This window comes from Hemitrygon akajei, chromosome 28, assembly GCF_048418815.1.
Source record: "Hemitrygon akajei chromosome 28, sHemAka1.3, whole genome shotgun sequence".
NCBI classification, from domain to species: domain Eukaryota; kingdom Metazoa; phylum Chordata; class Chondrichthyes; order Myliobatiformes; family Dasyatidae; genus Hemitrygon; species Hemitrygon akajei.
In genome coordinates this window covers 34,152,066-34,224,154 of record NC_133151.1, presented here as the reverse complement: position 1 = coordinate 34,224,154, position 72,089 = coordinate 34,152,066, and the positions used below count along the sequence as shown (strand labels likewise).

The following is a 72,089-nucleotide window of genomic DNA, read 5'->3' as shown; positions in this document are numbered from 1 at the left end:
CCTATCAAGTGTAAGAGTGGGAATGTGTGCATGCAACTGGAGGAAAAAGCATCAGTACTTAATGATTACTTTATTTCAGTATTCACTATGGAAAAGGATATTGGTGATTGTAGTGAGGACTTTCAGCAGACGGAAAAGCTTGAGCATGTCGATTTTAAGAAAGAGAATGTGCTGGAAATTTTTGAAAGCATCAACTTGGATAGCTCGCCGGGAGCAGTTGAGATGTACCCGAGGCTACCGTAGGAAGCGAGGGAGCAGATGGCTGAGCCTCTGGCGATGATCTATGCATCAACGAACATTTGGAGAGGTATAATATGATTAGGAGTAGTCAGCATGGCTTTGCAGGGGCAGGTCGTACCTTACGAGCCTAACAGAACTTTTTGAGGATATGTCTAAACACATTGATGAAGAATTAGTGCACATGGATTTCAGCAAAGCATTTAATAAGGTGCCCCATGCAAAGCTTATTGAGAGAGGAGAGAGATATGGGATCCAAGGGGACATTGCTTTGTGTATCCAGAACTGGCTTGCCCACAGAAGCCAAAGAGTCTCTGTAGACGGGTCATATTCTGCATGGAGGTCGGTCACCATTGGAGTGCCTCCGGGATCAGTTCAGAAACCCTTATGTTTGTGATTTTTATAAGTGACCTGGATGTGGAAGTGGAGAGATGGGTTAGTAAGTTTACTGATGACACAAATATTGCAGGTGTTGTCGATAGTGTGGAGGAATGTCGAAGGTTACAGCGGAGATTGATGGGATGCCATACCTGGCTGAGAAGTGGCAGATTGAGTTCAACGCAAATAAATGTGAAGTGGTTCATTTTGGTAGGTCAAATATGATGGCAAATTAAAGTATTAATATTAAGACTCTTGGTAGTATGGAGGATCAGAGGGATCTTGGGCTCCGAGTCTGTAGGACGCTGAAAGCAGCAGCGCAGGTTGTCTCAGTGGTTAAGAAGGTGTACGGTGTGTTGGCCATCAACAATCGTGGAACTGAATTTAGGAGTCGAGAGGGAATGTTGCAGCTATATGGGACCCTGGTCAGACACCACTTGGATTACTGTGCCAAGCTTTGGTCGCCACACTGCAGGAAGGATGTGGAAGCTATAGAAAAGGTGCAGAGTAGATTTACAAGTATGTTGCCTGGATTGGGAAGCATGCCTTATGAGGTTGAGTGAACTCGGCCCTTTCTCCTCAGAGCGACGGAGGATGAGAGGTGACCTGATAGATGGGTATAAGATGATGAGAGACATTGATCGTGTGGATAGTCAGAGGCTTTTCCCAGGGCTGAAATGGTTGCCAGAAGAGGACGCAGGTTTAAGTTGTTGGGGAGTAGGTACAGAGTGGTGAGTGCGTGGAGTGCTCTGCCGGCAACGGTGTGAAGGTGGATGCGTTAGGATCTTAAAAAAAAAAACTACTACTTTTAGATAGGTACATGGAGCTTAGTAAAATAGAGTGCTATAGGTAAGCCTAGTAATTTCTCAGGTAGGGACATGTTTGGCACAACTTTGCGGGCCGTAAGTTTTCAGTGTTTGTATGTTTCTAAGTGTAGTTACTTCATATAGTCTGAAATTAAAAGCAGTCTCTTCACTACTTGTGCCATTCTTGTCTTGCTGTTTGGTACAACTCTTGATAACCTTGCTTTACGGATTGGTATCAGGCCCATTGCTCATTAATTAACGGAAGCACCTGACAGCGTTGTACTGTCAGCCTCCGATTTTCTGTCATGTAGCTGATTTCAGCACCTGAAACTAGCGAGATCTAAATCGTGCATCATTGTGTTGAATCAGGCTGAGAGGGCCATCTGAGAAGGCTTCCCCTGTCGTCTCCAAATATCTTTTGATTTCCAGTGAAATGGATTCAAGACCTTTGTGCCTATGTATTGTCAAAAACATACATTTTAAATGGAAGCCGATTAAATAAACGTTTGTTAAGAAGGGTAATTCCGTAATATCGTCTGAAAATGTCTCCACTACCAGTGTCCGGAAATATCCACCCATTGGTTCACGACTTAACAAATTCGCCTGGAGGCTCCCTGCCGTCAGCCTCTAGCTTTTCAGCTGATGGTTAGCTTCTGGATGAGAAACTGTTGAGATATAAATTGTGCGTTATAACGTAGGTTCTGCTTGAAGGGGCCGTCGCATCCCATCTCGGTCAGCGCAAATGGACTGTACCCTGACTCCAGACAATGGCGCAATCATACTACTACTCACACTACGCAAATGAAGTCACATTAATCATTCTGCCCGTACCTATAGTAATTGTTTATTCTATATACATTGTTACAGTTAATTTAATGGCGATTGTGATCCTGTGCCGTGGGAAATGTGGCCTGTCGAAATGTATCACTCTCTACCTTGTGGCCATGGCGGGAGCAGATCTGACGGTGGTCATCGTTGTTGTTATATTAGAGAGGATGAATTACATCTATTTGTTTGCAAAGTTCTTGCTCGTAACTCCAGCGTGCGCTGTGCTACTTGTCCTAAGTGTCGCAACCAGGGACTGTTCCGTTTGGTTGACAGTTGCGTTTACATTCGATCGATGTGTCGCCTTCTGCTGCCAAAAGCTGGGGAACCGATATTGCACCGAGAGAACAGCGACTGTGGTGGTGACAACAGTGATTGCAGCGTGTTGTGCCAAGGCCATTCCATTTTTCTTTGCAATGGATCGATGGCGTTGTGTCGCCGTAGCTGAATACTTCACATCACCCTTGTGGAAAGCCTACGAGGTATTTGACAGCATCACAATGCCGTTATTACCAATCAGTTTAATTGCGGTCTTTAATGCTTCAACTGTGAAACGGGTTATAGCGACAAATAGGGTTCGGCAGGTACTGAGGAAAAGCAGCAAAATTCGCAATGATCCAGAGGTGGCAAACCGGAGAAAGTCAATGGTCCTGTTGTTCGCTCTTTCAGCCAACTTTATATTGCTTTGGATGCCCTATGTCGTACATTCTATGACGTGGCAAGTCGAAAACTACTCATACACAGACAGATATTTCAGCAAACCAACCTATGTCCTATATCAATGTGGTTTTATGTTGTCATATCTCAGTACCTGCACCAACACGTGTATCTATGGACTGACACAGAGAAAATTCAGGGAGGAGCTGAAGAATGGAGTGATGTCCGTATTTGGAGCAACGAGAAAGATTTGCCAATAAAATATACGCACAATTCTTCCATCTTGGAAGTTCAAAACAAATAAGTGGAACAGTATTTGATTTGTGCTACATGAGAACGATCAGCACGGATTAAGTAAACAGGCATTAAATTGTTATTTTCACGGAAGGATTATTAACTCCGATATCAGGAAATTTTGTTCTGCCTTGGTGGATTACAAGATAGCTGAGCATATGGAGAAGAATTTATCTAATCCTTTTCAATAAACAGTGCTGACAAAATCGCTACATATTAAGATAAGCATTCATTATATATATATATTATCCTTGTATGATCCGAATATTGTCATTTTGTGCCTCACTTTTACGGCGCATTTGTTTAATATTATTGTCTCCAGAAGTTAGCATCTAAAGGTGATATCGAAATAATAAATTTGCTATACCCCTCACAGTTACATGTCCATGCCAGAATTGTTGGGAATAAAGTGATAGCAAGAGATCGGTTGAAACTTGTTTGGTTTTTGCACTGACGTAATGCCGAAGCAGCTTCTCGTGCTTGTCGTGTGCTGTTATGCTTTGGTGAGCCAGAATTATGCTCATCTAACTTATCGATAAGACTCTAAGACCATCTGATATAGGTTCAAATCGAGCGTATTTGGCTCATCGATTTCTCTCATGTGGGATCCATGCATCCCCTCAGCTCCAATCTCCTGCCTTCTCACCGCACCATTCGTGCTCTGACCATTCAAAGGTCTATCAACCTCTGCCGTACATATACATAGAGTCTTTATCTCCACAGTTGCTGGGTGGCAATGTGTTCCAAATTTGCGCCATTCACTGGCTCAGAAGAAAAAAACGCCTCATATCAGCCTTAGAACTATCAAACGCTATTCATAAAACAATCATTCAATCCTCAAATCATTTCCGTGAACATTCTTTGAACCCTCTCCGGTTTAGTATTTCCTTTCCTGGATATGAGGCTCAGGCCTGCTGACAATACTCCACGTGAGGTTTCACCGTTTGTTTATAAAGTTTCAACATGACGTCCCTGTTGCTTTATTCTAATTTTCTTCAAGTGAATGCAAACATGGCATTTACCTTCCTCACCACAGACTAAACCTGCAAATTAACCTCTGGGAATCCTGCACAAGGACGTCTAATTCTTTCAATCCTCAGTTCCGTTTTTTTTTACATTTTTCTCTCCATTTAGGAAGAAACCAAGCTTTTAATGTTTCTATAAAATGCATAACTATACACCTCCCAACAAGGTATTCCATCTTCCATTTCTTTGTCATTTTCTTAATCTCAGTACTTCGACAGCTTTTCTACCTGCCCCTCCATATATAGCTTCATATCCTATGCAAACTTTATCAATTACCATCAATTGCCTCATCTAAATGATCGGCATGTAAACTAAAAGGTATAGTTCCCAAGACAGACAGACCCCTGTGGAACACCAGTAGTCATCGGCAACCAACCAGAAAAAAAGGCGCCCTTTGTGCCTACTGTTCTCCTCAAGCTAATCAGTCACTGTTTTATCCACGGGCTTGTAGAATCCTTCCGGTAAAGCCATGGGCTTGTAGGGTGTTAAGCAGCCACATGTGTGGCACCCTGTCAGGCAAGATTTTCCCTTGATGAAACCAAGATGACGAATTCCTATTGTATCATGTTCCTCCACCTACCTCAAGTTTTTAGCATAAATAATAGACAGCAATATCGTCGCACAACCTACTTCGCCTGTAGCCATTCTCCCTTCTTGAAAGGTGGTAGGACATTTGGAATTTTCCAGTTTTCCAAAGCCTTTACAGCGTCATGCGATTTTTGAAAGATCATTGCTAATGCATCCACGATCTCCTCAGAGTCCTTCGGGATACGTAACTCTCTTTTGTTAGTTGCTCCAAGGTAGATAACACAAGAATCATTAAGCATCCCCCGTGACAACAATGCGAGCGTGACCAAGATGGTGGAGCGACACAGTTTGCAGCGGCCATTCCGGAGCTGATATCTGTTATTTGTTAAGTGGGGTGCCGTGCACAATACTAATCTGATGGAAAATAGACGTGGGTGCACGGAGGAATATCTGGAAATATCCAGGAAAGCCTTCTTCGTAGCTGCTGCTGTTGTGAGATCCGGGCCTCTGCTGAGAACAACAGGCCCCCAGTCCTCGGGGTCGCTTCGCCGGTGGCCGTTGGCGGGGTCGTCGTAGTGCGCTCGGCAGGAGATGGTGCTCAGAGAGGCTGTGCCAGAGGGGATGGACGAAGACTCGGAGGTTCGACGGACTCGGAGTCCGCTGCGGTCGGGGCGTTTTCACTGGGTGTTGCGTCTGCGAGGCTGAGTCCGGCGCTGTGGAAGTCCATAGTGGGTGTACGCCTTTCGGCCGCCTGCGTGGGATGACGAGTCTATCGGGGTCCTGAGGACTTGTGGAATCTGTGTGGTGGTTTCTTTCGAAATTATAGTCTTTTTAACATTGTTGGAATTTTTTTACTGTCCCCATGATTTGTATTGTTATCAATTATGTTATTGTCTGCACTGTTGTAACTATATGTTATCTATAAGTATATGTAACTATGTGGTTTTGTGTAGGTCTTGTAGCGTTCGTTTTTGGTTTGTTGGGTGGTAGAGTTTGTCTCTTGACTTGGTGTGTCTGGGTAGTCTTGTTTTGTCTGATGGTTTGAAGCCCCTTTCCGGGGAACGTGCTAAGATGGTAGCGCGATATTAATATGCAGCAACCTCTCCGGACTCTGGATTTAGGGATTACCAAACGTTATGTGGATTTTCCGGTGTAGTCTGTTTTTTCGTGTGCATTTGTGATATCATTCTGGAGAATGTTGTCTCATTTTACCTGCTTTGCATTTGTGGTTTCTAAATGACAATAAACTGAAATTAAACTGAACTGAACTGAAAACTAGCCACATTACTAACCAGGAACTAATGCGAAAGAGTGGTCTGTTAATCGGATATCCGGGTACAGTCGGGCTCACAGGATCACTCCGGTGTTAGTTCGTTAACTGAAAGCAGTGCTTAATAGACCTACACACCTTTCTACGTGAATGGAAATGTTCTCCGATTTATTTTCTATTCGTCCGCTCTTGCGTCAAACACTGGGAAGAGGAAATGTCCCAATTCTGATAAGGTTAGATAAGGTGAACGAGGGAAAAGAGGATGGGGAAAGGTGAAGGTGGTGGGGGGGGGAATTACTGGAAGTTCGAGAAATCGATGTTCATGCCAACAGATTTGAGGTTGTCCGAACGGAATTTCAGGTGTTGATACTCCAACTTAAATGTGACCTCATCACGACAGTAGAGGTGACCATGGTTAGACAATAGGGATGGGAAGTGGAATTAAAATAGGTGGACCTTGGGAGATCCTGCTTTTCTGGCGGATGGAGCGTAAGTTCTCGGCGAAGCAGTCTCCCAAATTACGTCGGGTCTCACCGATATATATAAGGCCACACAGGGAACAAATGGGAACGTATGTCAGCGTCATTCACTGTATGCGGGGTTTCCACTGCGGCCTCCTCTACATTGGTGAGACCCTACGACGATGAGGGACGATGTTTCCCATGGAAGGGGTGTCTAGGAAGAGAGGGCACAGTATCTGACTGGAGGGACGTCAATTTCAATAGAGATGAGGAGGAATTTATTTAGCCAGAGGATGATTAAACTAAGGAATTTGTTGTCAAAGACAGCTGTAGTCATACAAAGTCATACTTTGTACACATACAAAGTCAGTGTGTATAGGTAAGGTAGAAGTTGATACATTCTTCATTTGTCAGGGCATGTTGGGTACGGGGAGGTCAGGATATTGGGGCTGAGAAGGAATTGGATCAGCCTTGATGAAGTGAAAGAGAAGACTCAATGGGCCAAAGGGCCGAACTCTGCTCCTATATTTTATGATCTTACAACAGAATGGCTCCATCCTGGACAACATCCTTGTAAACCTGTCCTACACTGTCAGGGAGGTTCATTCCTGCTCCCTGGGATTGGCAGCGGATGGGTCCCAGGTCACATAATACAGTGATCATGTTCTTTCTACAGTATGTCGACCAGACCTGCAGACAGTTCTCCAGCACTGTGGGAATCCACGTGTTATCAAGCTGGCGCCTAGAACCTATTTGTTCATCCATTATACATTTATTTTCAGCCATTAACACCCACACCATTTCGGAAACTCACTGTGCTTTACAGATGTAGTTACAATTCTCATCAATAGGTCTTCATATTAAATAACTCAGCGATAGTTTCAAATCTCTCTAGCTTTATATCTCACACAATGCTGGAGGAATCGACAGCCCAGGCAGCATCTATGCGGAAAAGGAGAACAGTCGACGTTTCGGACCGAGACCCTTCAGCAGTCCTGCATTTTTTTCCCCCAGACATGCTGTCTGGCCTGCTGTTCCTCTAGCATTGTGTGTGCGTGTTACTTGGATTTCTGGCATCTGCAGATTCTGCCTTGTTTGTAGCTTTATGTCTTGCTTCTTTTCCTTTTTTATATATCTTTATATTTTCCCTTTACAATACGTTCGTTTTCCCTTCCCCAGTTATAGATTTAACATTGAAATGTCTCGGTGTGCAGTCACTGTCCGCTGTTTCTCCTGTGATTGACAACTACACTGCTCCTTCTCCTTGTGTTTTTTTATGGCGGTTGGCAAACCAACTTTAAGGTGCATTACCGCCACCTACTTGACAGGAGTGTGGATCGTTTGATAAAATGGAGGAATGAAAATAATTGTATTCCCTAAATTCTGTATAATAAACCAAAGACTTTCAAATACTTCATGATATAGGTCCGTATTTCTCTTGAAGTCCCACTTAAAATGTCTTCTATACCCACAGCAATTTTTTGTTTATCTTAAGCGCTCCTATCATCTTCACTCTTTCTCTTTGACATCTAACAACTATGAAATCTCTTTCTTAGATTTTATCAGTACATGTTCAATTGTTTCTGGTTGATTACAGTATTCACATAACCCAGTTGGATGTTTCCCTATTTTATATAAAGTGTAATTAAGACATGTGTCCAATTCTTCGACGACTGATGATCACTTCTCTGTTTCTATGCCCACCTGATATTCTTTGGTATCTGACTTGCCTTTATATTTTGTACAGTTGTCTCTCTGTTTCACTCTCATCCCAGGGCTTCTGCCATGTCTCCTCAATACGTGTTTTTATAATGCTTTTGACTTCCGCTTTGCTCAGAGGGATCAAGTCCTCTATTATAGATTATTTGAGTGATTGTTTAGCTATAACGCCCACTTCTTCATTGCCCTCCACACCACAATGAGCAGGAACCCAAAGGAAGCTTATTTCTACCCCATTTTCTGTCAGTGTATATAACTTACATTGAATCTCCAATAAAATATCCTGTCTACTTTCCGATTTTCGCGATTTGATAGAGGTTAATGCAGATAAACTGTCTGATCAAATTGGAGGAATCTTTTGTGCAGCCCAAGATCCCCCTGTACATCAGTGCCATCAGGGTCCTGCCATTTTTTCATCCTTTGATATGAGTTAATGAGAATTAGAGTTAATACAATATGGAAAACAGTTAATTTGGCTGAACCTCTCCCTGCTGACTGCTGACCAGTGAGCCAATCCCTTCTCGCCCTGCCGAACCCATAGCCCTCCAAATCTTTGCTGCCCGTGTGCTTACCAAGATGATGTTAAAATTGTTCTAATACGTCTACCTTAACCACTGGCAACTCATTCCAAATGCACATCACCCTCTGCCATTATGACCCCGTTAAATCTCCATCCTCTGATTTGAAACCCCTGCCCTTTTGTTTTTACCAGTCCTTTCCGGGGAAAAAGACGTGCTTTTACCCTGTCTAAGCTCCACGTGATCTACACACCTCTACTAGGATCACCTCTGAATCTGTTCTGCTCCAGGGAATAAAATACTAGTCTATAGGACCTCTCCTTTTAACTCAGTCTCCCCAGGTTCAAGCAACAATTTTTCCGTTCCGTTCCAGGACTTCTCAAATGTCTTCTTTCTTTCAGGATCGTGGTTTCCCTTCTGACGTCATCAAAGATGCCCTCACCCGCATCTCCTACACTTCCCGCACTTCAGCTCTTAATCCATCCTCCCGTAACCACAACAGGGACAGGGTTCCCCTTGTCCTCACTTACCACCTCACCAGCCTCCGGATCCAACACATTATCCTCCACAACTTCCACCTTCAACAGGACTCCACCACCCAGTACGTCTTTCTAACCCTCTCAGCTTTTCGCAGGGATTGTTCCCTGCGCGACTACCTGGTCCAGACGTCCCTCCCAACAGAACTCCCACCCGGCACTTATCCCTGTAAGCGCAAATGCTACACCTGTCCCCACAGCTCCCCCCTTACTACCATTCCGGGCCCCAGACAGTCCCTCCAGGTGAGGGAACATTTCACCTGCGAGACTGCTTGAATTGTCTATTGCATCTAGTGCTCCCGGTGTGGCCTCCTCTACATCGGCGAGACCCGACGCAGATTGGGGGACCGCTTCGTCGAGCACTTACGCTCCGTCCGTCACAATAGACAGGACTTCCCAGTAGCCACCCACTTCAACTCTGCCTCTCATTCGCATCTAGATATGTCCATACATGGCCTCCTCTACTGCGATGAGGAGGCCAAACTCAGGTTGGAGGAGCAACACCTCATCTACACCTCATTGAATCCTCCAATTTCCGGTAATTCCCTCCACCTCCTCCTATCCCAGGCCCCTCTCTGCCTCTCTTCCCTTTCAACTTTCTGCTCCTTTATCTCTACATTTCTTTCATTCTTATCCCCTCTCCCCTTTATCTTTCCTCTGATTGGTTTTCCACCTGTCGCCTCTAGCCCTTCCCCCTTACCTATCTCTATTTCTGGGCTTCGGCCCTCTCTCCACCCCCCAATTCCTGAAACGTTGGCTACTCTTTTCTCACGGATGCTACCTCACATGCTGAGTACTTCTAGTGTTGTGTAGGTATTCTTTGATCCACAGCATCTGCAGTTGTATTTTTGTATAACAATTTTTCCCTGAACGCTTTTCAGATTAGGAACATGGTTTTGCTATAATATGGTAATCAAAGCTATACACAATATTCTGAGTCAGTCCTTACCAAAGACTGCCATTTATGCAACACTTCTTCTCAACTCTTATACTCTGTGCCATGACTAATTAAGGACATCAGGTCAAACTTCATCTCCACCACCGTATCTCCCTGAGATGTCACTTCCGGTGAACCATGTATGCACATGGACATTGTTGACACACATTACAAACAACAAAGGTCCCGGTGTGCGGTGGCATACCACTAGACAGAGACATCCAGTCTGAGGTATAACCCTCAACCACCATCCTATGCCTCCTGAGCCAGAGGCAATTATAAAATCAATAACGTTCTCTGGATTCCATCTCCCAGATTTAACCTTCCAGACCAGAGTCAAAGGTCTGGCTAATGTCCAGATAGACAACACCCTCAGCCCTAACGTCAACTATGCTTTTGTGGATCTCCTCGTGGAACTGCAATAATTTGTCGGACTTGATTTCCCTTGCACAAAACGGTGCTGACTGTCCTGAATCAGACCTTAGAAACACGTGAGCAATTACCCACCACTGATATCAGACTAAAAATTTTCACTGCCGTTTTTAAACAATTGTAAACACATTAAACTCTAAGACCTAAGTCTTAGGAGTAGGATTAGGCCATTTGGGCCATCCAGTCTGTTCCGCCATTCCATCATACCAGATTTATTATCACTCTCAAACCCATTCTCCTGCCTTGTCGCCATACACTTTGATGGTCTTCATCATACTTAAAAACCTACAAACGTCTGCATTAAATATACCATCTGAATGCATTTACGGCCATCTGTGACAATGAATTCCATTAGTTCATCTCCCTCTGACTAAAGGAATTACTGATATCTGTTCTAGAATGACATCCTTACATTGAGGGTGTGATCTGGTTCTAGATGTCTTCATTATTGGTAACATTCTCTCACATCAATGCCTTTTAATGTGTTTCTTTAAGATTTTCCCTCATTCTTCTAGACTCTAGAGAGTAGAGGCCCAGATCATCAAATGATCATTATAATCTTTCAATCCTGGGATCATTCTCGTGAATCTCCCCTGCAGCCTCTGCAATGTGAGCACATCCTTTCTTAGATAAGAGACCAAAACTTGCTCATGATACTCCAATTAAGGTCTGACCAAAGCCTCAGCATTAGACCCTTGTTTGTATATTGTAGTCCTCTTGAAATAAATGCAAATATTGCACTTGCCTTCCTTACTACCATCTCAACGTGCACAGGAGCCTTTAGTAAATGCTGTACCAGGATCCCAAAGCCTCTATGCTCATCTGACTTCTGTTCTCTCCCTGATTATAATGAGTCTATGCCTTTATTCCTCCTACCAGAATACATGACCACATGTTTCCTTACACTGTATTACATCTGGCACTTCTCTAAATCTGTCCGAGTGCTGCGGCAGAATCCCTGCTTCTATAACACAACCTGCCTCTCCATCTATCTTTGTATCATCCACAGACGTGGCCTCAAAACTGTCAATTCCACATTAGTCTCTGTCCAATCGTGTGTAACCTCAAATGGTGCCTGCGATGGAACAACAATCTCTCCCCTGGCCTCCACAGTGTATTCTTCAGCTTCTCACCAAATACAAGAATGTACCTGATAAGGCCCTGGAGGTTTAACAACCTTAAAGCATCTTAACGCCTCTGATCTAGATCACTGCCAATTTGAAGGTGGTCTAAGATATCACAACTCATTCCTGCCATTTCCTTAACCCCAGCACTCTCCATAATTTTCTCAATGGTAAAATAACTGTCAGAGATATTCATGGAAAGCCTCTCCGATTTCCTTTGCTTCCTCACACAAATTACCATGCTCATCTCTAAGGGGAACAATTCTCCGTCTAACTTTCCTTTCAGTATGAGTATACCTTGAGAATTTAGGGAATTTCTCAATTTTTCTTCCAAATCCTGATATCCTGGTTTTACCCTCCTAACATTTATGAGAGAGCCTATCTCTAATAATATTCTCGAACAATATCCTGACAATTAATCCAAGTCTTATGAGTCTATAATTCCCTGGTTTGACTCTATTGCCTGAGGAACAACATACCTTGGACCATCAGCATTCCCTTCTCTCATTCCACTGTCCTCCATGTCCACATTGATGAATGCTGATGTGAAGTATTGGTTTAGTCCCCCGCCCACTTCCTCTGGATCCAGACATAAACTCTCTCCTTTGTCTTTGTGTTGTCATACACTCTCCATAGTGCCCTTTCTCAGCAGAGTAATTTCTTGTCCCTGTTTGGAACTTCATATTGCCAGAGGCCGTCTCCAATTTCTACTTCTGAAGTGTTGGTTATCCTTCATTTTCTTTCAGTCTGACTTTATAACATCTCTCACCATGCTTGTCCGCCAGACATTACCATCTTGTTATTCTTCCTCATGAAAACATTCTCCTCTGAATTCTGACCTGATTGCTTTTAAACATCGCTCACATGTTAAATGTGGACTGGCCAATCACAGCTGCTCCCACTCCCCTCTCCCCAGTTCCTGCCCAACACAGTTGCCACTGGCTGTACCCCAATTGACCACATTGCTACCAGGTCGAGTTTTGTCCTTATTTACTGTTCTAACAATGGCTAGGCTCATTCCCAACACAGTGTCTTCTCTGACCTCTTTCCAGTTTATAATATCTACTAAAATGCTAAGAAACATCCCAGGATACACCCAACAAGGTAACTAAGCCCTTGGCTCGAAAGAAGTCCCTGTCAACTCTGGGGAAATTAGTTACCCACAACAACTACCCTGTTGCTTTTACATTTTTCATTACCTGCTACTGTCATCTGGGGAGAGTTGGAAATTGACCCAAATGCAGGACACAGACACTAACGTACTAGGAACGGGATGAGCCAAAACTAAAGGACGGGACAGGTCGCAGACTAGGCTAAGGAAGCAGGACCAGGACGAGGGACTGGGAACAATGAGACTGGGCGTGGACTCCGAGCCTAAGACTGGACAATGACTCAGAATATGGATCTTGAGTCGGTTTCAGACGCCATACCAGGTGAATACGTGACGAGGCCTGGGTTCTTGGAGCTGGAGGCTGGGGTCTTGACGCTTGAGGCTTCAGGCTTATGGGTGGGGTCTTGAGGCTTGAGGCTAGAGGCTGGAGCTGGGAGGCAGACTAGGAAGTGTACATCAACATAGAGCCGGTGCTTCTATTTCGATAAGCCGGAACTCATCTTTAACAAGACACTAACATGAGACTGGACAGTACATAGATATAGAGCAGGTACTTATCCTTCGACAAGCCGGGTCTCACCTTTCACTCTGCACCAAGGTGGGGCAGATCCATCCGCCGGCTAACGGCAGAACGGCCTGACTTACCCGACGGAGGCAAAGAAGAGAAGACAAGACAGAATTTGCCCGCAGGGCAACGGCAGAACGGCCAGACTTACCCCACGGGACACTGACAAGAAGAGACAAACACCGAAGAACGACAGACAATACCAAATCTGCATCGTGGTTGCTCTGAGTCGCTGTTACGGCCAGCAACCTTGGCTGGCTACGGAAACGACCGGATCCCTACCTAGCTCGGAGTGGCTCACGGCCACCCAACTGGCCCGGGAAACGGCCAAATCCATACCGCAATGACAGCTCCGACTACTGACAGCAAGGCTGCAAGAAACAATGGTTCTCCAACGCGGCCTGATGATGGCAAGTGGCCATTCTAACCTTCCACCGACCGTTTGTTCCCAGGGAATCTTGCCAGGACAACCCCCAACCACACTCAATCCCAGGGCCACTTATATTTCCAGCACAAGATGAGCATCAGGTGCTTATGAATACGTCCAACCGAAACAAGGGACAGCTGGAGGACCCGTAGTCCGGAGTCCACGGACCGGACTGTGAACCTGAATGCGGACTTCGGACCGAACCACGAGAACTACATTTCTGTTCCCTTATCTCATCCTGGCGTATGGGAGGCTAGTAGTATAAGCCCATCAGTGAATGCACCTCTCTTATCCCGAGCTCTGTCCACAGTGTCTCATTGGATGAACCCGCCAGTGTGTTCTCTTAGACCCTGACCTACAATTCCATATAAAGACCGATCTGTCAAAAGCCTCCTCTTGTTTCTCAATCCACTCCCTGATTTTACTATCATTAGTCTTCATTCTCTGTATTTTTTTTCAGTTACCCAGCATTCCCATTCCTCTCAGATAGGGAATTCTACTGTTTGTCATACAGTGCTATGATTTTTTTTTATCATCTGTGGCCTCGTAGTACAGTGCAGGTGTGTATTTTGGTTTCTTGCAGGTCACAGTTTTGTGCACCACAGTCTCAAATAGTCATCAGATTATGTAAAGGGGGGTTAAATGAAGGGCATATTGGCATTTGGCACATTCAACGTGTCACAGTTCCCAATAATACATTTGATTCTGCATAATTAGGCACTAGATAAGTTCCAATAAAAATCAGTTAAACAGAGCGGCCATTGTGTGAGTGGACCAGAATGAGCAATGGGTCTGCCAGACCAGATAATGCCTAATATCACCATCACATTGGTGTAATGAGACAGAGGGTGTTCGTGGCAGTCTTGTATTCAGGTTGGAGGCCTCTGAACATTGACGTTCACAGGGACTGGTGCTGGTACTGTCGTTTTTCATCAATGTTAGCAACTTCTCTGATGTTGTTTGTAAGCTGATTAGTGAGTTTGCAGATGACAGCAACATTGTTGGTAGAGTGGATAGTGAAGATTATGTGAGAGTACAATGGGATCGAGATGAACTGGGGAAGTCGGCCAAAGAATGGCAGATGGATATTGACATGAACACGTGTGAGGTGTTGTTTTTCGAGAAGCTTCACCAGGGAAGGAGCTGCACAGTAAATTCTTGTCCCTTGGAGACTATTGTAGAACAGAGGCTATGGAATACAGGAACATCATTCACTGAAAGTGACAACTCTGGTAGCCAGATAGGTAAAGACAATGTTTAGCCTATTTGCCTCCATTGGTCAGGGAATCGAGTACAGCATTTGGGATGTCATATAGAAACTGCAGATGTCAAAGTGAAACCACACTGTATTGTGCAGAGGTCCGATCACCCAGTTGCAGGAAGGATGTCTTGAAGCTGGAACGTGTGGAGAGAAGTCTGATGAGGATGTTACAGACACTGGAGAATTTCATTTATCAGCTGAAGCTTCTCCCGAGAGAGTAGGGAGCTGTCTGGTGACCTTATAGAGGTTTACAAAATTAATTGGTGATCAGTCTTAGTGTCAGGGTGGGGCAGCCTAAAATTACAGGATCATTGTTTGATAAAGGCTACCTGGGGGGAATTGGTTTCCACACAGACGCTAGTGTATATATAAAACATAGAAGGTGGCAACAAGGATTCAATAATCATGTCTCAAATACATTCAACGTTCCTTAGACGGGTGTGGTGTTGCATCTTTGACTCGGACGACAAACACTGCAGTAATAACGAAGGATGTTGATGAGGTGATGTGAGTAGAGCTTCTAAATAAAATGATGAATGGTGATTTTGGTTGGATTATACTGGTGGCCACCCAACAGGCTGAGATATTGTGGAGCAGACGTGTTGCTAAATCAAACAAAGGTCTAATGGGAACGGGCTTACAGCAGTCGGGCATTTTGACTGCCCCAGCATTAAGCAGATTACCTTTGTGTGAAAACCTTCAGTTTCCAGGAGTAATTTGGCTGATGCAGGATCAGTTCACCCCAACGCAGAAGCAGTATTCGAAAGGGAGGATGAGGCAAACATCGCTAATGACAGAAGACAAAGGCAACATGAAAGAACATGTGAGGGCAGAGAAGGTCGGAAAACAAGGTTGCCTGCAAGTATCAGTGCTGAGAAATCTGTTCTTCGTGAAATGATTTAGATGAAAATGAAGGAGGGCTGATTTCCAGGTCTGCAGAGACACCGACATGGTGGAATTGTAGATACTGTACTGATGTCCAGCTGACTGACTTGCCAGTTCCCAGGCTTGTCCACTTTAAACAATAGAACCACATTAGTTACTCTTCAGTCTTTGGGCAACCCTCAGTGGTCAATGACGAAATGAAGGACCACCAGAATGTTTCCTTTCCTTCCACAGAGCAGTTGGTTAGACCCTGAGGATTCATCCAACTTACTGCACTGTAAGGCTGCAAATAACTGCTCACTGTTAATGTGAATTTGCCACTCGGTCTGAGCCGACGTAGTAGTGGTGATATCAATGTCCTCCCAAGCAACTCCACTAGTTTGCATTAACCATTGAGCATCTATGATATCGTACACAGTAAACACAAAGTAGAAATATTCACTAATTGATTCATGATCCCAGCAATTCCCTGCTGCTCAAGACACGGAGACCCTGCTGATTTCTACAGACTCTCTCTCTCCCAAGCCACACTGTTACCCTTAATATAGCTATTGAATCTTCTGAACAGCCTGATCAATCACATAACATTGTACTGCCCTCGTTTCTTTCTTAAGAGTATTCTTAATCATTTTTATTCTTATCAAGTGATTTGCTCGATTCTGACCTCCTAAACCCAATGTAAACTTCCTTTATTTCTTGTTCGGAGCCTTTATATCTCTCGTTGGCCAAGGTTCCCTAAACTTGCCAGTTCATCCTTCACCCTAAAAGGAACATGCTTCTTCTGGACAGCTGCAATCACGCTCATTGAAAAAAAAACTCCCACTTGCCATTTGGTCATGTTCTGTCATACAGATTCTCTCACTCCACCTCTGCTAGATCCAGTCAAATCCACTAAAATTCATCCTTTCTCCAGAAAAGATCCCTATACTGTGAACTTGGCCGTACGTTCCCATCACTATCTTCAAACTAATGGAAAGAATGAAGAAGGTATTAATAATTACATGGGTAAAACGTGGGAACAAGAAACATTCCTCATAGAGGGGTCAGAAGAGAAGAGAGTATGCAATTTCAAGTTCCTGGGAGTCAAGATCTCAGAGGATCTATCCTTATCCCAAAATAACAATGTAGCTATAAAGAAGACAAGACAACGGCTATATTTCATTAGAATTTAAAGATATATGGTTTCTCAACTAAAACACTCAAAAAACCTATCTCAATGTACAGTGAAGAGTATTCTGAAAGGCTGCATCACTCTTTGGTAGGGATGGGGGAAGTTACTGAACAGAACCAAAAGAAGCTTCCAGAAGTTGTAAAATTAGTCACCTCCATCTTGGGTACGAGCCTCCGTAGTATCCAAGACATCGACAAGTAGCCATGCGTCAGAAAGGCGACATCAATAATGAAGGACTTCCATCACCCAGGACATGCCATCTTCTCATTGTTAGGGGAAAGAAGGAAGTACAGAAGCCTGAAGGCGCACACTCAGTGATTCAGGAACAGCTGCTTCCCCTCTGCCATCCGTTTGCTAAATGGACATTGAACCCATGAACGATACCTCAATTTTATAATCTATTATTTCGGTAGTGCACTATATTTCATGGTTTAAATATGCATACATACTTACTGTTGTTGTTTTATATCTGTGTTTTTTTTTCCCTATCTATGTTATCATCTGTTGGATTGAACTGCTGCTGGTAAGTTAGCAAATCAGAATCTGAATCAGATTCAGGTTTTTCATCACCGGCAAGTGTCGTGAATTTTGTTAACTTGGCTACTGCAGTTCAATGCAATACATAATATAGAAGAAAATAAAACAATATTTCATAATATTAACAATAATAACTAAGTAAATCAATTACAGTATACGTATATTGAATAAATAAAAATCGTACAAAAACAGAAACAGTATATATTTTAAAAGTGAGGTACTGTCCAAGGGTTCATCTGGGAATCGGATGGCAGAGGGTAAGAAAGAGTTCCTGAATCGCTGCGTGTGTGCCCTTGTGGCTTCTGTGCCTCCTACGGGTGATAATAAACCCAATTCTGATTCTGATTCTGATACAAGGGATTCTTGAACAGCCTGGTGAGTAGTCTGAGGAATGGTACATGGTTTTCAGTCCATATCAGTGACGTCTGGCAATTTGTGAAGTCATATCAGAGAAGGACCTTGTACACACAGCCCAGTCTGTCACAGAAACGTTCTTCCCATCCATCGACTCCAGCTGCATTTCCACCTGGCACGGGAACGCAGTTAACATCATCAAAGACCCTTCTCACCCCTGTCATTCTCTCTTCTCACATCTTCCATTGGGCAGCAGACATAAAGGAGTGAGAACACACAGCACCAGGATCAAGGATAATATGGGTCCCACTCTTAAAGCACCTTCGAAGGTTTCATGTTTTATTGTTTTACAACATTAATTCCCAGTGGTTTAATTTGGCTTTTCTGACACTGAATAACAAAGGCCATTTCATGGCAAAATGAAAATGATAATTACCAAGTGAAAAAACGGAAATAATCAATTGTATTAGTATTCACCCACTTTAATATGATACAGCAAATAATCAGTGGTGTAGCCAAGTGGTTTAGAATTCATATAAGCTGTCAAAAGGAGATCACCATGTGCAGTCAGGATGTTTCAATTGAATGTCATAGAAATACACCTGCTCCAATTGCTGCTGAGTCAGTGTCTTACCAAAAGTTACCCCATGAAGACAAAAGAACACTCCAAGCAACTTCGTGAAAAGGTTTTGAAAAGCAAGAAAATTGGTGAAGTGCACAGACAACAGAGTGTGCAGTATGTGCAGTATCTCCCATCTCGGCACTGCAGCTTATAACTCCTTACGCATTATCATGGGTCTCTTGGTGGACTCCATCACTCGTCCCTTCTTGCACGCTCTCTCCGGTTTTGAGGACAGCCTGCTTTTGGCAGCTTTACACCTGTGCCGTATTATTTCCATGTTTGATGATTGATTTAACTGTACTTCAAGGGATATTCAGTGACTCGGAAATATTCTTGTACCCATCTCCTGAAGTGCTTTACAATGACCTTTCCATGGAATTGACGAGTTTAGTGGTTTACTGTCCTGTGATCAAGGCAAATAGACAAGATTTGAATAAAAATGGATAAGGTGCCTTTCACTACGTTTCAATGTAATTGTGACAAATAACAATAATCTTTACAAAAGCAAGGAAGAGACGAAGGCTGTAGATCTATGTCACCATGTACAACCCTGAGATTAATTTTCTTGTACACTCAACAAATCTACAGAATCATAACTGTCATCTGTCTATAGATAATAACTGTAACATAATCAATGAAAAATTGGCCAACTGGGGTGCTCAGCCAGAATGAAGAAGACAACAAACTGTGCAAATGCAAAAAGAAGAAACAAAAATTAAACAAGCAATAAATATGGGGAATATGAGATGAGGTGTCCTTGAAAGTAACTTCATTGCTTGTGAGACAATTTTGCATTGGTATGCTTGTCCCCTTAAAATTAATGCTAACATTTGGTTTGCCTTCCTTATCACCGACTCATACTGCAAGTTACACTTCCTACAAGAAGACACTGAAGACTCTTTGCACCTCTGTTTTTAATTTTTAAACTGCTTAGAAAGAAGTTTCCACGATTACTGCTTATATGCATGACCATACAGTTCCCCACATGATATTCCATCATCCATTTCTTTGCCCATTCTCCTAATCAGTCTGTGCTTCACCAGATTCCCTACTTCCTCAGCACTAGCTGCTCTCCATCTATCTTCGAATTGTCTGCAAACTTGACAACAAAGCCATTAATTCTGTCTCCCAAATCATTGCCCTTATTTGTCTGTGCTCTTGTCTGTCCTGTTGCGGGGATTTTTTCTCATTGGCGACAATATTACCTCCTGCTTAGGGTCACACCGACTGCCACTCCCATTTACACTATTCTGAACATCACTCACGAATCTACAGGATATTGTGCCCCCTCCATTTCAGGAGCAATCCATCTCTTGTGTGCAAGTTTCCCTACCACTGAAGAAATTGTAGCGATCTGAGAACTTCAATCTTGCCCCCTGTCTCAGCCCTTTAGTCAAATAGTTATCTGAATCACCATTTCTATCCGCACCAGTATGTGGCACAGTGTATAATCTAGAGATGACTGTTTTTGAAGATTTTCCCTAATTCCCTCTGTTCACTGTGTACAAGCTCAACCCCCTTTCTACCAAGTTATATGCACCACTAGCAATTGAGAATTTTCTGTAGCTGCTCTGACTCATTCCTGACCCTAGTACTCAAGAGGCAACATACAATCCTGGATCTCGTTTACAGCATGGAATCTTGAGTCTTCTCTCAAATACTGTCCAGACAGATCCCATCCTCCCCGATTGGGCATCTGAGACACTGTCAGTGACAGCAGCCCTGAGCGATCATTCCCACATCAGTATTCAAAACGTGTAAGTGCTGTGAGGGGAGCAGACACTGGGGACCCTGCACTGTGCGACTCTTTCCCTTTTCTCTCCTGGCGGTCACTAAACTTACCAACATTCTTCAACTTTGGTATGACGTACATCCTGAGGCAGAGTATGTCACTGGCGTTACGGCCATTCCTGCTACTCCAAAAGGGAGAGAAATTCTGAAAAAAAATCTCTAAAATTTCATGTCCTGGAGTACACCACCTCATATGCATATCCATACATTTCCCTACAATTCCAGCTGTTCTATGTTCTGCTGTATCTGGTGATATGTTTTCTTATTCCGGCTCCAGACATACTTACACCCCTCCACCACCGAGTTGTCTACATTCCTGCTTTCACTGTAGTGCCACTTTTGTTTTTAATGCATGTACAAGGAATTCTCTCCAGGCTTGCTCAGCAAAATCATTCTGTCTCTCTTACCATCATTCAGCACTGCCGATTATCTGTTTAATTTGCACATTCATCAAGGAAGGCCATTGTCTAATTTCCACTTTCTAAAATTCCCTTTTCCTTTTCGACTGTATTTGCAACATCTCTGATCATGCAATATTCTTAGATCTGGATTCTTGTCCTTCCTCCTTACATAAATCATTTGAATTTAGAAACACACCACATTAAATAGGTCAGGTGTCAGTTATAGCTGCCCAGTTATAGCAGGTCCCCAGGTCCTGCCTAACATAGTTCTCATTAGCTTGCAACACACACAAAATGCAGGAGGAACTCAGCGTTTATGAAAATAGTAAACTGTCAACATTTTGGACTGAGGCCCTTTACCAAGACTGGAAAAAATAGATGAGGTCAGGATAAGAAGGTGGTAGATGCTGAGGATTAAGTACAAGGTGGTAGTCGATTCTGAGCTTGCCCTTAGTTTAACAAATTCCCCCAAAATTGTCCTTCTTTGAGGATGACTTTTATCAAGATGGTCTCCCACTGAAAGTCATGAATTGTAAGGGCCATGCCGCAGTACAAGGTGTATTAATAGTCCCTACTGCGTCTGAGTTTACCGCCATCCACATAGGTTAACATCACACATTTATTGTGCTTAGAAGTTATCTTCAGACATCCCCACAGCCCCTACACTTTTCTCCAATCAACTTAAAATTATGCCTCCTTGTTTTAGCGACTTCCATTTTGGGATAAATTCTCTGGATGCCCACTCATTTGATGTATCTTATCATTTTGTATTCCTCCATTAGGTCACCTCTCATCCTGCTTCCTGCCACAGAGAAATGTTCTATCTTACTCCACCTATCCTCACATATTTTCTGTGAAGTTCAATGTTGAAAGTAAATTTATTGTCAGAATACAAATGTATCCATATAATTTTCTTGCAGCATGCACAGTAAATACAAAGAAACACAGATGAATCAATGATAAACTGCACACATCAAAGACTGGCAAAACACCAATTTAGAAAGGACAACGAAGAGAACAAGTTGTGTAAGTAAACAAAAACGCAAAGTAAAATGATAATAAATATGCAGTAGCTATCAAGAACATGAGCTGTGGAGTCCCTGAATGTGAGTTAGTTGTTGTGCTGTGTGACATTATCCCCTCTGCTTCCAAAGCCTGAGCGTTGAGGGGTAATAGATATTCCTGAACCCTGTGCTGTAGGACCTGAGGCTTCAGTAATTCCTTCGACATGGATGATGGGGTCCTTGGTGATGGATGCTGATTTCCTATAACAGCTCTACTTGTAGATGTGTTCAGTGGTGAGGACGGCTTTACCTTTGATGGATTGGCTGCATCCACAATTGTTAAATTGTTATTGCTTTCAAGGACATTGGTGTTTCTAAACCAGACCAGTCAGACAATTCTCCACTATAGATCTAGAGAACATAATCAAAGTTTTTAATGACATGCTAAATCAGCACAGACTGACATAGTAGAGGCTGTTAATGCTGGTAAATATTTCCAGGATGCCAACAAATTCCACTCCTCGGAGCCTCTAATCTATATAATCTCAGTCAATGTTAGGGAAATTAAAATCACACACTACTCTGTTGTTAACAGAACTTTCCAGAACCTGCCTACATTTCTGTTCCTTTTTCTGCCGGCAGCATTTCAAAAATCTTTGTTAATTGAGGCATACGCCATTCAAGGTTCTCTGTTGTTAACTCTCTGTTACATTCTGAGGGATTGAGGGGATAGATAACGTTCATGAATTGTAGTCCATTTTAACGGTTGTACAGATGTCTGTCCTTGAAGTGCTGGCGTTATTCTAGTATTTAACGGTGGTGTACAGTCCTGAGTGTGTACAGGACCGTGTGCTCACTGCACAGTGCTGTGAGTTTTATTGTTCTGTGTCCTGGTAGTGAAGGTCTAGATATTGTAAAGTTCACTGTCCCTGTAGTCAAATGTTGACTTTTCTTGAGCAGTCACATACACAGGGCATGTTTATACCAGAGACAGACCACTCGCTTCCCTTCCAGTACGTCCCAAATGTTGTTAAGATCTCTGTTCATACAGTACGGTGCAATCAGTTGAAACATCTTATTTAACCGCATGTGGTCTGTGTCCCACAATGGACTAAATCTCCCAAAGGTTTGACCCATCTAAATGATCGCAACAGCTCCTCCTCTTTAGTAGCAACACACCAGAGAATATCATCATACCACCTTTCTCATCACGCTTTCCTCCTTGTATGTGAAAAGAAAGAAGATAGTTAAGAACAATGTTGGGCCCTTGAAGAATGAATTGGGTAAAATTGTTATGGGAAACAGAGAAATGGCAGAAGAATTTAATGAGTACTTTAGATCTGCTTTCACTAAGGAAGATACAAGCAATCTCCCAGATATTTGGATGGGCCAAGGATATAGGGTAACAGAGGAAATGAAACAGATTGACATTCAGATGGAAACGGTGATGAGAAGACTGATGGGACTGAAGGCTGACAAATCCCCAGGTCCAGATGGTCTGCACCGTAGGGGACTAAAGGAGGTAGCCCAGGAAATTGCGGATGCATTGGTAATCATTTTCCAATGTTCCTTAGATTCAGGAACAGTTCCAGAGGATTGGAGAATGGCTAATGTTATCCCACGTTTTAAGAAAGGAGGGAGGGAGAAAACAGAGAACTATCGACCTGTCAGCCTGACATCGGTGGTGGGAAAGAAGCTAGAGTCCATTATAAATGATGAAATAGTGGCATATCTAGATAGCAGTGATAGGATTGGGCTGAGCCAGCATGGATTTACCAATTGTAAATCTTGCTTGACTAAACTGTTGGAGTTTTTCGAGGATGTAACCAGGAAGTTAGAAGGGGGAGATCCAGTGGATGTAGTTTACCTCGATTTTCAGAAGGCATTTGATAAGGTCCCACATAGAAGATTGGTAAAATCAAAGCTGAGGTCATCGGGGGGAAGGCATTGACATGGATAGAAAACAGGTTGTCAGATAGAAAACAAAGGGTAGCGGTGAATGGGTGTTTCTCGGAATGGCAGGTGGTGACTAGTGGGGTGCCACAGGGCTCGGTATTGGGACCACAGCTGTTTACCATTTACATTAACGATTTGGATGAAGGCATAGAAAATAACATCAGCAAATTTGCTGATGATACTAAGCTGTGTGGCAGTGTGACATGTGATTTAAGATGTTAGAGGAATTCAGGGTGACTTGGATGGGTTGGGTGAGTGGGCAGATACTTGGCAGATGGCGTTTAATGTGAATAAGTGTGAGGTTATCAAATTTGAGAGTAAGAACAGGAAGGCAGCTTATTATCTGAACGGTGTAGTGTTGGGTAAGGGAGAAATGCAAAGAGATCTCGGAGTCCTTGTTCATCAGTCACTGAAGGTGAATGAGCAAGTCCAGCAGGCAGTGAAGAAGGCTAATGGAATGTTGGCCTTTATTACAAAAGGAATTGAGTACAAGAGCAAGGAAATCCAGTACAGAGCCCTGGTGAGACCACACGTGGAGTATTGTGTACAGTTTTGGTCTCCAGGGTTAAGGAAGGCCATCCTGGCTCTAGAGGAAGTGCAGCGTAGATACACGAGGTTAATTCCTGGGATGTCTGGACTGTCTTACACAGAGAGGTTAGAGAGACTTGGCTTGTACATGCTGGAATTAAGGAGATTGAGAGGGGATCTGACTGAAACATATAAGATTATCAAGTGATTGGACAAGAATGAGGCAGGAAATATGTTCCAGATGCTGGGAAAGTCCAGTACCAGAGGGCATGGTTTGAGAATAAGGGGTAGGTCATTTAGGAAAGAGTTAAGGAAAAACTTCTTCTCCCAGAGAGTTGTGGGGGTCTGGAATGCACTGTTTCGGAAGGTAGTGGAGGCCAATTCTCTGGAGGCTTTCAAGAAGGAGCTAGATAGGTATCTTATGATTAGGGGAATCAAGGGATATGGGGACAAGGCTGGAACCGGGTATTGATAGTAATTGATCAGCCATCATCTCAAAATGGCGGTGCAGGCTCGAACGGCCGGATGGTCTACTTCTGCACCTACTGTCTATTGTATATTGTTTTCTACTTGATTTTCACCAATATTCATTTTTTGCCTCGCATGCTAACTCTGTATCTGGGCAGAAACTCCCACCTTTGTCCTAGAGTGGTCCTGTCCTCTCCCCACTCTACTGTTGTTTTTTGTGTCTGCTTAAGATGCCTTGGGATTCTCATTGATCCTCCTGGTAACTCTTCACTCTCCTGATTCACTGTGTGACTTGTTTCTTGCTTCCTGTATGTTCCTCCAAGACCCTGTCTAATTTCATCTTCCTGGCCCTTACATATGACTCCTCCTACATTTAAAAACAAATACAATGTTTTTCATCACCCTAAGTTTCTGAACGAACTCGCCCTTCTCCACTTTCCTCACAGGGACTAGGAAGTCCTGATTACTGACTAGCTGAACTGTAAATGACTCTCACATGTCAGACATGGACTTAACCAGTATCATCAGCTCCCATACTGTTCTCTATGATTCCTGCCCATTTCTGCTGTAATTTTCCTTCCACAAATTTACACTGATCCACCTGCAGGTCCAGACTTATCCTCCTAAATAACTGTCCGAAAACCTCCTGAATTATAATCCATAAATCTTTCCCAATGGAGTTTCAATCAACTTGCTCATTTTCCATTACTGCATCAAGTACGTCCCCCTCCCTGGTGGACCATCCTACATACTGTTTCTGGAAACCTTCCTGAACACACCTAACAAATAATAGCATATCCAAGCCTCAGGTGGTAAGGGAGTCCCAGTCATTCTCGGGAGATTATTCACCAACTGGTGCTATTGTTTTTTCATCATCTCATAAGCCGCCAACATATCTGTTTCTCTCTCACACAGGCTATTGGGAGACCTACAGTATAATTCCATCACAGTGATTGCACCTTTCTGATTCCTGAGTTCCACCCCATATTGTCTTACTGATGAGCCTCCGGGATTTGTTCAACCTTGTGACGTTCTGCCTTGATCAACAATGCAGCTCCCCAATCTCATTTCCCTCCCTCTACAGGGTCTGAATCATATGAATCCTGGAATATTTCAATACCCGTCCTGTCCTTCTCTCAACCAGATCTCTGTAAATGGATGAATCACGGTGTCATGTACTAATCCAGGCTCTAACTACATCTGCATTAACTGTTCTACACCCTGCACTGAAATAAACTTACTCCTTCCCTTCTGTACTCGTTAATGTGGCCCCCATCTTGACTTCCTTTTAGGGTTCCTCGACCTCATCGCTACCTTCCGCTCAATGCTACTTACTGACCTGTAGCTCTGGATCCTAACTCCCTCTCCACATGACACATGACAAAAATCATCAGGGTGTCTCCAGCAAGCTTACCTGTGAGAATATTACTTCTCCTTCTCTTAAGCCATTCTCCTTACACCAGACCAACTTATCCTGAAGAGAGCTCAATGATCGGGTGTTCCTGATGTCCTGCCTCCTGCACCATAGTGCTAGCCACACATTTAACTGTATCAACTTACCATATCTTACCTTGCAAGCATGTGACACTGAAATAACCTGATATCACAACCCGAGTGTTCCTATTTCCTAAGTTTCTGCCCAACTCCCTTCATTCTCTGCAGGATCTTGTCTCGCTGCTGTTAGTTCTAATAAGGACAACGATTTCTGGCTGTTCAGCCTGCCCTTTCAGAATGGCCTGTAGCTTCTCAGAGAAATCCTTGCCCCTAGCATGATAGGGGTAACGCACAATCCTGCAATCTCAGTTATTTCCACAGATGCTACTGTCCGTCCCCCTTCCCCAGCCCCGCTAAAGTGTTTGCTCTATGTGATTTATATCCTTCCATTCTGTGTATTAATGTGCCTTCAAGTAGCCTCGTTGTAATGAAAATTGTTTTAAAATTAATTCATTGTATATTTCCTGTATTTAGCTGAGAGTATTTACTTATGCATTCGCAAACAAAGGAGACTGTACACGTTTGAAACCACACAACTAGCTAGAATTCGTACGATTTTAATATAGAACAAAAAATGTTTACAGCAGCAGCTGTACATAATCCAATATAATAATTTACATCCACAAAACAAGCCGTTCTTAGTGATAGTGTTTGTCACTCAACCAGTTCTCTCTCTCTCTCTCTCTCCTCTCTCTCTCTCTCTCTCTCTCTCTCTCTCTCTCTCTCTCTCTCTCTCTGTCTCTCTCTCTCTCTCCCTCTCTCTCTCTCTCTCTCTCTCTCTCTCTCTCACTTTCTCTCTCTCCGTCTCCCGCAAGATGTCTCAATCGCTTCTCTATCTTGCTGTCTCTCATTCTATTTTCTCTGCCTCTCCCACACGCCCATTCCCTCGCGCTCACTCTCGCGACATCTTCTTCGTGTCCTGGCCCTCTCGCTCCCGTCACGTGCTTTCCATCTCACCCCCTCCTTACGCCAACTCCCTCGTGCGCTTTCCCCCTCTCGATGTCTCCTTATGTCGCTCTCCTTCGCGGTCACTTTCTCTATCTCTCCATCTCTCACAGGGAGACAGGTGAACGTAACGCCACTTTGTCTTCAATTGTGAAACACGGAAATTCTCTTACAGGAAAATTGTTCAAGTTGGAAGTGAGAAGGAAAAAAAGCTACAGGTACAGAAGGAGGAGAATAAATAATGTGAAATGAAGGACGGGTTTTAATGGGAGCAGGAGTATTTGATAGAGACGGAAATATCCTCCAAGATCAGGCAGTTTTGTCAGAACCAGGAAGCAGGGTAACAGTTTTGCCTCAAACTTCAATTTAACAGGAAGGGACGTGAGCCGTAAAAGGGATTTCTCTGGGAGAGTGAGGTCAGTGATGCAGTCGGGATCAACTGTAAACAGTTGTTTTGCAACTGTAAGGCAGCACACACAAAACGGTAAAAGAGTAAACAGTTGACACGACTCTAATGAAGCGTCTCTGCCCGAAAGGTCGACAGTTTAATCTTTTCCATAAATGCTGCCAGACCTGCTGAGTTCCTCCAGCATTTTGTTTGAGTAAAAGAGTAAAATCAGGACTTTGTGTGTGTTGTTTTGTAGTTCGAGCATCTGCAGATTTCCTCATGTTATTTTGTAACTCTGTTCATCACATTGCTTCCGTTTACCCACAAGTGGGGGGATAGTATAGGGAGCATGAAGGTAGATGAATTGTAATACTTTACAGTATTTATTTCTAATGTTACATGAGTTTCAAAATCCGATTCAGTGGGTATTTCACCGCATTCTTTAGTTCCTCTCGGAATTTGCTCTGAGTCACGGCGTAAATACACGTGTTGGTGCAGGAACTGAGAACCTGCAGCATTGACGCTGTCTGTGCTGTGATGTAACGGGGATCCGTGCCAGAAAAAGCAAAACTCATTGAAATCCGTCTTTCGATATTAAATCCCACCCGTGTTCCCCATAACAATATGAAACTACCGGTTATGCTGAAGAGCAAAACGATGGATTTGCGTCGGTTCTCCATCTCCCGGTCCTTGTCATTCTCTCCACTCTTTTGTCCCCGGAGCGCCCTGCGGGCTCGACTGGCGGCCAGAATCCGCCTGACAGTCAGAATATTGAACAGCAAAATCAGAAAGAATGGGAGACAAGGGGTTAAAATGAGGTCAAACAGATCGAATGCCGCCCATGAGGGAGAGTTTTTGAAGCTCGGTGTAATAGCACAACCCCAGGGAACACCGTTAATTATTTTTCCAGGCTCGTATACAAAGGCCCAGGGGACAGTCTCCAAACAGGCCAGCACACTCACTGTCCCGATAACCACAGCCGCCGTTCTCTCGGTGCAATATTTTGTTTTCAGCTTCTCACTGCAAATAGCCACAAATCGATCGACAGTGAAAGCGACAGTCAGCCAGACTGAGGCCGCAGTGCTCGCACAAATCAACCACGTATCGAATCTGCATCCAGGAGTGATGAACAGGAATGATCGGCGAAAATAAATCCAAGCAGTCAGCCTCAGCAGCGAATCGGAGATAACGACCATGAGATCGGCCGCTGCCATTCCCATTAAGTAGCGAGTGACACATTTGGAGAGACCGCACTTTCCCCGGGACAAGATCACAATCGCCACCAAGTTTGCTGGAAAAGAGATAGGGAACAGCTAGTTGAGAAAATACTGAGCAGAAGCCAATGCAGCAGTTTGAGGGGATCCTGTTATATTTCACCTTTCTTGTTGCATTTAGTCGTGGGAGAGTTGAGAGAGGGCTCAGAGCTGGCGGAGACAGAGAAGGAGTTTACACAGTAAAATAAAGTCAATGTTATGTGTATTCGGATTCCTTACTGATCGCCGAAATGTGAAGTCGCAGCGGAAAGCTAAAACTGGGTAACTACCGCTTCATTGTCAATACTGGATGGAACACTTTGTCGCGTCTGAACAACCACTCACATTCAAATGCAGACGATCAATTGGGATAAGCACGCCGGGCTGTATAAACACATTATTTGCAAACACATTGCAGCGACTACAAGACCAAAAGCAGAGAGTCGAACATCTCATTATTAATCACACACCGCTGTCAGAACGCTGCCTGACCCGCTCATCCCACAGAAATTGGACGGTTCGCTGAATTTCTGCAGCGGTGTTTTTTCAGATCCAAATCCCAGCATCTGTAGTCCCGGTGTTTCCATTCCATTCCTGAAATGTGGAATACTGGGACTGGAAGGTGAGAGTTTAAACCAGCTGCAGAATCAATCACAACATTGGGATTAAACTTAAACATACACCCACAGCAGCTGACACTGCGGCTTACCGGGAATTCCGAAGGCTGAAATAAAAGGATAGTAAACGGCTTCTATCCGCCTGATGACTGGATACACCATTTCAATGAGAATCTGTGATTTCTGTTGTTCCTGTATTCACAGCTCCGGCCGACAGCTGATGCATTCCAAGCGGCCCTGGTTTATACAGAGGATCTTTCCCCAGAGATACTGTTATACACCTCAGTAACTTTCTTCGTTACAGTTGTTCGAACAAATACTTTAATTCACTACCATTGTCTCTGTAGTAAATATTGGGGAGATTGGAGACAAATACATCAAAACTATTCAGCATTACCTCAGCAGCGTCTCTGGTGGAAATAGGCTGGTAAATTTAATTTCAAAGACTCAGCTTTGTCACGAAGCAGCTACACTTAGATTTCATGTTTCTGTTGGGTAATTATTCATCTCTGAACGGAGACCAGCGACGCTGGCGGATCCCTACCTCTGTCCCTGCGGTTTGCCATTTTGAACTGTCCTTCAGTATCTTCCTGTTCTCTCTCTCTCTCTCTCTCTCTCTCTCTCTCTCCTCTCTCTCTCTCATCTCTCTCTCTCTCTCTCTCTCTCTCTCTCTCTCTCTCTCTCTCTCTCTCTCTCTCTCTCTCTCTCTCTCTCTCCTCTCTCTCTCTCTCTCTCTCTCACACACACACACACACACACTCACACACACACAAGCAATTGCACAAATGTATTTCTATGTTAACGTGACTGTCCTGTTATCTATACTATTTATTACAAGTTACTATAAATTGCATTCAGAGCCATAACGTAAGGAGTTTAAGTTCTGACGTACATGAAGGATGTAGGTAATGAAGTCAATACAATTCGAAATACACAAACACAGATACTATAGAGATACCGAGATCAGGATGGAAGCGGTAAAATGGACACGTTGCTAATGTACAAACACAAGAATATATCAAGATGTTGGGAATCCAGGGCAACACAAGGAACTCTGCTGAGTTCCTACAGCATTTTGTGTGTCATGTTGCTGATGTTACTGTCTTTAATAGGTATCTCAATTCTGTGAAAGGTCAAAAGAAATCGAGAATAAATATTTCAATCTGTAAAGGAATGTGCAGACTGTCAAATAATACTAAACAATCATGGAAATTGGCAGATGAATAGGTGCATGGCGGATGAAATGAACGAGAGAAGGACAAGCGTGAGGCAAATTGGAGAGAGAGAGAGCGAGAGAGAGAGAGAGAGAGACGAGAGAGAGGAGAGAGAGAGAGAGAGAGAGAGAGAGAGCGAGAGAGAGAGAGAGAGAGAGAGAGAGAGATGGAGAGAGAGAGAGAGAGAGAGAGAGAGAGAGAGAGAGAGAGAGAGAGAGAGAGATTCATTCAGTACCTGTCAGTCTCTGGTACAGTGTGAGAGAGTGGGGTTCACTCTGTCCCTGTCACTCTATGATACAGTGTGATACTGCACAGGACCAAAAAGTTTGCCGAAGTTTGTAAGTCTTGTCAGCCCTGTCTTGGGTACTATCCTAAGAAGTACCCAAGACAGGGATGACAAGATTTACAACCTTTAGGGAGCGGTGTCTCAGAAAGGCAACCTCCATTGTTAAGGACATCCAGCACCCAGGGCATGACACTTTCTCACTGTCACTGTTGTGGCGTGAATGAAATCAGTGGAGAGAGAGTTACTGGTAGATAAAAAAGCAACTTCTGTATTCGACAAAACAAGGTACAGCAGGAATCATATCATACCGAGACGTTTTCGGTGGAAAAGTCTGCTGGGCCAATGTGGGGCTCGATATTTATTTGCTAAGCACAAAGGAAAATTCCATATTTAAAAGTATAGATAATGTTTTCGTTTTGCAGCTACATACTCATTTCACACCTGGGCACATCCATCCCACAGGAGCCAGCAGCCTCTGGACTGGGCTTTTATGATTCCATTGTTTCAAACAGAATCCACAGTACATTTATTTGTTGTTTTACGTTCTTAACATGAAGGACAATCCATAATTAGAAAGTATAAATAATGCTGTCTTTGAAACTACATGCAAACTGCACACCGTCTGGCTCGCATTTGTTCCACAGGAGACAGCAGCGTCTGGATTGGTATTTACAGCTTTTAGGAAATGCATTGTTACGAACTAAATCCACAGTACTTTGTCAAGGAACAAAAGACTGGTGGGCAAAGCCATTTGCTAAAAGTAAATGACCCAAAAATCATTCCAACAGGGGACCATGCGAAGTCAGCATGGATTCCTGAAGGCGTAACCTTCCCCGACAGGATGGATAAACCCATAAATCTGAAGAACTTCCTCCTGCATGAGTTCCTCAGCAATACATCAAACTGTACAACATATCGATTTCTCACCACACTAGCACATGGTTTAGGTCACAATTCCGAAGTTACAATCCTGGAGGTCCTGCTTTTCTAACCTAGTTCTCCAAAATCACTTTGTAGGGCCTCATCCCAGCTTGTTTAAAACTTTCCGTGTAGCTGGAAGAAAACTCCGCTTAAACATATCGACTCCCCTCCTCCTTGTAGCCGTCTCACCTTCATTTCGAGAGTCCAATGTTCCTTGACCTGAAGCCCCCACCCACCTCGCGCCAGCACCTCAACGACCCCTTTACCTGGGCTTTAGAAGGCGCCAGAAGTGCAGTCTATATATTCTGTTCCTTTATGTGACTGGACTTTCATTTCCCTCGCGACCCAGAGGAACTATTATTCTAATGAATTAAACCTCTCATCACTGGAAGTGACTGCACCCTCGCCCACCAACTGCTGTGTGTCAGGGTGCTCGCACTGGTCATGGGCCGAGGAGGGACAGACCCAGTTCCTTGGGGATTTGCAGAATGGAAAAGTACTTCCTGCAGAATGGAAAAGTACTTCCTGTAATTTAAAGCAGGAGAATCAGAAAATTTCCAGAAATAGGAGACAGCAACAGTTGGTTTGTCATTGAGCAGCGACCTGAGTGAAGCAGCACTAGGTCTGGCGGAGGGAAAGGAGGGAAAGGACTGGGCAAAGGCGGAGACAAGCGGCACCGTAAAGTACAGGCAGCACACACAAAATGCTGGTGGAACACAGCAGGCCAGGCAGCATCTACAGGGAGAAGCGCTGTCGACGTTTCGGGCTGAGAACCTTCGTCAGGACTAACTGAAAGGAAAGATAGTCAGAGAGTTGGCATCACTGGCAGAGGCTTCGCAGCAGTGAATTTAAAAACGCATATACGAGGTGTTCCATAAAGTTCTCAGTGATAACATCCAGGGCATCACCAAACCGGCCATCCGCCGTCTGGCTCGCCGTTGCGGCGTCAGGCGGATCTCGGGTCTGATCTACGAGGAGACCTGTGGGGTGCAGAAGTCTTTCCTGGAGAATGTGATCCGCGATGCGGTCACCTACTCTGAACACGCCATCTTGTGAGCCTTACTAGTGGGAGAGGTATGAGATTTAATGGTCATTATAGTTCTGAAACTGCTGTAAATTTAACTTCAGTTTCAAACGTTCAGGCTGGAGTGAGTGCGTGGTATGTCTTGGGAGATGAAACATTGGGGAGTGATCATTTTCCTTTATTTATAAGCCTGGGTTTAGAATTATATCAGGGACAAGAGGCCATTTCCAGGAGTTGGAGTTATGCTAAAGCAAATTGGAGATGTTTTAATGTTTTATGTGAAGAACGGAACGTCTGTCTGGACTGAATGGTGAGGATGATGTGGATTTCTGCTAAGAAAGTTTGTCACATTATTCATCAAACTGTGGTAAAAGAAAACATTTTAAAAAGTGCAATTGATAGGAGAAAGGCTGTACCATGGTGCATGGAGGAGTGTGCTGAGGCAATTATTGAGAGAAATGAGGCATTTTAGAAAGGTACCATGTATCACCCTCTGAGTGACGCTATTACGTGTAACAGGTCACAGGCCGTGGTGAGGAAAGTAATGATGGTACTGAAAAAAATTTTCTGGAGGCCATATTGTAATAATATTGGAAGGACTATTAAAGTTGGAGATGTTTGGGGAATGATTAAGAAAATGGGGTGTGCCATTCATAGGGATCCCAGTATCGATTAAAGAAGGTAATATGATTGTTATAGAAAGAGAGAAGGCCTGGTCATTTGCTGCAATTCATAGTCAAAATAATAAAGAGAGATTTAAGATTCAAGATTCAAAAACTTTATTGTCATTCTAACCGTACATCAGCTCTGCAGGGCAGAATGAGACATCCTTTCCCAGGAGCAGTGCAGTCATAGCATAACAAACGCAACTCTGAATAATAAACATAACAATAAATAGTAAAACACAACAGCCACATGTCAGTTAAAATCAAGTTATCAGTGACCAGTGCAAGTTAAAAGTGTCCAAAGCAGAGTCAGGTAGAGCAGCTATTTAGTAGTCTCACTGCCTGTGGGAGGAAGCTGTTTAGTAGCCTTGTGGTTTAAGTTTTGATGCTCCTGTGATGTTTGCCTGATGGCAGAAGAACAAACAGTTCATGGAGGGTGTGAGGGGTCTTTAATGATGTACCGTGTCTTCTGGAGGCATCGACTCTGAAAGAGATCTTGGACAGAAAACAGGGAGACCCCAGTAACCTTCTCTGCTCCCCTAACCACCCTCTGCAAGGCTTTTCTTTTTATCGGCAGCAATGCAGCTGGAGTACCAGGTCGTGATGCAAAAGGTCAGCACACTCTCAACCACGCCTTTGTAGAATGTAGTTAAGATGTTAGTGGGGAGTGATGCTTGTTTAAGCTTCCTCAGAAAGTGCAATCTCTGCTGGGCTCGTTTCACAATCCCAGTGGTGTTCCAAGACCAGTCATGGTCCGGATCGGTTCCCCTTTAAATTTAGTTATGTTGCGTTATGATCCGGACCATTGACTCTTAGCTTCCTTCTAATTCTGTTTCATGTGTCCCTTGAGCATGGCAATCAAGGTAATCGACTCTCGACTGGAACCGGCAGCTTATAAGCCTGGCTTTAGCCTTTCAGGGTGAGAGTGTTAAGAAGCATTAGCAAGTCGCCGTCGCTACCACAAGCCAGAGTTATCTAAACCTCATCGGAGTGCCGACAATTCGCCTTCCTTCACCAGAGTGGGTCCGGGAAAGTTCAATCTGCCAGGGATGAGATGAAGGCGGAGTGACTCCACGTTCGTGCCCATTGTCTGAGTCTACCCCTCGAAGTGTCTCGGCTCGGTGCCTGAGTGGAAGGCGGAGTCCTGGCTCGATGTCCATGCCCTGTGTTTTTGTGTCCACTTTTCCGGCTTCCGTGAATCAAGGTCCTAGTCTCCTAGTCCAGGGTCCGCAACGATCGAGGTTCCACTTTCAAGGCTGCGGCGATCCATGTATTGGAGTCTCCAAGTCCAAGGGCCGTGGCGGTCCCAGAACCAAGGGGTCCCAGTCATGACCGCGACGATCCATATTCCCACTGTCTAAGTCCAAGGGCCGCAACGATCCATGTTCCCGCTGTCCAAATCCAAGGGCCGCGGCTGTCCATGTTCCCACTGTCCAAGTCATGGCCGCAGCGATCCCAGTTCCCTGTTTCCAAGTCCGAGGTCGGCGGCGATCTTAGTCCCCTAGTCCGAGGTTCGTGTTCCTCTTTGTCCTTCTTGATTTCCAGATTTTCTGTGTAGCGAGTAATAAAAGCTATTTTATTGAACCTAAGAAAGACGTGTTTGTGTCTTGCGTGTGGGTCCTCTCCCAGCAACCTTGTCCCCGCCTCGTGACAGGTCCAGGTGAGATTGTCCGAGATCTGCACCCCAAGGAACTTGATGTTTTGCACTCTCTCCACTGTGGAGCCGCTAATGCTGAGGGGCGTTTGCTCAGGCTGAGAACGTCTGAAATCGACGATCATCTCCTTGGTTTTGGTGACATTAAGCATCAAGTTGCTGTCACTGCACCAGTTCTCTAGGTGTTTGACACTGTTTATTCATTTATTCATTTTCACAATGTTTATTCATTTTTGCTGATAAGCCCCACCACTGTGGCATCATCAGCAAATTTATTGATCAGGTTCTCCTTGAATCTGGCTGCACAGTGATGTGTTAGTAGTATAAACAGCAATGGGCTAAGCACACAGCCTTGTGGGGATCCAGTGCTCAGTGTGATAGAGTCAGAGATGTTCCTACCAACATGGACTGACTGTGGTCTCTCTGTCAAGAAATCGAGAATCCAGCGACACGTGACAGTGTTAAGACCAAGCAGCAACAGTTTTCCACTGGTCTCCGCGGGATGATGGTATTGAACGTTGAACTGAAATCAATGTACAGGATTCTGGCATAAGTGTCTTTGTTGTCCAAGTGAGAGAGAACTGTGTGCAGTGTGGTGGATATTGCGTCCTCCGTAGAATGATTTGGACGATAAGCAAACTGTAGAGGATCCAGCGATGAGGGAAGGCTGGCTGTGATATGAGGCTTGACAAACAATTCAAAACATTTCATCACTATGGGGGTTAGGGCAACCGGACGGTAATGATTCAGACAGGCTACAACTGATTTCTTTGCTACAGGGATAATTGTGGAGGTCTTGAAGCATCTGGGGACAATGGCTTGACTAAGGGAGATGTTGAAAATGTCTGTCAGGACATCTGCTAATACATCAACACATTCCTTGAGCACACGTCCAGGGATGTTGTCGGGATCTCCTGCTTTTCGTAGGCTAATCCTGGCAAGGGTCCTACGTGTTTGCTCTGAATCGAAGATTGGGGTCGGCTGCTCAGATGGTAAGAAGGGATTGGCTCTCCCCCTTGCTGTAGTGTTTGATGCTTCGAAGCGTGCAAAGGAATTGTTAAGCCTGTTTGGAAGAGAGGCGTCGCTGTCATTAGTTTTCTGCCTGATCTTGTAGTCTGTCAGAACTTTAATTCCCTGCTACATCCGTCTGGTGTCACCTGTGTCACAGAAGAGTCCATGTATTTTGCCCGCGGAGGCCCTTTTCGCTTTCCTGATCCCGAGTGAAAGCGCAGACCTGGCTGAGCGAAGCGCACTTTTGTCCACGATCTGTAGGCTGTGTCAGGGGCCTTCTGTTGTCATCCATGGTCTTTTATAACCACGTGCGGTGAAGGTTTTCATCACAGTGACATCCTCCGTGCATTTGGCTGTGTAGCTGATTACTGCCTCCGCATACTCCTCAATGTCTATATGATCATGATAGGAAGCTTCTGTTTTGAATATGTGCCAGTCTGTGTGCAAAAAAAAAACAGTCTTGTAGTGCTGAGGCTGCTCCTTTTGGCCATGCCCTTATCTCTCTTTTCTCTACTCTCACACATTTAAGCAATGGTTTATATGCTGGTGTTAACATGACAGGTATGTGGTCAGAGTGGCCAAGATGGGGGCGGGGGGCTGCTTTGAGACTAAACAATGTAGGGACAAGCTTTTAAGAGAATACCATAATGTTTCGGAAAGTAGCTGAAACAATGATAACGATGTAGAGCTTCTTTGTGTGAATTTAAGAACGCTATTATTAGTTCAGGTCAGACGGCTCCAGGAAGGGATGATCCATGTTATTGTATGTTTAAACATATGACCAACAGCTCTCTTAAGATAATATTACATTTTTGAAACATAATTGGAGTGCAGGCCATCTTCCCTCCTAATGGAAAATGACAATTGTAGTGTCTATTCTAAAACCTGACAAATCCCTGTTGGGTCCTTCTAGTTATAGACCAATATCCCTGATGTCCCATTTGTGAAAATTTATGGAATGTATGGTAATAGAGTGCTTGAGTTATATTTTGGAAAAGGGAGGTAACGTGCGTTTGTTAATATACTGGATTAATTTGAGGGGCCAAAAGCAGTCAATGTTTTTATGCAGAAAACTCATCATCTACTTCATCACAGCAAGATTCCACAATCAATATACTCAATAGAAATGTCAATCCATGACATCCTATACTGTCGCGATGAGGCCACACTCAGGTAGGAGCAACAACACCTTGTATTCTGTCTAGGTAGCCTCCGATCTAATGGCATGAACTTCGATTTCTTGATCTTCCAGTCAATCATTCCCTCGCTCATCATATCCCCTCCCCTTTTCCCTCCCGTTACCTGCCCATCACCTCCCTCGGGTGTTACTCCCCACTCTTCTTTCTTCCATGGACTTCTGGTCTCGCCTATCAGACTCCGCCTTCTCCAGCCCTGTAGCTCTTTCACGAATCAACTTCCCAGCTCTTCACTTTATCTCCCGCCTCCCAGTTCCACCTGTCACTTTGTGTTTCTCTCTCCCATCCCCCACCTTTAAAATTTACTCCTCATTGTTTTTTCTCCAGTACTGCTGAAGAATCTCGGCCCAAAACACCAGCTGGACTTTTATTCACCGATGCTGCCTGGCCTGCAGAGTTTCTCCAGCATTTTGTGTGTGTTCCTTGGATTTTGAGCATCTGTAGATGTTCTCATGTTTATTACTCAATGACAACAGGCATTTTGTATGACAACCACTCACTTAGATATGTAGATATGTAACTCAAGGTTCAGCAGATGCTGAGAATAAACTGTAAAGTAACACACACAAAGTACTGCAGGAAGTCAGCAGATACTCAGCAGAGGAATTATCAGTCTAGATAGGGTGAAGTGTCTTGACCCATAATATCAACTATTTATTCCTCTCCATAGATGTTGCCAGGGTCACTGAGTCCCCCCCAGCGTTTTGCAAACATAAACCTCTTTATTCACTCAATCAGTTTCCGAATGTTTGCTGAAATTTCAGTTGAAACCTGATCCTCCTGGTCTGATTACTTCCTTCTACTCCCCGTAAACTCGAGGCTCCATCACATCTGGACCCCCAAAGCCCTCATTTATGCTGACCCTCTTGTTTCCGCTCCAACGAATATTTACCTAACCTTCTGCTGTCATACTTTAGAGGAGAACATTTTATTGCAACAGCCAGGCTGTGTGAGGCAGAACCCTTCAAAATTAGTGAAAATGACCCAAAACAACGAATAGAGGATGACAGGAAGATTTTAACCACACAAGACATCATCCTTGGTCCAGAGCTGTGAGGAGTGAAGACTATTTGGGACAAACCCCTATTGAATTCATCTTCTGCAGTTTCCAGAAAGTGTTGGATTTAATTGAAAGTAAACCTCTTCATTCACAGACTGGTGACCAGTTGCAGCCAGAGTATTACAGTGTGAGTGAGAGGTGAACAGCAGATATGGATCTGAAAGATCTGGTGTGGAATAGGACCATGAGCAGGTACCAGACGGACTTAGTGGACTCTTCACTGTATATTAGCTGTGTGACAGGCAGGAAGCGCCAGAGATACATGATTTGAAATAGAACTGATTAATTTGTCACGGATTCACAATTTTAAACACCAGTGCATTTTCAGACTAACATCAGCAGAACGAACCCCCCAATGCTCAGTGACCAGGGTTCAGTCCTGGGTGTGATGAACAGCCGCAATAACTGCAGATTATGACATTAACAGTCTATGATGAACTTCCAACTAGATTCAGTCACGAAGGTGGTTGAAATGTCCACCTAGAGTTTAATTCAGCGTCCACCGTGACGTAAGGTTGCCAGTGTTTCAGCAGCTGGGATGACTGAGTAAATTTCTTTGCTGACACAAGATGGAAGTGTGTGCTCTATGTATTATAAACTCACTGGAGCCTCACAAAGTGGGTGAACGAATGAATCTCCTCCCACAATCGGAATAGGTTTGAAGCTATACTGAGAGACAGAGACAACTGAGCTAAGTCTAGCTGCTCACCGGTGTGACCCGGCTGATGGTGTAAGAACTCATGTGACTGAATGAATCCCATCCCACACTCGGAGCAGGTGAATGCCCTCTCCCCATGTGAACTGGCTGGTGTATCTGCAGTGGCCTTCTGAATCCCTTGTAAAATGAGAGGCGGTGAATGTCAGCTCACCGGTATCAACTCTGTGGCCATTTATCAGGTCAGGCCGTGGACATGTCCGTGTATTGGGGTTCTCCTTGCTCAGACTGGTGTGCAGTCTACTCAACAATCTGCTCATTCACATTCAACGATTGGTAGCATTGAAATGTTGGGCAACTGACAGACACATCTGAACTGACACACCGTTGAGTTTGAGATTCTTAGCCTTTTCTACCCTGTAAAATGTTTGCAAGCAAGATGAACAGATGAAAGACAATATTTCAGCTGAGATTATTTTAGTTTTTATGTTGATGTCTGATGTCACCCCGTTACAGTGAGGCTGAACACAATTTGGAGGATCAACACTTCTAACTGGGAACAGTTCAGGCATAAGGACACATCAGATTCTCTGTTTTCCTCTCTGCCCTTCATCAAGCTGTGACTTGGCTCAGTTTGTCTCTCTCCATTAGTACAGCTTTCCATCCCGAGTATCTCCCACAGACTTACTAAGAACACACATTTGTTGGTATTCGATGGTGGTAAACTGTCAGGTTGGGTCGGGTTACGATAGGACTCAAGTGCTGACCAATGAATGCTCTTTTACCAAGATTTATTAGGGAGCAGAAAGGCAACAGTCTTTCAAAAACAGGAGGCAGGCACTAATCTGGAATGGTAGGCAGAGGTCTTATCCCGGAAAGGCAGTCCGGCGAGGGCAGACGATCCAGAACGCACAGGCAAAAATCAGGTTCCAAAACAAGCAAATCCAGAAATACAAGAGTCCGGCAAAATCAGTTGGCAGCAGTCACTATGGCAGGCTAGAACGACACAGGTCAGAGCTGGGATGAACTGGCAGAGATTGTGAGTCAAGGCAGGGTTTAAATGGACCGGGTAATGAGTGAAAACAGAAACAGGTGGGCGCTAGTGAAGAGTTGAGTGGGTAATTGGCGAAAGTCCAATAAGGAAAAGGGGTGGGTCAAAACCCACATGGCCTGGTGAAAGAAGGCAGAAATTAAGCGCTGTCGTGGTCCAGAGCTATCAGCAGAGGCCCTTTGACCCAATGTTCAGGCCGGATCCTTAACAATACCCCGCCCCCCCACGGGCTTCTCCAGGCGCCCTTCTCGCCGGTACGGGATGGCTCCCATGAAAGTCCCTAATGAGAGAGGGATCCAGGATATCTCGACCGGGAACCCAACACCTTTCTTCGGGGCCATAACCCTCCCAATCCACGAGGTATTGCAGTCCACGACCCCTGCGTCGAACGTCCAGTAATCGACACACAGTAAAGGTCTCTGAGCCATCGATGAGACGGGGAGGGGGAGGGAGCTTCGGGGCAGGACAGAGGGGGCTGTAGACGAAGGGCTTAATCTTTGAAACATGGAATGTAGGATGGATCCTGCGAAGGGTAGTAGGTTGTTTTAGACGCACCGCCGAAGGTCTGATCACATTGGTGATGGGGAAAGGTCCAATGTAGCTTGCAGCCAGGTTGCAGGAGTCCACCTTTAAGGGAATATCCCGCGAGGATAACCACACCTTCTGACCCTAGCGGTAACGGGGGGCCTCGATGCGGTGACGGTTTGCTTGCTGCTTCATTCTGGCTGTAGACTGAAGGAGCGCCTCTCGGGGTTGCCTCCAGGTCCGTGAACACCTCTGGACAAATGCTTCGGCTGAGGGAACGCCCACTTCCTCCTCCTGAGGTGCGAATAAGTGGGGTTGATAGCCAAGACAGCACTGGAACGGTGATAAGCCTGATGAAGCAGAAGGCAAGGCTTTGATGGCGTACTTGACCCGGGGAAGTTGCCGACTTCAAGAGGAAGATTCCCGAGATGTCACACAATGGATTTTCACCTCCATCTGCTGATTGCCCCGCTCGGTCTGGCCATTACTCTGTGGATGAAACCCAGATGAGAGGTTAACCCTGATCCCGAGTAGTTTGCAAAAGGCCCTCCAAAAGTGGGAGGTAAATTGCGAACCTCTGTCAGATACCACTTCACCGGAGAGACCGTGAATACGGAAAACATGCTGAATCACCAGGTTGGCAGTCTCCTTGGCAGAGGGCAGCTTGGGAAGGGGCACTATGTGGACTGATTTGGAAAAAAAACGATCCACTATGGTAAGAATGGTAGTATTACCGTCGGACGGAGGGAGCCCGGTGACATAGTCCAGTTCAATGTGTGACCAGGGCCTTCTAGGAACAGGTAGGGAATGCAGGAGACCAGTAGGTTGTTGACTGGATGTCTTATTCTGTGCACAGACTGGGCAGGCAGAAATGAAGCGATCCACATCCATACTCAGGGATTGCCACCTAAATTTTTGTCTGATGAAAGCCGTCGTGCGTCTGATGCCAGGGTGACATGCCAGTCTGGAGGTGTGTTCCCACTGGAGAACCTGGAAATGGACAGACTGGGGAACATACAATAGATTAGCGGGACAAGCACTAGGAACAGACCCACCCTGTTGGGCCGACCGGACCACAGATTCAATCTCTCACTGTGCTGCGGGGACCAAACATTGCTTGGGGAGAATGGTCGTTACCTCGGGCGCCTCGTCGGTTGTTGGAAACTGTCTGGAGAGCGTGTCAGGCTTGCCGTTCTTAGAGCCAGTACGGTAGGTCAGGGTAAATCTAAAACGGGCAAAAATTAGGGACTACCGAGCCTTGCGGGAATTGAGGCGTTTGGCTGAACGGATATATTCCAGGTTCAGACTAGAACGGATCGTCCAGACTAGAAAAGGAGTAGTCGTTCCCTCAAGCCAATGCCGCCATTCCTCAAGAGCAAGTCTAACCGCCAACAACTCTCGATCGCCGATGTCATAGTTGAGTTCTGCGGGCGAAAATTTGAGGGGGGAGAAAAGTGCACGTTTGTAGCTTGTCATCCTTTGCAGAACGCCATAACAGTATAGCCCCTACTCCTCCATCAGAGGAGTCAGTCTCTGCAATAAACTGCCTGGTAGGTTCGGCCTGAAGGAGAATAGGTGCCCTGGTGAAACGAGACTTTAGATCAGAAAAGGCTTTCTCAGCCTCCGGATTCCAGGCGAACTTCGACTTGGAGGAGGTTAGGGCAGTCAGCGGGGCGGCCAGGATGCTGAGGTTTCGAGTGAATTGGCGATAGAAGTTGGCAAACGCAAGAAAGCGTTGGACATCCCTTCGAGAGGCGGGTTGTGGCCACTCCTCTACCGCCTTGATCTTCTGAGGGCCCATCTGGATTCCTCCAGCACTGATCACATATCCCAGAAACGGTTAAACTCTGGTGAAATTCACACTTCTCCGCCTGCACAAATAACTGGTTCTCCAGGAGTCGTTGGAGCACACGACGGACTTGCTTTTCAGAGAGGGACTTAGAAAATATCAGAATGTTATCCAGGTACACAAGTACAAATTGGTTCAGCATGCCTCTGAGGACGTCATTTACCATGGACTGGAACACATCAGGACCATTAGAAAGTCCGAAAGGCATCACAAAATATTCATAGTTACTAGATGGCGTATTGAACGCGGTCTTCCACTCATCCCCCTCCCCTAGGGGGACCAGATGGTAAGCATTGCGGAGGTCGAGCTTGGTGAAGATAGACACACCCTGGAGCAATTCAAATGCTGATGACATAAGAGGAAGTGGGTAGCGGTTCTTAACGGTGATCTCGTTAAGACCTCTATAGTCCACGCAAGGGCGCAGTGACCCGTCTTTCTTGGCAACAAAGAAGAACCCTGCGCCTGCTACGGAGGAAGAGGGACGGATAATTCCTGCAGCCAAGGCCTCCTGAATATACTTGTCCATCGCCTACCTTTCAGGTGGAGACAGGGAATACAGACGAGGTGGCCAGGTTCCCGGAAGGTGATCTATCGCGCAATGATAGGGGCGATGCGGGGAGAAGGGGGTGGCCCGAGTCTTGGTGAATACCAGCTTTAGGTCCCGATATTCTGGAGGTACAGAGGACCGATCGGGAAACTCTTCTGTAGGTAGAGGAGCCAGACTTGGATTAGCATGAGCAACACACAGACAGTGATTTAGGCAGAAGGGACTCCAGCTTAACACCCTGTTACTAGACCAATCAACGTGTGGATCGTGCTGAGCTAACCATGAGTGGCCAAACAGAACTTCAGCTTTGGGGGAATTACATGAAAAATAATGCTCTCCTGGTGATTCCCAGAAATGAGAAGACTCACCGGAGCTGTAGAGTGGGTAATCAAGGCCATTTTTACTCCGGTTAAGCCGCTGGCTTCCAAGGGTTACTTCAGACGGGAGAGTGGCATCCCGAGTTTGGCCGCAAAACTGGAACTGATAAAGTTTCCCTCAGCCCTGGTGTCAATGAAAACCGAAACAGTGTGTCTCCTCCCTTCAGCCAATATAAAAGAAGGTAGCAGGGTTCGAGTGATGGGGACCAGGGGAAGGAAGCACTGCTCGCCCGTAGTCCACTCTTTATGAGCGAGCGTTGGCCTTTTACAGGACAACTGGATACATAGTGACCAGGCTGACCACAATACAAACAGGAGTTGGTACTGACTCTCCTCCTTCACTCCGAAGGAGACAGATGGACACGATCAATCTGTATGAGCTCCATTGAGCTGGATGGAGGTGACTAAGGACTCGAGAAGATGTGGGTGCGGGCTGGAAAAATGTTGTGTTTGAGATTCTCAGACAGAAACTCTGCCTATTCTACCCTGTAAAATATTTGCAAAGAAGATCAACAGGTGAAAGACAATATTTCAGCTGCGATCATTTTAGTTATTATGTTGATGTCTGATGTCACACTGTTACAGCGAGGCTGAACACAACTTGGAGGAACAACACTTCTAAATGGGAATTTTTCAGGCATAAGGACAAAACATCATTTTTTTTTCTGTTTTCCTCTCCGCCCTTCATCAAGCTGTGACTTGTCTCAGTTTGTCTTTCTCCATTGGTACAGCTTCACATCCCGGGTATCTCCCACAGACCTAATAAGAACACACATTTGTTGGCATTTGACGGTGGTAAGCTCAGAGTCAGCGATGGCTTTGAACCTGAAGAGAATGTGATTGGGCTTTCTCGTTGCAGATTGACACTGCGGTATTCTTGTGGTGTGAACGCTACTGGTACCCAGTATGTTATTGTGAGTTTTATAAATCAAATGGTATGAGGCATTTTATTTTTAAGGACAACTATAACAACTACAGACACATAAACACAAAGCACAGTTAAAAAAAACCACATAATTCATCATAATATCTGCCCAGCCTTTTAAAGGGAAACACAGCTCAATGTTGGTGATTGTTAATTGTGCATGTTTCCACCAATTACATTAATCTACATAGACACCCCTCCCCACCCCCCAGTCCTCTCACTGCTCCCCCTCTGTGATCTTTGTAGAGGTTCATTTCCTTTCAATGTCACTGGCAACATGTTATGGAAGAAAACATCAAAGTCCCTCAGTGTATCAGTGCTCCTAAGGGTGTTGCCATTTACTTCGGAACTTCCTCCAACATTTGACCTCAGATTCATATTATTGTCATTTAGAAACCACAAATGCAAAGCAGTTAAAAAATGAGACAACTTTCCTCCAGAATGATATCACAAAAGCACATGACAAAACAGTCTACACCAGAAAATCAACATAACATTTGGCAATCCACTATCCAGTGTCCGGAGAAGCTGCTGCGTATTAATATCATGCTGCCATTTTAGCACGTCCATGGAAAGGAGCTTCAAACCCACCAGACAAAGCAAGATTACCCAGACACACCAAGTCAGGAGACCAACTCTAGCACCCAACAAACCAAAAACTAAAGCTACCAGATCTGCACAAAACCACATAGTTACAACATATAGTTACAACAGTGCAAACAATAGCATAATTGATTAAAAGCAAAAGACCGTCGGCACATTAAAAATAGTCCAAAGATGTTAAAAGACTATAAGTTCGAAAGACACTGCCACACAGTTTCCACAAGTCCTCAGGTTCCCGATAGACTCATCATCCCACGCAGACGGCAGAAGGGAAAACCCCCGCTATCCTGAATACCTGTAAAACTCCTCAAACTTGTCCAGATTAAACCCTGTCCCCCATTTTTCCATCTCTGTTTCCAACTGGTCTGCATCCAGTTCTGTCCATTTGACAACCTTCCACACCACCCACAAATGCACCAACATTCATGTCATCGGTGATCTAATCAGCCCGTGTGTATTTTAATCTGATCAGACAGAGGCCCCATCATTGATCACTGTGGACACACTGGTTACATATCTACAGTCAAAATCGTTCTCAATTCCATCAGCCCAAATGTTGATGCATGATACACACCATTCAAACCATCCCACACAGATTTGCGGAAAGTAACATATTTATCACAAGACTAGAATAGGATTCAATGGTCTGGTCTTGTTGCTCTGGATGTTCTGCTACAAAGTCCATTCAAATTGTACAATGCAAACAGATACATCATCCCTGAGATACCAATATAGAGCATTGTGTCACAAATGAGAAAAAAATGTACAGTTGCTGGAAATCCACAAAATGCTGAAGGAACTCAACAGGCCAGGTAGCATCTAAAGAACAAAAATATGCACTCGATGTTTTGGACCAAAACCCTTCGGCAAGACTAGGAACAAAAAGACGAGGAGTAGATTTAAAAGTTGGGGTTAGAGGAGAGAGAGAAAATGGTGATATGTGAATCCTGAAAGGGAGAGATGAAGTAAAGAGCTGGGAAGTTGATTGGTGAAAGAGAGAGAAGGCCATGGAAGAAAGAAAAGGTTGGAGGAGCACAAGAGGGAGGTGATGGGTGGGCAAGGTGCAAGAACTGAGCAAAGCCAATCAACATGTCTAAAGACACCTCAGGAGGATGACAGAATGGATATTGTACATCGCCACAATAGTAATGCTATAATCAGTAAGAACTGATAGCCCTTTCCTCTGCTACGATAGTGGTTCTTAAAAGAGCCTTTTCTTGTGTTTGGTGTGTAGGCTGTGTTTAGGCGCGCTCCCCACAGATGCGGCGAGCCAACTGGATATCCTTGGGCATAATTGTGACTCGCTTGGTGTGGATGGCGCACAGGTTAGTGTCCTCAAAGAGCCCGACCAGGTAAGCCTCACTTGCCTCCTGCAGGGCCAGGACGGCCGAGCTCTGGAAACGCAGATCGGTTTTGAAGTCCTGAGCGATCTCCCGGACCAGGCGCTGGAAGGGAAGTTCGCGGATGAGCAGCTCGGTGGATTTCTGGTAGCGCCGGATCTCCCTCAGAGCCACGGTGCCGGGCCGGTAGCGATGAGGCTTCTACACTCCGCCGGTGGCAGGAGCGCTCTTCCACGCCGCTTTGGTCGCCAACTGTTTGCGAGGAGCTTTTCCGTCAGTCGATTTGCGCGCAGTCTGCTTGCTACGGGCCATTCTGCTTCAGGAGTGAGAACACAGGCTGAAATACACGAACAAGATAGACAAAATGGACTCCAGGACAGGGTTTTATACAGCTGAGAAGGGCCGTCCCGTTGCTTCCTGGCTGAACACTATCTGGCTATTAAAGGATCTACTTTCTGTGATTGGTTGATTAATTTCATGCAGCCTGGTGGCGAATTACAATATAAGACAAAATTGCAAACAGTTAACTGGCGGTCAGACTTCATCCAATCAGAATGCAGTGTTATTGGCGCCCTATTAGTTTCAAATTGCCCGCCAATTTCAGAGCAACTGGCAATGGTGTTTGATAACTTATTATTATTTACATTTAATTCTATCACGGAATATACATTTTCAGTTTCATTTAATATCTAAATCCCTCAGTTAAGATTTGAATGCATCGTTTCTCTAAATGAGTGAACTGATTTCTGTCCGAGACGGACAAGATGATTAAGATTGGTATAAATGCATTCAGGATTTACGGTAATCACCGTCTGGAAAGACAGAATAGCAGCTATATTTCGAGCGGGAACGATTAATGTATTTCAAGTGTAACCAGATGAATAGATCATTCAAAAACAATTAAAGTGTTGTGGACACTGATCCCTCTGTGAGGCAGTGGGTGGCTCTTAGAAGAGCCTTTGTGTTGTTCTCGGGAGGAAGTGGGGGTTTTTCAGCCACCGAACAAATGGAGAGTGCAGCCCTGGCGTTTCAGAGTGTACACCACATCCATGGCAGTGACCGTTTTGCACTTGGCATGTTCAGTGTAGGTGACTGCATCCCGGATCACATTCTCCAGGAAAACCTTCAGCACCCCGCGGGTCTCCTCGTAGATCAGACCCGAGATCCGCTTGACGCCACCACGGCGAGCCAGACGGCGGATGGCCGGTTTGGTGATGCCCTGGATGTTATCACGGAGTACTTTACGGTGCCGCTTTGCACCACCTTTGCCCAGTCCTTTGCCTCCTTTCCCTCTGCCGGACATGATGTTACTTCACTCAGGTCGCTGCTCAGTGACAAACCCAGTGCTGCTGTCTGCTTTTATACACAGCGCCCCGACCTGCCCGAGAAAAGCACAGAGACAGAGGCTGGGAGGGGAGGGGACAGAATCAGAGAGCGGACAGAATAGAGAGCGGACTCTCATTGTCCAGCTCCGTCTTCAATTTACTACACCCGGCAATTTCCAATGGTTTCTCCGCAACACAACTCTCCGGACAGACTCTCTCACATTCCACGTACACACTGAACGATTCCAGGGATTCTCCTGCTTCCAAATGATAGGAAGTGTTTTTTTTTTAGAAACATAGAAAACCTACAGCACAATACAGGGCTGAACATGTCCCTACCTTAGAAGTTAGTAGTGTTACCTATAACCCTCTATTTTACTAGGCTCCATGTACCTATCCAGGAGTCTCTTAAAATACCCTATCGTATCCACCTCCACCGTTGCCGGCAGCCCATTCCACATACTCACCACTCTCTGAGTAAAAAACTTACCCCTCCCACCTCTTCTGTACCTACTTCCCAGCACCTTAAACCTGTATCCTCCTGTGGCCATCATTTCAGTTCCGGGAAAAATTCAATTCCACGATTGATGAAGGCCAATACACCGTGTGGCTTCTTAACCACAGAGACAACCCGCACAGCTGCTTTGATGTCCTATTTATCCGACACACAGCACTCCAGAGAGAAAAAAAATACTCCCTCAAACACCACTGAAATATTTCTAGGAATTTGCTGCTTTAAATTATACGAAGTGCTTTTCCATTCTGCAAATCCCTGAGAAGATCGGTGTGTCCCTCCACGGCCAGTGCGAACGCACTCACACACAGCAGTTGGTGGGCGCGGGACCGGTGATGAAAGGATTAATTCATTATAATATTTTTTCTTCTGGGTAGCGGGGAAAATAATAAAAAAATGTCACATAAAGGGGTAGCTGTGGAGCTGGTGTGAGGTGGATGGGGATTCAGGTAGCAGGATCATGGCAAGGTTTGGACTAGAGTCACAGGGGAATGGGAACCACAGCAGGCGGGAGGCTTGAGAAAGAATATATGACAAGACCGTTTGAGAAGTAACAGACCAAGGGCAGGCTAATAAACATGTTGGGACTGATACGCTGAAATGAGTTTATTTCAACGTTAGTAGTATTATGTTGTTGGACAGAAAGGGGAGGCAACTCAACATACCTGGTTTCATTGTTTTACTTGTGAGTGTGGGAGTGAAGGGGGTTAAAAGATGCAGAGGTTACCCCACTGGGAGTGTCACAGCAAACTGTAGGGCTCATTTAAAGAGGCAATTTGCAGTTACACTGATGGGATTATCGTATTGGCCCCCCAGTAACCACCGGGGCAGAGGCATGGATATGTTTGTGCTTATAGAGAGGTGCAGACCAACAGGGTTGTCACACTGGGGGACATTTTCTTCCCTAGAATTGATTGGATCTTACTCAATATTTAAATGCGCAAAGTTTGTTCAGTGAATCTGAGGAGTGTTTGAAACATTATGTACAGAGCCCAACCAGAGGAGAGAACATACGATAATTAGTTTTGGGAAATGGCCCAGGCCAGGTAACAGCTGAGAGTCCGAGAACATTTTGGGAACAGTGATCACATGTTAGTTTTTTAGCTAGTTATGAGTGAAAATATGATCAGATTTTGTATGGAGGTATTATCTCACAAGAGGGCAAGTTAGGGTGGACCAAGACAGAAGCTGAGGGGCATTGATCGGGAGCAGCCACTGTCAGACAAGCCCACGTCTGACATGTGGGAGATGTTTAAATACCTGCAGATCTGAGTTCAGGATCAGCATGTTCCGGTGAGGTTAAGGGCAAGGATGGTAAGGTAACTTTTGGATGAGCTGAGAGATCACAAATTTAGTCAGGAAGGATATTTATGTTTTACAAAGTTAAAATCAGACTAGGCCCTTGTAGAATTTAAAGACAGCAGGGAAATGCTAAAGCAGGTGATAGGAAAGTTCATAAAGGGGCCACAAAATGCCCTTAGTGAGCAAGGCCAAAGATAATCTCCGGGACTTTTTGATTTATATTAAGAAAATGAGAAGAACAAGATATTGAAAAGGTCCACTCAGGGTGAAAGGAGGAATGTTGTGGTTGGAGTCAGAGCAAGTGGCTGAGCTACTAAATGAGTGAAAACAGAGTGGGGCATGTGAACGTGAGAAACATGCTGAGGTTAAGAAGGAGGTCTTCTGAAAAGTATTAAGGTGGTTAATGGTGGTCAGGCCTGATGGCATATATCCTACAATAGTGAAAGAAGCAAGTGAGGATGTTGTTGGGGATTTGACAAGGAACTTTGTGGCATCACTAGTTACATGTGAGGTCCCACAGGACTAGGTGTAGCAAATGCTGTGCCTTTGTCAAGAACGGAAATAGTGAGAATCCATGAAACTATAGACAAGGGAGCCTCACTGCAATGGTAGGGAAGCTACTGGGGAGGATACTGAGTAGCAGGTTTTATGCATATTTCACGACCATAGCCTACAGTTAACCTGGCTTTGTGCAGGCATTTCAAGGGGGTATTATCACTGCTTGATGAGGGCAAGACAGTGGACATTATCTATATGGACCTTGGTAAGGTATTTCAAAAGGACCATCATGCTCAACAGATTCTGAAGATAAAGATCTATGGGATCCAAGGTGAACTGAAATTTTGACTTACAAGGCAGAGTAGAGTTGGAAGACTGTTATACTGGTTGGTGATCCATGTCTAGCAGTGTTTCACAAGGATTGATGCTGGAAATTATGTTGTTTGTGAAGTTTATCAATGTCTGGATGAAAATGCAGAAGGGTGCTTTACAAGCTTACAGGTGACTCCAAGACTGGTGAAGCTTCAGACAGTTTGAAAATTTATCAAAAAACACAGTGGGATATAGATTATTTACAGAGATCCTCTTGCAGATTCTCTGTCAGAATAAAAGTTAAATTGAACAGGTTCTGCCTCTGCCGCATCTGCTCTCAGGATGAGACTTTTCATTCCAGAACAAACGAGATGTCCTTCTTTTTCAAAGAAAGGGGCTTCCCTTCCTCCTTCATCAACGCTGACCTCAATAGCATCTCTTCCATTTCACACAAGTCTGCCCTTACCCCATTCTCCCACCACCATACCAGGGGTAAGGATATTCTTCTCCTCTCCTACCTCCCCTCTAGCCTTCGCATCCAGCACATAATTCTACAGAACTTGGGCCATCTACTACAGGATCCCACCACAAAGTCCATCATTCCCTTCCCCAAACTTTCCTCAGGGATTGCTCAGTCCTCTACATGACTCCCTTGACTATTTGTCCCTCCTCACTGATCTCCCTCTTAGCACTTATCCTTGTAAGAGGAACAAGTGCTACACCTGCCCCTCATTGCCATTCATGGCCCTAAACAGCCCTTCCAGGTGAGGCAACAGGTTGGGATTATATACTGCGTCTGGTGCTTCCGGTGGGGCCTCCTATACATCAATGAGAACCAACGAAGTTTGAGAGACTGTTTTGCTACATCCGCCAGAAGTGGGATTTCCAAGTGGCCACCCATTTTAATTTCACTTCCCATTCCCATTCCGATATGTCAATCCCTGGATTCATGTACTGTCACAATGAGACTACACTCAGGTTGAAGGAACAACACCTTATTTTCTGCCTGGGTAGCCTCCATGAACATCATGCATTATGGCATGAACATAAATTTTTCAAAATTCTGGTAGTACGCCCCTCATCCTTCATTGATCACCTCCAATTATCATTGTCTCCCTCTGGTGCTCTTTCGTTTTTTTTCTTTCTTCTATGGCCTTCTTTCTTCTATCAGACACCCACTTCTCCAGCCCTGTATCTCTTTCACCAATCAACTTCCCAGCTCTGTACCATACATCCTCCTCCCAGTTTCACCTATCCCCTTGTGCTTCTCTCTCCACTCCCCTCCACCTTTTAAATCTACTCATCTTTTTTCCAGTCCTGCCAAAGGGTCGCGTACCGACAAAATCAACTGTACTTTTTCAATAGATGCTGTCTGACCTGCTGAGTTCCTCCAGCATTTTCCGTGTGTTGCTTGGATTTCCAGCATCTGTAGATTTTATCTTGTTAAGTTTGAAGAACTTTTGTTTTCAAGGGATATTGAGGTCCTGTTTAAGAAAATAAAGAGGTCCACAGAAGATTTACATAGGTAGCAACAAATGAGATGCTTACAGAGTGTAAGAAATGAAAGCGAACTCTTAAGAAGGAAATCAGGCCTAAAAGAAGGCATGAGGTTGCCGTTGAAGACAAGGTGAAGGAGAATCATAAGGGATTCTACATATATTTTGAGAGCAAAAGGATGGCAAGGGATATAATTGGTCTTCTGAATATCAGAATGGCAAGCTATGCATTGAGCAAAAAGACATGGGGGAGTTCTTAAAAGGATATTTTTGCACCTGTATTTGCTCGGGAAACGGACTCAGAGTCTGTAGAAGTGAGGCAATGCAGCATTGAGGTCATGGACTCCACCCCGCTTACAGAGGAAGAGCTGTTGGCTGTCTTGAGGAAAACTAAGGCGGAAAGATCGCCGGGGCCTGATAAGGTGTTCCCGCTGACCGTGCAGGTGGCAAGTGCTGAAATTGCAGGGGCCCTGGCAGTGATTTCTAAATCATCCTTAGCGACAGGTGAGGTACTGGATGAGTGGAAGATAGCAAATGGTGGAAAGCCCCTAATGATTTCCCGACATATGACAGGGCTGAGGATGAGGGAGCAAGTTTACAAGTAGTTGATGGGTATAACATTAAAGTAAGGGAGGACAAGACAATGATTGGGTACAAATGCAGACAGAGCAAAAGGTTGAATTATGGAACAGAGGCAAACTTCATGTGAAGGATACAGGACTGAAGGTACTGTATTTAAAAACGCAGAGTATTTGGAAAAAGGTTGGACATACTTGCGGCAAAATTTGAGATTGGTCAGTATGACGTTGTGGGTATCACTGAGTCATGGTTGAAAGAAGGCCATAGTTGGTAGCTGAGTATCAATGAATATACTTCTTATGGAGAGAGCAGGTTGGAAGGCCTAGGCGGTGGTGTGGCTCTGTTGATAACAGATGGAATTACATCTGTAGAAAGATGTTACAAGGTCAGAGGATGTTGAATATTTGTGTAAGGAGTTAAGAAACTGTAAGGGGAAAAAGGTCATTATGGGAATCATATATAGGCCTCCAAATAGTAGCCAAGGTGTGGAGTTGAGAATGTAAAGGGAACTGGAACAAAGACATGCTACAATTTAAATAGGGGATCAGGCTGCAATTGGATTGGGAAAATCTGGCTGGTGTCATTTCTCAAGAGAGGGAATTTATTACATGACTACGTGATGGATTTTTAGAGCATCTTGTACTTGAGTCTGCTGAGGGAAAGTCTATCTTAGACTGTGTGCTGTCAAATAATCCAGATGTTATTAGGGAGCTTAATGTACAGGAGCCCTTAGGAGTCTGTGTTCATAATATAATTGAATTCTTACTGTAATTTGAGAGGGAGAAGCACAAGTCAGATTATCAGTATCGCAATGGAATAAAGGGTGTGAAAGAGGAGCTTGCGCAGGTGGATTCGAGGAGGATACCGGCGGAAGTTCAATGATTGAAAAGCTTTCAAAATCCAACAAAAGGCAACAAAAAAAAGCTAAAGAAGGGAAAAGATAAAATGAGAGCAAATAATACTATAAACCAGGATATCACTTTTTTTCCCCCCAGTAATGTGAAGAATAAAAGGGAGGTGAGAGTTGATATTGGACCACAGGAAACATGCTGATATGGGAGTAATGGGGGACAAATAAATGGAAGATGAACTTAAAGAGTACTTTGTACCAGTCTTCACTGTGGGAAGACACTTGCAGTGTGCCAGAGGTCCATCAGTGTCAGGGAGCAGGAGTGACTGCCAGTGCTATTGCAAAGGAAAACGTGCCAGGTAAACTAAAAGGTCTTAAGGTGGATAAGTCACCTGGTCCAGATGGACTAAGAGTTCCAAGAAAAGATACTGAAGAGATAAATGATGCATTAGCCATGATCTTTCAAGAATCACCTGATTCTGGTATAGTTCCAGAGAACTGGAAGATTCCAAATGTCATCCCACTCTTCATGAAGGGAGGAAGGGAAAAGAAAGAAAACTATAGATCAGTAAGCCTTACCTCAGTGGTTTGGAAAATGTAAGCATGAGTTTTTGAGATCCTTACACTAATGATAAAGTAAGTCAAAGGTCAACATGGTTTCTGTCCAGGGAAAAAACATGCCTGGGAATTCTTTTAGAATTCAAGTAAACAACAAAGCTGGATGGACAAAAGAGAGGCAGTGGATGTTATTTGCTTGGATTTTCAGAAGGCATTTACTAACTTGCCACACATGAGACTGCATAACAAAACCAAATCCTATGTCATTACAGGAAAGATACTAGCGGAGATAGAGGGATGGCTGACAGGCAGGAGGCAGTGAGTAGGAATAAAGGAGGCCATTGCTGGTTGGCGGCCAGTGGAGTGGTGTTCTTCCGTGGTCAGTATTGGGACCATTACTTTCCACACCGTTTGTCAATGGTTTCGACAGTGGAATTGATGGCTTTATGGCTAAGCTTGTGAATGATACAAAGATAGATGGAGATGTAGGTTGTGCTGCAGAAGCAATGTAACTGCAGCAGGAATTAGATAAATCAGAAGAATGGGGCAGAAAATGGCAGATGGAATGCAGTGTTGGGTAATGTCTGATAATGCACTTTGGGAAAAGGAACGACAGTGCAGACTCATCTAAATGGGGTAGAAAGTTCAAACATCAGAGCTTCAAAGGGACGTAGGATCCTCATATAAGCTCCAGAACGATAATTTACATGTTGAGTCTGTGGTAAAGAAGGCAATTGCAATGTTGACATTTCTGTCAAAGGGAATAGATCACAAAAGCAAGGGGATAATGCTGAGCCCTTCAAATACACTAGTATTTGGAGTATTGTCAGCAATTTTGAGAGGATATTTTGTCATTGGAAGGAGTCCAGAGGAGGCTCACGATGATGATTCCGGGAATGAAGATTAACACAGGAAGAGCATTTGGCAGCTTTGGGCCTGTACTCACTAGAATTCAGAAGAATGTGGGGAGGGGCTGGAATGACATTGCAACCTACCGAAAATTGAAAGGACTAGATTAAGTGGATTTGGGGAGGCTCCTTCCTATCATGGGGACAGCCAGGTCTGGAGAGTGCAGCCTCAAAATTGAGGGGTAACCTTTCAAATATGAGGTAAAGAGGATTTCTTTTTAGCCAGAGAGTAGTGTATCTGTGGAATGCCCTGCCGCAGACTCTGGTGGAGGCCAAGTCCATGGGTATATGTAAAGCCGAAGTTGAAAGTTTAAAGAATTGGTCAGGGAATCAATGGAAATGGTGAATGCATTGCCATAGAGAGATATGGAGAAGCCATTGGATATATTGAAGGCAGAGGTTCTTGTTTGTGGAGTTATGGACAAAAGGGAGAAGAACGGGGTTCAGAGGGATAATAGATCTGTCATCATCACTTATTCCCAGCCGACTGAATGGGAAAAATAATCTAATTCAGCTCCTGGGTCTATGGTCCGATGGTCTTGGAGCAGCTGCAGAAAATTTCGAAGGGAAGGTTGAGCAACCGGACATCATGGGAGATGGTGCATGTTGGTAATAACAACATCGGGAGAAGGATTGGTGTGGTCCTGTCCAATGAATTTAGAGAAATAAAACAGAAAATCAAAAGCAGAAACTCAAGGGTAGTAAGCTATCACTCCCAGTGACACTTGTAGTGCAGGGAGATATAGAAGGTTACCACTGATTAATGTGTCACTGAGGAGCTGATACAGGAGGAAGAGATTCAGTTTCATGGATCAAAGGGACATCTTCTAGGTATGGGTGGATAGAAAACCTCACTCCCAAGGTCTTCTGTGAAGGGCACAGCTTTCTCCTTCCTAAATCTGGAGGAAATAGTTTCAATGTGACAGAGAGTAGCAGTAGAGAAGATCTGAAGGGTGAGGTGACGGAGACAGATAAAATTATGTAAGTCATACAGAGGTACAGAGACAGACAGTTTTTAAAACTAAAGGGTTTAGGTTTAAGGTGTTGGTGGGGGGTGGGGGGTTTACAGCAGATCTGAAGGGTAAATATTTGACACAGAGAATAGCTGCTGTCCGGAATGAGCTGCCAGAGGAGGTGGTAGAGGTAGAAACACACAAAGTCTCTGTTGATGAACACCACCCAGGAACCTGTCATTACTGTGTACATCTTGCCCTGGTGCTGGGTCCATTGTTGTTTTCGATCTGTATTAATGATCCGGATGAGAATGTGTTAAACCGAGTCAGCAAGTTTGCAGATGACACACAGATGGTGGGTGTAGTGGACAGCGAGGAAGGTTAGCAAATTTTGATGTGGGATGCGCACCAGCTGGAAAATTGAGCTGAAAAATGGCAGATGGAATTAATGCACAAGTGTGAGGTGTGTACAACATCAGGTTTAAGGACAGGATTTTGTGATTAAATTGGATCTGAGGAAAACCTTCCCCTATCCCCCAGAAGGAGGTTACAATCTGGAACAAACAGCCTGAGGGAGTAGTGCAGGCTGGTATTTAACGACCATCTGGATGAGCATTTGAAACACCAGGGCAGGGTAGGAGACAGACCAAGTGCTGAGTTAGTGGAGACAAGATTCTCGATGGCCAGTACAGACATTCAGAAAGCACTGACTGTGAAAGTGCAGTGGGAACCTGGAACACTGAACTCGAGGAGGACTAAGTCCCTGTTAATAAATAACTCACTAGGAACTCACTGTGTACATTAAGCACTGGCTGAACGACTCAAAATCGAGTCAGTGATTTATACAGAACTGAAACCGTCCTTTCAGTAAAATTCATCCACGCCGACCAAGTTGTCGACCTGAACTCGTCCCATCGGCCTGCATTAGGCTCGTGTCCCTCTCAACCTTTCCTATCCATGTAACTGTGCAAATATGGTTTAAATATTGTACCTGAGGCAGAGAGCCGGTGCGGTGAGGCGCTGACAGACACTTAATGTTCCGTGGGCAGGAAGAGGAGAGGCCGATTCCCACAGTGGAGCCGAAACCCAAAGTAGAGACCGACTCCATTTTACTACAACCCCGCGCCCACCACCACGGACTCACCGCCCGCCACGGACCGTTCCCCTGGAAACAACGTCGGTGACGGTGGGACATCTGTGACATCAGTTCGTCACAGAATGGCAATCACATGGTATCACGTGATCGTTTTAACAGCCCAGGAGGCGGGGCACAGAGAGCTGTCAATCAGTGGAGACGCTGAGAAATTGCGAACATTGTAACAGAATGGGTGCAGAGGGGCATTTCCGGGAACGGTGATCACACCCCCCACCCACACACACACACACGGGAATTGAGTGCGTTATGGGCAGTAATATTCACATTTAAATTTGACTCTTTGGTCTGATAAATATTTAATGTTTGTATTTTCTATATTTTTGTGTGGATAATCTTTTATAATTTGGGGTAAAAAACTTAACTAGATCACTGAACACTTTATCAAAAAAGAACATTATGGAAAAATGTAGTCAAAGCCAACATTTTAATCCAAAGTAAGTTAATAGAAACATAGAAAACCTGCAGCACAATACAGCCCCTTCAGCCCACAAATTTGTGCCGAACATGTTCCTACCTTAGAAATTACTAGACTTACGCAGAGCCCTCTATTTTTCGAAGTTCCATGTACCTATCGAAAAGTCTCTTAAAAGGCCCTATCGTATCGGCCTCCACCACCGTTGCCAGCAGCCCATTCCACGCACTTACCATTCTGAGTAAAAAACTTATCACTGACATCTCCTCTGTATCTACTCTCCAGCATCTAAAACCTGTGTCCTCTTGTGGCAGACATTTCAGCCCTGGGAAAAAGCCTCTGACTATTCACACGATCAATGCCTTTCATCATCGTATACACCTCTATCAGGTCACATCTCATCCTCCGTCGTTCCAAGGAGAAAAGGTCAAGTTCACTCAACTTATTGTCATAAGGAATGCTCCCCAATCCATGCAACAACCTTGTAAAACTACTCTGCACCCTTTCTATGGCTTTCACATTCTTCCTGTAGTAAGATGACCAGAACTGGGTGGGCTGTAACCAGTGTCCTATATAGCTGCAACATTAATTCTCGGCTCCTAAATTCAATTCCATGGTTGATGAAGGCCAATAAACTGTACACATTCTTAACCATAGAGTCAACCTGCACAGCTGCTTTGAGTGCCCTGTGGACTCAGACCCCAAGATCCCTCTGATCCTTCACACTGCGAAGGGTCTTACCATTAGTACTATATTCTGCCATCATATTTGACCTAACAAAATGAACCACTTCACAATTATCTGTGTTGAACTCCATCTGCCACTTCTCAGCCCTGTTTTGCATCCTATCAATGTAATGCTGTAACCTCTGACAGCCCTCCACACTATCAAGAACACCTCCAACCTTTGTGTCATTAGCAAACTTACTAACCCATCCCTCCACTTCGTCATCTAGGTCAGATATAAAAATCACAAAGAGTAAGGGTCCCAGAACAGATCCCTGAGGCCCAACACTGGTCACCGACATCCATGCAGAATATGATCCGTCTACAACCACTCTTTGCCTTCTGTGGGCAAGCCCGTTCAAGATCCACAAAGCAATGTCTCCTTGGATCCCATGCCTCCTTACTTTGTCAATAAGCCTTGCATGGGGTACCTTATCAAATGGCTTGCTGAAATCCATGTGCATTACATCTACTGCTCTTCCTTCATTAATATGGTTAGTCACATCCTCAAATAATTCAATCAGGCTGGTAAGGCACGACCTGCCCTTGACAAAACTATGCTGACTATTCCTAAGCATATTGTACCTCTTCAAATGTGCATAAATCTTGCCTCTCAGGATCTTCTCCATCAACTTACCAACCACTGAGGTAAGATTCACTAGTGTATCATTTCCTGGGCAATCTCTACTCCCTTTCTTGAAAACAAAGAACAACATCCACAACTCTCCAATCCCCCAGAAGCTCTCCCGTCCCCATTGTTGATGCAAAGATCATTACCAGAGGCTTGGTACTCTCTTCCCTTGCCTCCCACAGTAGACATGGGGACATCTCATCCTGTCCCAGTGACTAATCCAACTTGATCCTTTCCAAAAGCTCCAGCACTTACTCTTTCTTAGTAATTACATGTACAACCTCTTCAATCTGCTACCAGTCATCACTATAATCACCAATATCCTTTTCCATCGTGAATACTGAAGTAAAATATTCATTCAGTACCTTTGGTATTTCCTCCGGCTCCACATACACATTCCCACTGTCACACTTGATAGGTCCTATTCTTTCACATCCTATCCTCTTGCTCTTCACACATGTAAATGCCTGTGGGATTTCCTTAATCCTGCCCACCAAGGCTTTCTCATGACCCCTTCAGGCTCTCCTAATTTCCTTCTTAAGCTCCTTCACATTAGCCTTATAATCTTCTGTATGACTCCCATAACCTAGCTCTCCGATCCTTTTGTAAGCTTTTCTTTTCTTCTTGACTAGATTTATTACAGCCTTTGTACACCATGGTTCCTGCACCCTACTTCCCAGTCTCATCGGAAAATACCTGTGCAGAACTCCACTCAAATATCCCCTGAACATTTCACATATTCCTTCCGTACTTTTCCCTGAGAACATCTCTTTCTAATTTAAGGATCTTTCCTGCCTGATTGCTGCATAATTCCCCTTACCCCAATTAAACGCCTTTCTAACTTGTCTGTTCCTATATCTCTCCAATGATATTGTAAAGGAGATAGAATTATGATCACTATCTCCAAAATTCTCTCCCACTGAGAGATCTGACACGTAACCAGGTTCATTTCACAGTTGCTATCACAGTGAGCATATTTCACCATATAATTCAAAGTTCAAAATAAAGTTTATACATGCCCTGAGGTTCATTTTCTGCAGGCATTCCTTACAAATTCCTTATTTTCCACCACACATTTATAGAAATTTGACAAGGTTTTCGATGACTTGCTGAATCTCTGAGATCTGAGGAAGTAAAGGTGTAGTTGTGCTTTCTTCACAATAATATTTATATGATGGGTCCAGGACAGATTCTCTGACAGTGAAACACAGGAATTTAAAGTTATTGACTCTCTTCACTTCTGATTGTCCAATGATTACTGGCTCATGGATGTCTGGTTTCGCTCTCCTGAAGTCTGCAATCTGCCCCTTGGTCTTACTGACACAGAGTGAGAGGTTGTTGTTATTCTGTCACTCAGACAAGCTTGATCTCTGGAGCCTTGCTCTTTAGGCTCTGTCTGTATGCAGGTAGGACGAGTACAGTCAAATGATCTGACTTAACAAAATGCAGTCTCGGGGGAAAACAATAGGCATTCCTTATCGTAGTGTAGTAAACGTCTAGTGTGTTGGGACCTCTGGCACAATAGGGTACTACCTTTAGATTCATTTTCTTTCTGGTATTTACAGGAAAATAAATACAATGTAATTTCTGAAAACAATAAACAGCAAAGACTGACAGACAACCGACGGGCAAAAGACAGATCATGCAAATAATTTAAAAAAATAATTACTCTCAAATTCAATTGTAGAATACTTGAAAGTGTGTCTGCCAATTATGGAATCAGTTCAGTGAAGATAACTGTGTCATTTCAAGACCATGACTGCCGTAGGGTAATAACTCTTCCTGAAGCTACTGCCGTGGGATCTAAAGCTTCTGTACATCCTTCCCGATGGCAGCTGTAGGAAGAGAGCATGAGGTGGATGAAGGATGTTGTTGGTGATAGATGCAGTTTACTTCTAGAAATGCATCTTGTAAATGAAGTGAATGATGGCGGGGGGGGGGGGGGAGCTTTGTCTGTAACAAACTGGGATGCATCCACTAGTTAGAAACATAGAAAAGCTGCAGCACAATACATGCCCTTTGGCCCACGATGCCATGCCAAACCTGTACTTATTTTGGAAATTACCTGATGTTACCCATAACTCTATATGTTTCTAATCCCCATGTACCTATGCAGGAGTCTCTTAAAAGACTCGATTGTACCCGCCTCCACGACCTTTGCTGGCAGCCCATTCCACGCACTCACTACGCTCTGTGTAAAGAACCTGCCCCTGACATCTCCACAAAGTTCTTGTCCACATTTCCTTTCCATTCCTGATCATTGTGTTTCCATATCAGGCCATGATGAAACCAGTCAGGTTACTCTCCACTGTGCATCTATATATGTCAAAGTTTTAGATGCCATGCTGACTATACGCAGGTAGAGTCGCTGCCTTCTTTATAATGGCACTTACTGCTAGTCCCAGGTCAGACCGTCTGAAATGATAATGCTGAGAAATTTAATGTTACTGACTCTTTCCACCTCCAGTCCCTGATGATGACTGGCTCATGGATCTCCGGTTTCCTCCCCCTGTCGTCAGAGATCAGCTCCTCGGTTTTGCTGATATTGAGTGAGAGGTTGTCGTTGTGGCACCATTCAACCAGATCGTCCATCTCCCTGCTGAGGCAAATGTGTCAAAACCTTTGATTCATCCAACAACAGTGGTGTCATCTGCAAACTTAAATATGGCTTTGGAGTTGTACTTAGCCACACAATCACATGTATAAAGTGAGTAGAGTAGTGGACAAAGCTCACAGCCTTGTGGTACACCAGTGCTAAAGGTCATTGTGGGTGAGATGTTGTTGTCTTTGAATAAAAAGTCTTCACCGTGGAAGGTAGATAGAAATTACATCTGGGGGAGAAGATTACATTAAATTCAGCAAAATATAAAAATGAAAATGAGTTAAATTTTCACAGAAATGTGAAAACAGGGGCCACTTGACCACGCTAACATTTGACATTTCGCATAGAGTATTGTGAGCAATGCTGGGCCTTTTATCCAAGGAATGATGTGTTTGCATCGGAGAGGGTCCAGAGCAGGTTCACGAGAATGACCCCAGGAATGAAAGGGTTAACATGTGAGAAGCAGTTGATGCACCTGTGCCTGTACTTATTGGAGATTAGAAGAACGAGGAGACAGTCACATTATAATCACTTTCGTGAACGTGGAGAGGATGGTTTCTGTAGTTGGTTAGTCCAGCACCAGATAGCACACACTCAGAATAAAAGGATGTCTCTTCAGGACAGAGATGAGAAGACATTTCTTTGCCCAGTGGGTCATGTATCTGTGGAATTCATTGTCAAAAGTTGAGGAGACTACTCAGTGAGTACTGGATACAGTCAATTGACATGTTAATCCACGGCCTGCTCCACTGCTGCAATGAGGCCACATTCAAGTTGAAGGAGCAGCACCTTATATTCTGTCTGGCTAGCCTACAACCTGATGACAAGAACTTCGATTTCACTAACTTCCGGTTATGTTCCATGCCTCCTTCACCATTCCCCATTCCTTTTTCCATCTCACACTATCCTCCTACCTGCTCATCACTTCCCTGTGGTGTTCGTCCCTGCTTTCTTTCTTCCATGGCTTTATGTCCTCTTCTACTAGATTCCCCCCTCTCTAGCCGTGTATCTCAATCACCAATCAACTTCCCAGCTCTTTACTTCACCATTCCCCTCACTGTTTCACCTATCTCCCTGTGTTTCTTCCCTTCTACCTCCAACTTCTAATTCTGACTCTTCTTTTTTTCTCCAGTCCTGATGACGGGTCTCAGCCCGATACATCGACCTTACTCTTTTCCATAGCGTCTGTCGGGCCTGCCGAGTCCCTCCAGCATATTGTGTGTGTTGTCCAGGTACAGGTGATGATCTCAACAGGCTTGCAGATGAAGTTTTGCTTCTCCTGGACGGACAATTTGGGTTTCTGAATGGTGGTGCAGGGGCAGGTGTAGCACATGTTCCGATTACAAGGATGTGCCAGCAGTGAGATCAGTGGGGAGGGATGGATGGACAAGGGAATCACGGAGAGAGTGATCCCGGCTGAAAGTGGAGAGTGGGGTGGGTGGAAGGATATGTTTAGTGCTAGAATCCCTTTGAAGATGGTGGACTTCACGTAGAATGTTGTGCTGAATACGGACCCTCGTGGGGTGGTACGTAAGGGGAAGGGGAATGGTAACCCTGTTATGGCAGTGAGAAGATAGGGCAAGGGCAAATGTCTGAGAAATAGAGGGATATATGATGCTCAGAGCAGCAACAATCAGAGAAGAAGTGAAACCCCGTTCTTTGAAAAAGGAAGACACCGCTGATATTCTGGCAAGGAAAACCATACCCTGGGAACAGATGTGGCGGCATCGAATAAAAGAGACGGCATTTGTACAGTAGACAGGATGGGAAGATCAATAGTCAAGATAGCCGTGAGAGTCAGTATGTTTATAGAAAGATGTCAGCAGACAGTCTGTCTCCAGAGACCGACTGCTGCTGTCTCCTTTTATACACAGCGCCCCAACCTGCCCGAGAAACATTCAGAGAGACAAAGGCAGTGAGGGAAGGAGACAGAGTCAGGGTGAAAGACAGAACCGAGAGCAGCCTCACATTGTCCAGCTCTGCCTTTACTCTCCCACAACCACCAATTTCCAATGGTATATCCACAACAGAAGGCAAACACAGCACTCAGATATAACTTCAGACGCACAGCTTCAATATTAGTCAGTCTGTAAAGTTAAGACCTAACACTCTGGAGAACTGACATATAAACTCTCTGAATTTCTGCTGAAACAATGGTAATCTGGAACAATGAATAACTTCGAAGATGGGAACTCTGACATTTCAGTAAAACACAGAGACATCGGAAAGCACACAGCAGGTCAGGCAGTGCCCATGGACAGAGAAACAGAGTTAACATTTCAGGCCGAAGCCCCTTCATCAGATACATTCTGTTCGCATTCCGAATTCCGTCTGGAGCTGCGAATGGACTTCAGTGGTTGATGCAGCAGGTCTCCAAGTTCCCTCTGCACCACCAGACCCTGTTGCCTTTGAACAATTAGAGAATGTTCTGAATTAAGTATTTTTCCTTTCAAAATGTACAAGTTGACACCCTCCCTCCCACAATAACGCAGCTGCCAGACCTGGGTCCAATCACATCACTCTTTGCAGACTCCTCACCGCTCTTCACAACTCAGTTCCTATATCTGCTTGTCATCAGTAAGTTTAACACAGTCTGCTCTCATTTTCCCCAACCCCCTCTTATCAAACTTGTCCTGGACATCTTGGTTCAGTGCATCCCCCGGACCTTTTATCCACAGTTGGTATTTCTGCACCAACCACTCGATTGTACTTGTTAAATGTGTAATCTCTTTCACCAAACCCTGTTGTTTTTGCCTGATGGTTTGAAGTTTTGTAGGTTTGCAATAATTTCCTGCTTTGTTACAGCTCCAAAAGTTTTCCTGGTACAGGTGGTGATCTGACAGGTCTGGAGTTTCCTGTTCTCTGCTTTTACTTCAGACTACAGAATCTGCAGCTTTTATTGTGATTTTTATTTCTTTTCTATTTGCTTATTTTTCTCCTATTGGGAGTGAAGGAGTTACTCAATGTGGTCTCCCTACGGACGTGGACTAGTTTATTGGTCCTGACCATCCTCACCCAGGTCTGCCGTCACAAACAAAGTTTATTGATACGGTTCATATGGTCCTCAGTCAGGCCATTTAGTAAATTGGATCCAGAATTATCTTTGCAATAGGAGACAGAGTGATGGCAGAGAGCGGTTTTAGATCAGATGCTGGTGACGTGCTGTTTCACTTGGATCTGTTCTGGGACCTTTGCTGTTTGTAATACGGCTGAGTGATTTGGGAGTGGATGTAGGGACCGTGAGCAGTAAGTTCACACTGAGTGTGAGATGGGTGGAGTTACTGCTGTGTAGAGGGTGGTCTTAGGCTAAAGGGCGACATCGATGTGGTGGTGAAAAAGGCTGAGAGCAAAACAAGTAGGTCAGTTTCTGTGAAAGCTGGGATTCCCCATTAAACAATCCCAAAGCCCCCACAGTGGGAGGTCAGGGGGATAATATGTGTCAACTCTGCAGTAGTGCAATGAGCAGGAAGTGACAGCCCTTTCATCTGCCACATTAGTGACTCTTAAATGAGCCTTTTGTTGTGTTTGTTGCCGAGGCCAGGCTTAGGCTCACTTCCGGCAGATGCAGTGGGCCATCTGAATGTCTTTGGGCACAGGGGTGACTCGCTTGGTGTGGATGGTGCAAAGAACCTCACCAGCTAAGCCTCACTGGCCTCCTGCAGGCCTTTGATGGCCGAGCTCTGGAAGCGTGGATCGGTTTTGAAGTCCTGCGTGATCTTCTGCACCAGATGCTGGAAGGGAAGTTTGTGGATGAGCAGCTCGGTGGATTTCTGGTAGCATCGATTACCCCTCAGAGTCACAGTGATGGGCCGGTAGTGACCCAAGAATGTGTACACAGACACTCAAGGGTATTCAGTTAGCAAACACAAGGAATACTGCAGATGCTGGAAATTCAAACAACAACACTCACAAAATGCTGGTAGAACACAGCAGGCCAGGCAGCATCTATAGGGAGAAGCGCTGTCGACGTTTCTGGCCGAGACCCTTCTCCCTATAGATGCTGCCTGGCCTGCTGTGTTCCACCAGCATTTTGTGTGTGAAGAATAATCAGTGCTCCTTTACATTTATCAATTATTTTACAGATATGGTGCTTCTATATCGGCTCATTAACCAGCCACATGCCACAAAATTTTAGCACTGACACTTATTCAAGAGTTTGACCAAGAAATTGTAAAACACATAATGTATTTTAGCTACTGAAAGCTTAAACCCCCATCTATTTGCCCAGTTCAACCTTATTAATCACTCATCACATTCTATATACAATGAAACTGAATTTTCTACCTCTAATCCATTGTGCTCTATCATCTGCAGAAAGTAGTATCCCCACCCCAGTACTTATCTCAGAGAAGATATCATTAGCCATAATATTAAATGACAAAGGGCTACAATGTGGGGTCTCATTCTCCACCACATAGAAGCCCAAACATACCTTAACCACTCTTACCTGCCGAGACCATGCAAATTAAAAACTCCGTAAAAAATGTAGCCTTCCTCTCACACATTTCCATAATTTAATCCTTTCATAACATATCACATGCTTTTTCAGAATCAAAATACAGCATTTACAACTTTTTTTAATTGACCCGTGCTTTCCTAAAATCATCTTCCAAACATAAAACTGAATTTAATGTCATTCAGCCCTTCTGAAATCCACACATTTTCTGAAAATGCTCCATCACCTCTATTTCCCAAAATACATATTCAGTTGCTCTATTACCATAATCAATACTGGAATGCTATTAACCATTTGAATTCTAACTCCCTCAATTTTCTTAATCATTCCCCAAACATCTCCAAGTTTACTATCCTGTCAACACTATCACAAGATGCCCTCCAGTAAATCTCCTTTAGAACTTTCACCGCAGCCTGTGCTCAACTCTCCCAAACACCTTATTTCCCTCCCTAATTGCCTCTGCACATTCTTTCATCCACCATGGTACAGTCTTCCTCCTGTTCATGACATTTTTAACACAGCAGTTTGCTGAACAATGTGACATAACCATTCTTTGCAGAAATCCATATCAACCTCAATGTTCAGCCCTGATAGACTTTCATCACGTAAAACCTCTCCCAGTTTGCTTTACCAAAATTCCACCTCCCAAAAACAGACACCTTTTCCCAATATAACTCGAAAGCCAAGTTTATAAATATAAGAAAATGGTTTCTCCCCAATGTTTCATCACGCATGACATCACCCACTCCAGTCAGAATGCTTGGAACTGGTGTTAAATCTACAGCAGTTTTTAAACTATTATAAACATTATATCTCAGACCTCTCCTATCATTAAGGCACAAAGATTGGAAATACCTAAAAAAATTCTTCTACCAACAGACCATTCCATGAATGACCCCACAGTGAGCTATGTGCACAAAAATACCCACACTGTACAACCCTTAGGGAGCTGGAGCAACAGATACTTTCCAAGAAATCAATCAAAAGCTTTCCACAAGAGTTTTACTACTTCAAAACCCCTACCTGTGTAATCAAATACATCTACTACAAGTGCCTCACACACGTCATTTACATCCACAATCTAATGTCTGATCCATTTTCTTATTAAACTTGCAACATTACCCCCTCTACCAACTAACCTAACACATCCAATTACAATATAATCCTACAAAGGAATATGTAAATGTGGTAACAGCCAGGTTTTCTGAATAGATATGATATTGGGTGTATTTGATAAATCCAAAATAAATTCTTGACAATCAGACTTCTAGCATTCCACTGCAATATTCTCAATCCCATTATGTATCTGCAGAAGGAGACTGAAATAGATACCCCATCTATCAAAGCATAATTTAAGGTTTCCCACATAACACCAGTTATATATAAACACTTTGCAGCAGCCTTCACAGTAATTTTAATTTTCGCAGTACGACTAGATAACTGAGCAGTACAGTTCACCACATCACTTATAAACATCACAAACTTCATTTTATCAAATAGTAATGCATCTTTAGTAATGGACCTGCAATGTGACGTAGAGGCACTGAATTTCCATTTTGTTCTCCAACTGCTAATACCTGATCAACATTTGGTTTAACTTTTAGCAAGGCCACGGCATAAGACACACCTAACTGTACTTTAACCTGTTCAACCAGCTGTTTTCTTAAGCACCTCTGCACATGTTCTCCTCACAATAACAACAATTAAACTTTACACCTTCACAATCTTCATACTTATGTTTCCGACCACACTCACTACAACTTAGTTTCTCATGACACACTGCCACAGCATGTAGCACATTCTTTATCTTGCCTCCCAATAAATGAGGTTTAATCTCTTCTATCGAAATCTCCACTGGAACACCTGTTCTAACACCACTGATACCTCTATTTTCATTAGACAACAGAGAAACTATCTTACTTTTAACCAAATAAATCCTTCGAATGTAATGTCTTCACACAGTTTCTTATCTTAACGATTGGCACATCACCTCCTCCCAAGGTTAGAGCTGAATTTATATTCCCTGAAGCAGATTTCAACTCTGTAGTTAATTTCAAACGAGAAAACGGGCAGATGTCGGACATCCAAACAAGACACAAAAAATGCCAGAGGAACTCAGGATCGATGAATGGTCTTGGCTCGGAATGGTGGCTAAACTCTATTCCATAGATGCGGTTGAGTTCCTCCAGTATTTTGTGTGACGCTGCAGTTATTTTAATGGGATTGATACAATAATGCTGTTTAAACAGTACCTTGAAGATAGGATAGGACGGACGTTTGACCTCACAATCCACCTCGGTATGAAGATGCACCTTATTATTTACCTGCGCCGTGGTTTCCCTGTCGCTGTTTCATTTTATTCTGCATTTTGCTATTGCTTCACCTTGTTCTCTCCAAATACATTGTGTAATGGTTTGATCTCTATGAACAGACAGTCAGACAGATATGCTTCATTGATCCCGAGGGAAACTGGGTTTTGTTACAGTCGCATCAAACAAAAATAGTGTAGAAATATAGCAATATAAATGCATAAATAATAAAATAATAATAGGTAAATTATGCCGTGGAAATAAGTCCAGGACCAGCCTATTGGCTCAGGGTGTCTGACTCTCCGAGGGTGGAGTTGTAAAGTTTGATGGCCACAGGCAGGAATGACTTCCTATGACGCTCAGTGTTGCATCTCGGTGGAATGAGTCTCTGGCTGAACGTACTCCCGTGCCTAACCAGTGCATTCTGGAGTGGATGGGAGACATTGTCCAAGATGACATGCAACTTGGACAGCATCCTCATTTCAGACACCACCGTCAGAGAGTCCAGTTCCACCCCCACAACATCACTGGTCTTACGAATCAGTTTGTTGATTCTGTTGGTGTCTGCCACTCTCAGCCTGCCGCCCCAGCACACAACAGCAAACATGATAGAGCAGATTCAATTCCCACTGAGCCCATTGCGGCAGCAGTAGGACAGCGCAGTTTTTCCCAGCTGGTAATGAAAAGCAGCAGAAAAAAAGAGCTGAGATCTCAGAGGGTGAGCAGTGAGAAAGGGTTTGACTGAACTCTCATCGATGGGAAGATTCACACTTCTTCAGAGTAGGCATCCCCTACTTACATCAATGGATCTCTGTTGAGAGGGTGAACGGCTTTCAGTTCCTCGGCATAAACATCAGTGAGTATCTCACGAGGTCTGCACATACCGGCTGCGTGGTGAAAAGGGCACAACAGCGTCTCTTTCACAACAGACGGTTGAAGACATTTAATAAGGATCCCCAAATCGTAAAGACTTTCTACAGGGGACCATCCTGTCTAGCTGCATCACTCCCTGGGATGGGAACTGTAATTCCCTCAATCGTAGGACACTGCAGGGAGCGGTGCGGGCAACCTAGCGTGTCTGTTGATGTGACCTTCCCACTATTAAAGACATTTCCAGAAACAGGTGTGGAAAAAGGACCCGAGGGATCGTTGGTGACTCGAGTCACCCCAATCTCAAACTGTTCCTGCTGCTGCCATTCGGGATAGGGTACGGCAGCATAAAAGCCAGGACCAACAGGCTCCGGGACAGCTTCTTGCACCAGGCCATCAGACCGATTAATCCACGCTGATACGATCGTATTTCTATACTATATTGACTGTCCTTTTGTACATACTATTTATTACATACTACTATAAATTGTACAGTACACATTTAGACGGAAACGCAACGAAAAGATTTTTACTCATGTATGTGAAGGACGCAATTAATAAAGTCATTTCAATTCAATTCCACGGAAGAGACTTCGCAGTGTAGCAGTCGAATCACAGACGGGAATATGTGCAGATGCTGGAAATCCAAGCAACATACACAAAATACTGGAGGAGATCAGCAGGCCAGGCTGCTCCGTGATCCTGAAGAAGGGTTTCAGCCTGAAAAATCAACTGTGTACTTTATTCCAGAGATGCTTCTGCACATTTTTTTTTCATGAGAGAGAGAGAGAGAGAGAGAGAGAGAGAGAGAGAGAGAGAGAGAGAGAGAGAGAGAGAGAGAGAGAGAGAGAGAGAGAGAGAGAGAGAGAGAGAGAGAGAGAGAGAGAGAGAGAGAGAGAGAGAGAGAGAGAGAGAGAGAGAGAGAGAGAGAGAGAGAAACTGCTGGATCACTAGCGTCTCTGGGCGAACTCGAATTACCAACCTTTCGGTTAACAGCCGAACGCGCTCACTGATTGCACCACAGAGAAGAGAATTGAAATAATACAAATAAATAACAAATTTCAATTGAAATGCGATTTCTTGTTATAGCTGCATAATGTTTTAAAACACAAGAATGAATATCTGCCGCCGCCGACGGAGAATATAGCAGAGGATGGTTTCGATCCATCGACCTCTGGGTTATGGGCCCAGCACGCTTCCACTGCGCCACTCTGCTACGGGGAGTATTATTAATTGTTGACCTCTGAATGATGCGCTTTTTGTGCTTAAATATCTATGCGTTTATGTCTGTGCCTGTCCATATCTGTACATGTCTGGGTCTAGTTCTGTGCCTGTACATGTCTGGGTCTGGGTCTGTGTCTGTATATGTCTGGGTTTTGTTCTGTGTCTGTATATGTCTGGGTCTGTGTCTGTACATGTCTGTGTCTGGTTCTGTGACTGTATATTTCTGGGTCCATTCCGTCTTTTTCCCGTTTCATACTCACGTACTTCACTTTCTTTTGTTGATTCCCTTTTCTCCTCTTTCTCGTTTTCTCCACCTTCCCTACTCTCTGACCCACCCAGTTATTCTCTCTGTACCGTTTATGCTTTATCCGTCTTGCACCTCGGTCCCGATATTTCGCCACTGAAATGCGTTTTACATTTTTTAATTGTCCAGACGGATAATTCATCCCACTGGTAGGATACATTGTTTTTTCAGAAATAACGATGTTTTCATCCGAGGTGCCTTTAACTTCCTAATCCTGTCCTGATGATTGAATGAAGGTCGAAGTTCCTTCAGTGTTGAACCAACAGTTCACTTTGTGAAGCGGAACTCCCGAAACGGTGTAATGAAACAAGTACCATAGCTGAAACTTTTCCGCCTTTATTAGTCGCAAGCTACGAGAGAGAACAATCCATCTGCACTCACAGAGAGTCAGTGAGTCCAAGGACAGAGATACAGTTCTTATACCATCTTTGTCCCGAATGCCATCAACAGTGACAGTCCGAGATAAAGACCACTTAATCACCTAAAACAGAGCTAAACGTACTTGACAAAGAACACTTAATCACATCAGGCAGAGGAAGTCAGAAAGCAGAGCACAGACTGTTACATCCTGTTGTTACATGCTGCAAGTGAAACAAGGAGTCAGCAGGTCAAGTTGATCATTTAACATCTCAATACAAAAGAACAGTCAGATCCATAGACATTCCGGCTACTCAAGTAGAGCAGAACTTAATAATTTAGATAAGAAACTTCACCAAAATTAAGAAAGTAATGTAAAGAATGTCCTGCCTTATCTCCATCTTTTGTTGAAACCAAAAGGTGGGAAAAGTTAGGAGACATCTTCTTGAGGGTTTCGTAAGTTTAAAATCCAAATATTCACTCAAAGAAGCAGTTGTGAAACATTATTCAAACATACTGCAGTTACTGACATAGTTGGTACTTAACCCAAAGTTGAAATTTAAACACGAAATCAAAAGCTGTGGAAAGTCAGGAGACAACCGCTCCTCAAACTGCAGCCATTCTCAAACCAGAATATACAGACGCAACATTAACAATTACTTACAGGATTCTGAGACTCCCCCATTCCCTTAAAACGTTATCACTACAAGCACCTACCTCAAATACAATTCCTCTTCCGGGATTAACTGCAGATATCATGTTCAGACCATCAGGGGAGGATCAGATAGTAACAGATGGGGAGATTCGCTGATGCTTCCCCCCTCCCTGCCACGCGCGGCAGGTTTTCCTTTTCTCCACCGAAAGTTTGTAACTGATACAGTATCAGTATCCTGAGATACAGAGTCCTGATACATTACGATCTCTCACTGAAATATATCCAAGTTGTAAACCGTACGTGAAATCCTCTTAGCAACACATACAAAATGCTGGTGGAATCCTCTTTCTGAGTCACCAATCACAAAGGGCGAACATTGAAAGGTAGAAAACAGAAGTCGGAGCGAACTATCCAGCTTCTCCAGCCTGCTCCGCCATTCAATCTGATCCTGCCTCGATTTCTCGAACTTTCAGTAATGCTCCCCCTTTTCACCATTCCTCATCCCCTGTTCCCTCGCTCACATTATCTCCTTGCCTGCCCATCGCCTTCCTCTGGTGCTCCTCCTGCCTTTGCTTTCTTCCATGGCCTTCTGTCTTCTCCTATCAGACTCCCTCTTTTCCAGTCCTGTATCTCTTTCGCCAAACAACTTCCCAACCGTTTTCTT

The 72,089-nt window shown here is 44.3% G+C and overlaps 1 long non-coding RNA gene and 1 other non-coding gene across 2 annotated transcripts; both read right to left on the bottom strand.

Annotated features, from left to right (window-relative positions):
- Positions 1-18,579: 18,579 nt before the first annotated feature.
- Positions 18,580-56,916, bottom strand: LOC140717553 (uncharacterized). The gene is made up of 3 exons (XR_012096570.1): positions 56,716-56,916; positions 51,758-51,864; positions 18,580-19,084 (listed from the first exon to the last, which is right to left on the bottom strand). It is a non-coding gene; the product is annotated as an uncharacterized lncRNA (long non-coding RNA).
- Positions 56,917-70,029: 13,113 nt separating this feature from the next.
- Positions 70,030-70,101, bottom strand: trnam-cau (transfer RNA methionine (anticodon CAU)). The gene has a single exon. It is a non-coding gene; the product is annotated as a tRNA-Met (tRNA).
- Between the last annotated feature and the right edge of the window lie 1,988 nt (positions 70,102-72,089).